Source organism: Bos indicus x Bos taurus, chromosome 29 (genome assembly GCF_003369695.1).
Source record: "Bos indicus x Bos taurus breed Angus x Brahman F1 hybrid chromosome 29, Bos_hybrid_MaternalHap_v2.0, whole genome shotgun sequence".
Taxonomy (NCBI): Eukaryota; Metazoa; Chordata; class Mammalia; order Artiodactyla; family Bovidae; genus Bos; species Bos indicus x Bos taurus.
In genome coordinates, this window is record NC_040104.1 from 24,429,330 (window position 1) to 24,501,418 (window position 72,089).

The window sequence follows — 72,089 nt, forward strand, 5'->3', positions numbered from 1 at the left end:
TTTATGATTAGTAATGTGCCCCAATCTTTCCTTTCTCAATTTCCCTTACTATAAATTTAATATTTTACTTTGTATGTAAGTAATTCCAAGAAATCTTCAAGGGGTTTGTGCATCTCATAATTACTATCCCTCTGATTCATTAAAACACAAATATTAGGAAGAGATATAATCCATTGTTACGGTTATTGTTGTTGAGCCGTTAAGTCATGTCCAACATTTTGTGACCCCATGGACTGCAGCATGCCAGGCTTCCCTGTGCTTTACTATCTCCCAGAATTTACTAAAATTCATGTCTTAAGAGTTGGTGATGCTATCTAACCAACTCATCCTCTACCACCTCTTCTCCTTTTGTCTTCAATCTTTCTAAACATCAAGGTCTTTTCCAATGAGTCAACTCTTCACATCAAGTGACCAAAGTACTGGAGCTTCAGCTTCAGCATCAGTCTTTCCAATTAATATTCAGGGTTGATTTCCTTTAGGATTAACTGGTTTCATCTCCTTGCAGACCAAGGGACTCTCAAGAGTCTTCTCTAGCACCACAGTTCAAAAGCATCAGTTCTTCAGCTCTCAGCCTTCTTTATGGTCCAATTCTCACATCTGTACATGGCTACTGGAAAAAAACATAGTTTTGAGTATATATTTAAGTTCTGTACCCCTCCTTTAATTATATTATTTGTTTTGTTCTTGCTGTTCCTGACGATGCAGTAAATTTGATAAACTGGTGTATGCGTGTGTGTTTGTGTGCATGTGTTTTAAATAAAATTTTATGTTGTGTCTGTGCTATACTAAAGTTTTACATTTAGGAAAGATTTAAAGTGCTTAATTTTTTGTTTGCAATCCCAGTCATTACAAACTGATTTAAAAGGAGCTTTAAAAAGTGGTTGGAGTTCATTCAGATTTGGCTTGATATATCTTCAACTTTAATGAGAATATATATTTAAATTAGTGTATGTTGTTGTTTTGTATCCCATGTTTCACTCATGTTTCTGTTTCATCTAAATACATATGCTGGTGCTGCTGCTGCTAAGTCGGTTCAGTCGTGTCCGACTCTGTGCGACCCCATAGATGGCAGCCCACCAGGCTTCCCCATCCTTGGGATTCTCCAAGCAAGAACACTGGAGTGGATTGCCATTTCCTTCTCCAATGCATGAAAGTGAAAAGTGAAAGTGAAGTTACTCAGTCGTACCCAACTCTTCGTGACCCCACCAGACTCCTCCATCCATGGGATTTTCCAGGCAAAAGTACTGGAGTGGGTTGCCATTGTCTTCTCCAAAATACATATGCTATTACATGATAATTTAAAAGAATAAGTGCTACCCATTCATTATCTTAATAAACTCACACACAGTGCTCACTAGGTACTGGGGCATGTCCAATACATATAACAGTGAATAAGATAAACATGATGGAACTTTCCACTGCATAGAATAGAAATCTACTGAACAAGCTTAAGTATTAGTGTGATAACTATTTGTCATAATCATTAGCCAGGTTTTACAAGATATCATAACATGAGTATTCTTCCATTAGTATCCAGCATTAATAGAATGGCAAACTAATACTAGAATTGTTTGAATCCAGCATATAGTCTAGGACACACTACCAAAGCATAGGAATAGGATTCTGTATGATCTTAAATTTTATCTGTCATGTTAGGAGGGGCCATGGAATCCTCACATTGCACATCAAACCATTGTCTGCGGTGCAAATGGACTTCATTTTGTCCTTTTTGTCTCATGCTTTTTGTAAGGGCAGCAATTTATTTTATTTGGGATTTTCACTTTTTTGTTTTGTTTTAATGGTTTAAAATGATACGGATACTTTGGGGAGTAAAAATGGAACACAAACCTATACATCAGTAAAATGTCATAGAAAATAAGGACTCGTATGTCCGTGGGGCCTTCTGTAAATACTTTCCTTCTTTCTCTTCGGATTCTGGAGAAAAGTGAGAAATGATGAATAACTTGAGAATTTTGGGAGGCCAAGTTGGAAAATGTAACTTGGTGGGAAAACCAGATACATGTGATAATTGAACCCAGTAATCAGGACATCTTCTCTTCAAATAACACTGGACAATATAGCTTTCCCAACCCTTTCACTCTAGAGGGTAATCTGGGATGTTGTCAGTATGATACAGTAGGAAACAGTGAGAGTAGGAGTTAAGAAGGCTTGGTACTAGACCTGCATTTAGCTTAACTACGTGTGTTATGAAGGGCAAGATATTTATTGTAATATCTCAGTGCTACCATGTACAGAGGGGTACAATGAGTTGTGGCACAGAATTAGTAGAGATAATAAGAAAGTCAATATATAAACATGACCGATGTTTGTGTATATTTTACTGGTTATTTACTGAACAATCTCTGTGTATCATGAGCTCTGAAGAGAACTCAATAAAGGCCATGTAGGATAGGCATAAACAAACACATAATAATAAAAATACCAAAACCCAAACAGAAGGAGAAAATGTGGAAAACATCAAGAGAGAAATAACTCATCATCCCTTACAAGGGAACCTCAGTAAGAACTATGAGTGACTTCACATGTGAAACAGTGGAGATCAGAAGACATCAGAATAAGTATTTAAATACTCAAAGGGGAAAAAAAGCCAACCACTAAACTACCTACATTAAAGGTATCATCAAAATGAATATGAAATAAACATATTCTATGAAAAATTAAAGTGGAAAGAATTTGTTTACAGCAGATGCAACTTACAAGAAACACTAAATGAAATTCTTCAGGCTAAAAACATGTAACACTTCATGGTAATCCAAATCCAAATGAAAAACAAAAGCACTGGTAAAGGTAAACGTGTTATTAAAACATTCTGTAAATGCATATTTTCTAATTTCCATGAACTTATTTTAAAACGGAATATATAAAACAATGTGTACATAAACTATTATGGGGCATGCAATATATATAAAAATGTAATACACTTGCCAATAACAGCAAAAAAGAAGTAGATGGGAGCAAATCTGTATTGGGCTAAGAAAATGACATGATAGTTCAAAACCATAGAAACAAATGGTGAATGCCAACAATAAGTAGGAAGGTCATTATAACAAAAGCTATAAATACATAATTGCTTTACATACTTCTTTAAAAGTCATAATTATACAAAGTAATAATTATAACAGTGTGTTGGGAATTGTATCATTCATAGATGTAATATAGATTTAACCACTTTATCACAAAAAGAGAGGGGAAGGAAGAGAGCTGTCTTGAAGTAGTATCTCTATATCACTCTGGAATTCATTTAGCATACACCTGAAGCTGATTATGATAAGTTAGGATATAAGATAGTAAGCCCCAGAGCAACAACTAAGGTAATAAGGAATATAATGTAAAACTCATTAAAGAAATTAAAAATGCTACATTAGGAATTAATTTTTAAAAGTAAAGGAGGAATAGAGGAACAAAAAGATGTGGAATGAGACATATAGAAAACCAAAAGTAAAATATCACATGTAAATACAATTATATCTATATTAACATTAAAACATGAATGGATTACAATTCAATCAAAAGGCCAAGATGGTCAAGCTGCATTTTTTTAAACTATCTTTCCTGTATTCCTTTATTTATTTATTTTTTATTTATTTATTTATTTTTGGCTGTGTCGGGTCTTGTTTGCTGTGCAGGCTTTTCTCTCTTTGAGGTGAGCAGGGGCTACACTTCCTATTGTGGTCACTTTGCTTGGTTTTTTCTGTGTGTGTGTGGTGCTGGAGAAGTCTTTTTTTTTTTTTTTTAATTGGAGGCTAATTACTTTACCCTGTACGCTTTGTTTGTTGATAGGCTCTAGGCACGACGGCTCAGTAGTTGCAGTTCCCAGACTCTAGAGCAGAGGCTTAATGTGAGTTGTGGCTCACAGGTGCCGGAGCCAGCCGGCAAAGTCGATCAGGTCCCGAGAACGTGCACGGCGGGGCTAAGAAAGAAACTAAAGCAAGAGACTACAAAGATGGGGTCGAGAGGTTCAGACACGTCAACACAAAGGGACACAGTCTGACACCAACTTTATTCAACATCTCATATTTATACAGAAAAGCGTGAGAGAGACAAAACAGTTGACATTTTTTCTTGGTTAGCCTATACATCTTACAAACAGTCACAAGAAATCTTGAGAGCATGGGAATGGCTCCCTGTTATTATTTCTTACACCAGATAACATTTCTCTGTGCGTGAGAAGTTTGCACAGAACTCCAGGTGCCTGCAGTAAATAAGCGCCTAATCTCTGGGGTGGCGGGACAGAGAGCTATGTTTGCAAGCAAACCCTCAAGGACTGAGGCAGCTCCCAGAGCTGTGCCCTTCGGACAAAGGACCCCGTTCTCACGGGCAGCTCCCCGCACACAGGTTCAGTGGCTTTGCAACATGTCTGATCATCCCAGATCAGGGATCAATTCCGTGTATCCTGCATTGGCAGGTGGATTCTTTACCACTGAGCCACTTATGGAATCTTACAGGAGACACACACACACAGAGATTCAAGATACTCCCTCACAGAGAGAGATACAAATAGAAGGAAAATAAAAATATAGAAAACCAGAGATATTATACAAACAACAACCACAGGAAAGCTGAAATGGCTAAATTAATAGACAAAATAGACTTTTAAAGTGTTACTAGGAGACTTCCAAGAGGACTTATGCCGAGATGTAACTCCTGGGACTGCTGCTGCCACCTCCCCCATCCCTGTGGCAGCCACTGCCGACTCATGCCTCTGCAGGAGACCCTCATGGCATCTCCCCTTTTGCAGCTCTGTCAGGATCCCAGGATCCACTCCCTCTCCCCAACCACTAATGAAGCAAAACTGGCTGGAAGCATGCAAACTAGTGCTTCTCAACCCTGGTTGAATAATGGAATTTTCTGGGAACTTTTAGAACTATTACTATTCAATTGTCTAGGGTGGAGATTGGGCATCAGTATTGTTTTATAGCTTTCTAGATGATGATTCTAGTTCTGTTCTCTGACCCTGTCTTCCCTGCCCCACCTTTTTCCCTATCAAAATTCATCCTCATCTGTGGTTTGGAAAAAGTAATAAATTCATCTGAAATAAGAAATTGAAAAAAAAAAAGTATTACTAGAGATAAAAAGAGACATTTTATAATGATAAAAGGGTCAGTCCTTTATAAGGATAGTACAATTATAAATATATATGGATTTAATAACATATAGTGATCTCAGAAACCAAAGTAACTAGGGATGTTCAGGCCACATAAGATAAGAAGTGGGAAAAAATAGTAACCTGCTACAACATGGATGAATCTTGAAAACATTACACAAAGTTAAAGAAAGCAGCCACAAAAAAATAAACATTTTATGTGGTTCTATTTCTATAAAGTGGCCAGAACAAGCAAATTTATTGATACAGAAAGCAGATTATCAGTTGCTTAGAGAGGAAAATGATAAGAATAACAGAATGATAGCTTAAAGATATAGGGTATCTTTTTGTGATGATAAAAAAAATGTTCTGAAATACACCACGGTGATGGTTGAAATTCTAGAATATACTTAAAAAAACATTAATTGTATAGTTTAAATGTGTGAATTATTTGGTATGTGAATTGTATCTCTGGTTAAACTGGTTTAAAAATAGTGGCAATTGAAAATGCTTGATACACTGTTAGAACAAGAATATATATATAATATGACTACAACTGTATAAGTACACATATGTAGATAGGTATATGGATGATACAATTGAAATAATTATAAACAGGAAGTCAGAAACTTTTGTTTCAATTTAGTCACTAAAGAGAGAGAAGGTGGAGAAATAACAGAATGATGAAAGTGATTATCATTTGGGTGGTAGGATTAATTTGTAATTTCTATCACTTTAGTTTTTACATTTTTCCTGTTTTCTTCAAACCTATTTATTTACATGAAGAAAAAAGTTATTTTAATGAACCAGGAATCTGGAATTCAAATTCAGTCTTTGATTTAATGACAGAAAATCTGAAATCATTATTCAAGAATCTGGTCATAAAGAACAGATACACTGACCTAAGACTAGAGGATCTCTGAAAATACCTATTAGTAGATATGTGTGTATCACCTGGCTTCTGAAATGTAACCAAATTTCTTAATCTCACATTCAAGTATACAACACTCATCACAATATAGATGAAAAAAGTGATGGAAATAAATGTAACAAATTGAATAAACTAGATTTTTTTTGAAAAATTGGAGAATACTCTGTAAATTGAAAAGAATTTCCTGGAAGAAGTAGGCATTTAAGCTATCTCTGATGACACAGAGGCAGAATTAATAGCACAAAGTTAAAACCCTTCCATTAACATCCTAGCTCAGTAACCTTTTATCTCTGTGAACTGCAGAAGTGTCTTAATGTCCCACTGCCTTAATATATTCCTCTGCAAATTGGGATAATAATATCTACTCTATATGATAATTATCATAACATCTGTCAGTATTTATAAAGTGGACAAAATAGTGCCTATAAACGATTTTGTTGAATAAAAATTTATGTAAATACTACATGCTAATGACAAAGAATTCATTCAACCTACTTGTCCCAAATCGCACTTAGCAGTCACACCAACTCTGAGACTAGTCGCCCCCAATGAATACAGGGCAAATTTATGAGAACAGGTACTGACAGAAAAGCTTACACTCCTCAGGTATGTACTCCCTGGATTAGTGCTTTTCTCAGAGCCAACTTCACATCCTTGTTTCTCAAGCTGTATATCAAAGGATTTAAGGATGGGGTAACAATATTATTGAACAACGGAACCACAGATTCCAACCAAGAACTGGAGGCAGGCTGGAGATAAACGAGGACCACGGGTCCATAGAAGAGCAGGACAGAAGTCAGGTGGGCACTGCAGGTGGAGAAGGCTCTGTGCCTGCCTTCTGAGGAGCTGATTCTCAATATAGAGATAACGATGCGAGTATAAGAAGTGAGGACAAGAAGGAAACACAGGAGTGCCACAACACCTACGTTGGTGAAACTCACTGTCTGAGCTAGAGAGGTGTCTGCACAGGCCAGGGGCAGCACCACCGAGATGTCACAGAAGAAATTGCCCACCTCCTTGGGGCCACAGTAGGGTAACTTAAACACAAGAAATGTGAGGACAGATGCATGCACACTGCTCCCCATCCAGGTGCTCAGAGTCAAGATGGTGCACACCCTGGGGTTCATGATGGCCATGTACCGCAAGGGGTGACAGATGGCGGCAAAGCGGTCATAGGCCATCACGGTGTACAGGAAACACTCCGTGCAGCCCAGGAAGTGATAAAAGAAGAGCTGGCAGGCGCAGCCCTGGTAAGAGATGGTCCGGCTTCGCCCCAGTAGGTAGAGCATCATTTTGGGGGAACTCACCGAAGGGAAAAAGATGTCAAACACTGACAGGTTGCCCAGGAAGAAATACATGGGGGTGTGGAGGTTGGAGGAAGTGAGGATGGCCAGGAGAATGAGCAGGTTCCCCACAAGAGTGAGCAGGTAGAAGGTGAGGAAGAAGACAAAGAGCGCGTGTTCCAGCCCCTGTGTGTGAGGGATTCCCATGAGGAGGAACTCGGTCACTGGAGTGTGATTCCTCATCTTCACATCTAGTCACACCTGGAAGGTCAGACAGCAGTCTCACTGAGATGAGTTTTCACCAAAACACTAATACCTGCACAGGATCCATGGAAAAGGGATAATATCTATATATTGTACATTAAAAACCTCTAGATAGGAGTCAGTCCAGTTTTCACTAATTAATGTGCAATGTCACTTTTCATCTGTGTCCTCTGAAGGATAATAGATAACACAAGAGGCAGAATAGAGCAGAGGGCAGAAGATAAATCGTACCCTTGGATTTATCTGAGTTTAAATGCACACTCAGTGATTTTAGACAATTTTGAAAAAGTCTCCAAATCTCCTTGCTATCTGGTTAATAGTTGAATAATATGATTCTTATGAGGAATAATGCTTTAATGTATATAAAACCCCTAATATAATGACTGCAGCTACACACCCTCATTAGAAAATTCACTTAAGGTACTAATATTCTGGTTTCAATTCTCCTTTACTCCACATAGCACTTGGCTTTAGCTGACCTGTGCCTACAGCACTTTGGAATCACCTATTGATTAAAACGATTCACAAAAATGCTTTCTCCATCATCAGCTAGAACAACGGACAACTAAGAACAATCTAGTGGAAATAGAGTGAAACAGGATGGAAATGATAATATTTAATACAAGAAAAAGCAACAGGCACTTAGCAATAATAAAAATAGCTATCTTACTTCAATGTAACATTTAATCTCAGTAGGAATTATGTCTGCAATATGACAATATATGCCATCCCAATGAAGGTTTTTAAAACCCAGCGTCATTAACTAGGGAATATCTTAAGACAATCAATCCATGGAGACAACTAAGTCAGTTTTAGCCCTAACTCCAGTAGAGCCAATTCCCATCTTCTCTCACCTGCCCATGGTGTGTTTAACCCATTAGATGAGAAGAGAGCATTCTAGAAAGAAGGAACCTACAGATGGAAGGGAAAGAATCGACTTGGCTAGAATCCAGGCTCCACATCCACCCTCCTGCTTTCTTTCCTTAGATGTTGTGAAACAGAAGGCCAGTCAGAACTGAAAATCTAGAGCAACAGTGCCTGTGGTCCCTGAGAAAAGAAGGATCATTTCCCTGAGGAGAGATGTTTGGGGTGTTCCTTTGGGACCCACTCTCTCCCCATGTGAGACAGCTGTACAACAGAGAGCAATTAATCAGACTTTCCCCTCCTTCATTCTTTCTCCCCAGTGTCTCCACCTTATTAATTTTAAAACAAAAAAAAAAATGTACTATGCAAAAAACTTATTTTCATTTTTCAAATCCTTTTGATTAACAATAACTCTTGGACTTTCCTGATGGTACAGTGGATAAGAATCTGCCTGTCAATGCAGTAGACACTGGTTCGATTCCTGGTCTGGGAAGTTCCCACATGCCACAGGGCAACTAAAGCCAGCACTCTGGAGCCCTCAAGTCACTACTACTGAAGCCCATGCACCTAGAGCCTGTGCTCCACAAGAGAAACAACAGAGTAGCCCCTACTCTCTACAACTAGGGAAAGCCTATGTGCAGCAACAAAGACCCAGTGCAATCAAAAATAAATTTAAAAAAAAAACAAAAAACAAAAAACACTCTGAGTTTCCAAAGTAGGAAGCATGAGCTTGATCCCTGGTCAGGAAACAGGATCCTACACACTGCATAGTCAAAAAAAAACAGTAACTCTTGGGCATATTTTTCCTGTAGTGGGGAGCCATCCTTTAAGTTAGATATTTTAAATTGCCCAGTGATTCTGTGCTTGGAAGAACTGGGTTTAAAGAAACAGCTAGGATTAGCTAAGTAACCACTTGCAGAAATGAGCATTCCATTTGTTATTAAGAAAACTGCTGGGAGGAGGAGCTAAGATGGCGGAGGAGTAGGACGGGGAGAACACTTTCTCCCCCACAAATTTATCAAAAGAACATTTAAACGCTGAGTAAATTCCACAAAACAACTTCTGAATGCCGGCAGAGGACATCAGCACCCAGAAAAGCAACCAACTCTTCGAAAGGAGGTAGGAAAAAATATAAAAGACAAAAAAAGAGACAAAAGAGGGAGGGACGGAGTTCCATCCCGGGAAGGGAGTCTTAAAAAGAGAGAAGTTTCCAAACACCAGGAAACCTTCTCACTGCCGAATCTGTGCCAAGCCTTAGAAGCACAGAGGGCAACATAACAGGGAGGAAAAATAAATAAACAATTAAAACTCACAGATTGCAAGCCCTACGGTAAATCCCCCAGAGGAGAAGCAGTGCAGACACCTGCACACACCACTAGCAAGCGGGGGCTGGGCAGGGAGGCGCGGCACGGGCTGCATCGCTAAGAGTAAGAATCTGGCCTGAATACCCTGAGCGCTATCTGAGCAAAATAATTTGGGCTAGCAAACCAGACTGTGGGATATCTACCACGCAAAAAGCCAGCCCTAACCTAAGACACCACCAGGCCCGCGCACAGAACAAAGGACTGAACAGAGATAGCCAGCTGCAGACCTTCCCCCTCCGGTGACAGGCAGCCAGAGCCGGAAGGGGGCAATCGCAGCCCCAGAGAGACATTATCTATAAAACTGTAAGCAGGCTTCTTTGCTAACTAAAACTTCTTGGGGGTCTGGACGGTCAACATCTGCCTGAGAAGATGCGCCAGTTTTACACCCAGATAACCGAGTGGCGGGGAGGCGATAAGTCGCAGCATTGGTGCTCGCCTAACACCTCATCACCTGAGCTGCTCGGACCTGGGAAGAGCACAAAACGCAGGCCCAACTGAGTCTGCGCCTCTGAGGGCTACCCGAGTGCCTGAACCTGAGCGGCTTGGACCTGAGAGGTACATGCAGCCCAGGGCCAGCCTCGGATTGTTCCCGGTGGAACAACCTAGAGCCCGAGCAGTGTGAGCAGAGAGGCTACACGCGCCGTGAGCGGGGGCAGACCCAGTGTGGCTGAGGCACTGCGAGCGCACGCCAGTGTTATTTGTTTGCAGCATCCCTCCCTCCATCCCCACAGAGTGACTGAACAAGTGAGCCTAAAAAAAAAAAAAGTGTCCTCCACCGTCCCCTTTGTGTCAGGGTGGAAACCAGACCCTGAAGAGACCAGCAAACAGAAGTTATAACAGAGGGAAACGCCTCAGAGATTAAAACCCTGTGGTTACTATGGACTACATAGGAAGGGGCCTATAGATCTTGAGAAATATAAGTCGGACCAAGGAACTAGCCAAAAGTCGCAGCGATCGCGCTCGCCAAACACCTCATCACCTGAGCTGCTCAGACCTGGGAAGGGCACAAAACGCAGGCCCAACCAAGTCTGTGCCTCTGAGGACTACCCGAGTGCCTGAACCTGAGCGGCTTGGACCTGGGAGGTGCAAGCAGCCCAGGGCCGGCCACAGAAAGGTTCCTGGCAGAGCAACCTAGAGCCTGAGCAGTGTGAGAAGGGAGGCTACACGCGCCATGAGCGGGGGCAGATCCAGTGTGGCTGAGGCACTGCGAGCACACACCAGTGCTATTTGTTTGCAGCGTCCCTCCCTCCCCACAGTGCAACTGAACAAGTGAGCCTAAAAAAAAAAAAAAAAAAGTGTCCACCACCATCCCCTTTGTGTCAGGGCGGAAACCAGACACGGAAGAAGCAAACAGAAGAAGCTATAACAGAGGGAACCGCTGTGGAAGCTACAGGCAATAGATTAAAACCCTGTGGTTAGTACCGACTACATAGGAAGGGGCCTATAGATCTTGATAAATATAAGTCGGACCAAGGAACTAGCCGAAAATGAACTGACCCCACAATACCCACAACAAAACAAGAGAAAGTCCTAGATATATTTTTACGACCATTCTTTCTTTCTTTCTTTTTTTTTAATTTTAAAAAAATGTTTAAGTCCTCTATTATTCCTTTAATTTTCACTTTTATAACCTACTATTACTTTGCCAAAAGAAGACCCTATTTTTTTAAAGCAAATTTCATATATATATTTTTTATAATTTTTGTGACCTTTTTTTTTTTTCTTTTCTTTAACATTGTATTTCTGAAATTCCAATCTCTACTCTAGATTTTTAATTTTAGCTTTTTGGTATTTGTTATCAATTTTGTACTTTTTTTTTTTTTATAATTTTTGTGACTTTTTTTCTCTCTCTCTTTCTTTCTCATCTTCTTTTATATAACATTGTATATCTGAAATTCCAAACTCTACTCTAGATTTTTAATTTATGCTTTTTGGTATTTTTTTTATCAATTTTGTACCTATATTTTCTTTATAATTCTTGCGACTTTGTTTGTTTTTGTTTGTTTGTTTTCTCTCTTTCTTTTTCTTCTTCCTTTTTTTAACATTGTATTTTTGAAATTCAAAACTCTATTCTAGATTTTTAACTTTTGCTTTTTGGTATTTGTTATCAACTTTGTACCTATATTTTCTTTATAATTTTTGCGACTTTGTTTGTTTTTGTTTGTTTGTTTTCTCTCTTTCTTTTCCTACTTCTTTTCTTTAACATCGTATTTTTGAAATTCCAAACTCTACTCTAGATTTTTAATTTTTGCTTTTATGTATTTGTTACCAATTTTGTACCTTTAAGAACCCAATCTTCAGTACCCATTTTTCACTAGGGAGCGAGATTACTGGCTTGACTGCTCTCTCTCCCTTTGGACTCTCCTTTTCCTCCACCAGGTCTCCTGTGTCTCCTCCCTAACCCCTCTCTACTCTACCCAACTCTGTGAATTTCTGTGTGTTCCAGATGGTAGAGAACACTTAGGGAACTGATTACTGGCTGGATCTGTCTCCCTCCTTTTCATTCCCCTCTTTTATCCTCCTGGCCACCTCTGTATCCTTCCTCCTTCTTCTCTTCTCTGTATAACTCCATGAACATCTCTGAGCAGTCCAGTTGTGGAGTGCACATAAGGAAGTGATTACTGGATAGTCCACTCTCTCCTCTATTGATTCCATCTCATCTCATTCGGGTCATCTCTAACTCCCTCCTCCCTCTTCTCTTCTCCATGTAATGCTGTGAACCTCTCTGGGTGACCCTCACGGTGGAGAAACTTTTCATGTTTAACGTAGATGTTTTATCAATGGTGCTGTATAGAAGGAGAAGTTTTGAAACTACTGTAAAAATAAGACCGATAACTGGAAGCAGGAGGCTTAAGTCCAAACCCTGACTCCAGGGAACTCCTGACTCCAGGGAACAGTAATTGACAGGAGCTCATCAAACGCCTCCATACCTACACTGAAACCAAGCGCCACACAAGGGCCAACAAGTTCCAGGGCAAGACATACCAAGCAAATTCTCCAGCAACACAGGAACACAGTCCTGAGCTCCAAGATACAGGCTGCCCAAAGTCACTCCAAAACCATAGACATCTCATCACTCATTACTGGACACTTTAATACACTCCAGAGAAAAGAAATCCAGCTCCACCCACCAGAACACCAACACAAGCTTCCCTAACCAGGAAACCTTGACAAGCCACCTGTACAAACCCACACACAGCGAGGAAATGCCACAATAAAGAGAACTCCACCAACTTCCAGAATACAGAAAGGACACCCCAAACTCAGCAATTTAAACAAGATGAAGAGACAGAGGAATACCCAGCAGGTAAAGGAACAGGATAAATGCCTACCAAACCAAACAAAAGAGGAAGAGATAGGGAATCTACCTGATAAATAATTTCGAATAATGATAGTGAAATTGATTCAAAATCTTGAAATCAAAATGGAATCACAGATAAATAGCCTGGAGACAAGGATTGAGAAGTTGCAAGCAAGGTTTAACAAGGACCTAGAAGAAATAAAAGAGAGTCAATATAAAATGAATAATGCAATAAATGAAATAAAAAACATTCTTGAGGCAACAAATAGCAGAATAACAGAGGCAGAAGATAGGATTAGTGAATTAGAAGATAGAATGGTAGAAATAAATGAATCAGAGAGGATAAAAGAAAAACGAATTAAAAGAAATAAGGACAATCTCAGAGACCTCCAGGACAATATTAAACACTAAAACATTTGAAACAGGGGTCCCAGAAGAGGAAGACAAAAAGAAAGACCATGAGAAAATACTTGAGGAGATAATAGTTGAAAACTTCCCTAAAATGGGATAGGAAATAATCACCCAAGTCCAAGAAACCCAGAGAGTCCCAAACAGGATAAACCCAAGGCAAAACACCCCAAGACACGTATTAATCAAATTAACAAAGATCAAACACAAAGAACAAATATTAAAAGCAGCAAGGGAAAAACAACAAATAACACACAAGGGAATTCCCATAAGGATAACAGCTGATCTTTCAATAGAAACTCTTCAAGCCAGGAGGGAATGGCAAGACATACTTAAAGTGATGAAAGAAAATAACCCACAGCCCAAATCAAAAGCTTTACAGACAAGCAAAAGCTGAGAGAATTCAGCACCACCAAACCAGCTCTCCAACAAATACTAAAGGATATTCTCTAGACAGGAAACACAAAAAGGGTGTATAAATTTGAACCCAAAACAATAAAGTAAATGGAAACGGGATCATACTTATCAATAATTACCTTAAATGTAAATGGGTTGAATGCCCCAAACAAAAGACAAAGACTGGCTGAATGGATACAAAAACAAGACCCCTATATATGCTGTCTACAAGAGACCCACCTCAAAACAAGGGACACATACAGACTGAAAGTGAAGGGCTGGAAAAAGATTTTCCATGCAAATAGGGACCAAAAAACAGCAGGAGTAGCAATACTCATATCAGATAAAATACACTTTAAAACAAAGGCTGTGAAAAGAGACAAAGACAGTCACTACATAATGATCAAAGGATCAATCCAAGAAGAAGATATAACAATTATAAATATATATACACCCAACACGGGAGCACTGCAATATGTAAGACAAATGCTAACAAGTATGAAAGGAGAAATCAACAATAACACAATAATAGTGGGAGACTTTAATACCCCACTCACACCTATGGATAGATCAACTAAACAGAAAATTAACAAGGAAACACAAACTTTAAACGAAACAATAGACCAGTTAGACCTAATTGATATCTATAGGACATTTCATCCCAAAAAAATGAATTTCACCTTTTTCTCAAGTGCACATGGAACCTTCTCCAGGATAGATCACATCCTGGGCCATAAATCTATCCTTGGTAAATTCAAAACAATTGAAATCATTCCAAGCATCTTTTCTGACCACAATGCAGTAAGATTAGATCTCAATTACAGGAGAAATGCTGAAGAAGCTGAAGTTGAATGGTTCTATGAAGACCTACAAGACCTTTTAGAACTAACACCCAAAAAAGATGTCCTTTTCATTATAGGGGACTGGAATGCAAAAGTAGGAAGTCAAGAAACACCTGGAGTAACAGGTAAATTTGGCCTTGGAATACGGAATGAAGCAGAGCAAAGACTAATAGAGTTTTGCCAAGAAAATGCACTGGTCATAACAAACACCCTCTTCCAACAACACAAGAGAAGACTCTATACATGGACATCACCAGATGGTCAACACTGAAATCAGATTGATTATATTCTTTGCAGCCAAAGATGGAGAAGCTCTATACAGTCAACAAAAACAAGACCAGGAGCTGACTGTGGCTCAGATCATGAACTCCTTATTGCCAAATTCAGACTTAAATTGAAGAAAGTAGGGAAAACCACTAGACCATTCAGGTATGACCTAAATCAAATCCCTTATGATTATACAGTGGAAAGGAGAAATAGATTTAAGGGCCTAGATCTGACAGATAGAGTGCCTGATGAACTATGGAATGAGGTTCATGACATTGTGCAAGAGACAGGGATCAAGACCATTCCCATAGAAAAGAAATGCAAAAAAGCAAAATGGCTGTCTGGGGAGGCCTTACAAATAGCTGTGAAAAGAAGACAAGCGAAAAGGAAAGATATAAACATCTGAATGCAGAGTTCCAAAGAATAGGAAGAAGAGATAAGAAAGCCTTCCTCAGCGATCAATGCAAAGAAATAGAGGAAAACAACAGAATGGGAAAGACTAGGGATCTCTTCAAGAAAATCAGAGATACCAAAGCAACATTTCATGCAAAGATGAGCTCGATAAAGGACAGAAATGGTATGGACCTAACAGAAATAGAAGATATTAAGAAGAGATGGCAAGAATACACAGTTGAACTGTACAAAAAAGATCTTCACGACCCAGATAATCACAATGGTGTGGTCACTGACCTAGAGCCAGACATCCTGGAATGTGAAGTCAAGTGGGCCTTAGAAAGCATCACTACGAACAAAGCAAGTGGAGGTGATGGAATTCCAGTTGAGCTGTTTCAAATCCTGAAAGATGATGCCGTGAAAGTGCTACACTCAATATGCTAGCAAATTCGGAAAACTCAGCAGTGGCCACAGGACTGCAAAAGGTCAGTTTTCATTCCAATCCCAAAGAAAGGCAATGCCAAAGAATGCTCAAACTACTGCACAATTGCACTCATCTCACACGCTAGTAAAGTAATGCTCAAAATTCTCCAAGCCAGGCTTCAGCAGTATGTGAACCGTGAACCTCCTGATGTTCAAGCTGGTTTTAGAAAAGGCAGAGGAACCAGAGATCAAATTGCCAACATCCGCTGGATCATGGAAAAAGCAAGAGTTCCAGAAAAACATCTATTTCTGCTTTATTGACTATGCCAAAGCCTTTGACTGTGTGGATCACAATAAACTGTGGAAAATTCTGAAAGAGATGGGAATACCAGAACACCTGACCTGTCTCCTGAGAAACCTATATGCAGGTCAAGAAGCAAAAGTTAGAACTGGAAATGGAACAACAGACTGGTTCCAAATAAGAAAAGGAGTACGTCAAGGCTGTATATTGTCACCCTGCTTATTTAACTTCTATGCAGAGTACATCATGAGAAACGCTGGACTGGAAGAAACACAAACTGGAATCAAGATTGCCGGGAAAAATATCAATGACCTCATATATGCAGATGACACCACCCTTATGGCAGAAAGTGAAGAGGAACTCAAAAGCCTCTTGATGAAAGTGAAAGTGGAGAGTGAAAGGTTGGCTTAAAGCTCAACATTCAGAAAACGAAGATCATGGCATCCGGTCCCACCACTTCATGGGAAATAGATGGGGAAACAGTGGAAACAGTGTCAGACTTTATTTTTCTGGGCTCCAAAATCACTACAGATGGTGACTGCAGCCATGAAATTAAAAGATGCTTACTCCGTGGAAGGGAAGTTATGACCAACCTATATGGCATATTCAAAAGCAGAGACATTACTTTGCCAACAAAGGTTCGTCTAGTCAAGGCTGTGGTTTTTCCTGTGGTCATGTATGGATGTGAAAGTTGGACTGTAAAGAGGGCTGAATGCCGAAGAATTGATGCTTTTGAACTGTGGTGTTGCACAGATTCTTGAGAGTCCCTTGGACTGCAAGAAGATCCAACCAGTCCATTCTGAAGGAGATCAGCCCTGGGATTTCTTTGGAAGGAAGGATGCTAAAGCTGAAACTCCAGTACTTCGGCCACCTCATGTGAAGAGTTGACTCATTGGAAAAGACTCTGATGCTGGGAGGGATTATGGGCAGGAGGAGAAGGGGACAACAGAGGATGAGATGGCTGGATGGCATCACTGACTCGATGGACGTGAGTCTGAATGAACTCCAGGAGTTGGTGATGGACAGGGAGGCCTGGCATGCTGCGATTCATGGGGTTGCAAAGAGTCAGACACGACTGAGCGACTGATCTGTTCTGACAGGAGAAAAACTATTAAAAATTACAGCATATGGAGGCTGAACAACACCTTGCTGAATAACCAACAAATCACAGAAGAAATCAAAAAAGAAATCAAAATTTGCATAGAATTGAATGAAAATGAAAACACAACAACCCAAAAGCTATGGGATACTGTAAAAGCAGTCTTAAGGGGAAAGTTCATAGCAATACAGGCATACCTCAAGAAACAAGAAAAAAGTCAAATAAATAACCTAACCCTACACCTAAAGCAACTAGAAAAGGAAGAAATGAAGAAACCTAGGGTTAGTAGAAGGAAAGAAATCTTAAAAATTAGGGCAGAAATAAATGCAAAAGAAACAAAAGAGACCATAGCAAAAATCAGCAAAGCCAAAAGATAGTTCTTTGAAAGGATAAATAAAATTGACAAATCATTAGCCAGACTCCTCAAGAAACAAAAGGAGAAAAATCAAATCAATAAAATTAGAAATGAAAATGGAGAGATCACAACAGACAACACAGAAATACAAAGGATCATAAGAGACTACTACCAACAATTATATGCCAATAAAATGGACAACGTGGAAGAAATGGACAAATTCTTAGAGAAGTACAACTTTCCAAAACTCGACCAGGAAGAAATTGAAAATCTTAACAGACCCATCACAAGCACGGAAACTGAAACTGTAATCAAAAATCTTCCAGCAAACAAAAGCCCAGGTCCAGACGGCTTCACAGCTGAATTCTACCAAAATTTTAGAGAAGAGCTAACACGTATCCTACTCAAACTCTTCCAGAAAATTGTAGAGGAAGGTGAACTTCCAAACTCATTCTATGAGGCCACCATCACCCTAATACCAAAACCTGACAAAGATCTCACAAAAAAAGAAAACTACAGGCCAATATCACTGATGAACATAGATGCCAAAATCCTTTAAAAAAATTCTAGCAATCAAAATCCAACAACACATTAAAAAGATCATACATCATGACCAAGTCGGCTTTATCCCAGGGATGCAAGGATTCTTCAATATCTGCAAGTCAATCAATGTAATACACCACATTAACAAATTAAAAAATAAAAACCATATGATTATCTCAATAGATGCAGAGAAAGCCTTTGACAAAATTCAACATCCATTTATGATAAAAAAAAAAAAAGAAATCTCCAGAGCAGGAATAGAAGGAACATAACTCAACATAATAACAGCTATATATGACAAACCCACAGCAAACATTATCCTCAATGGTGAAAAATTGAAAGCATTTCCTCTAAAGTCAGGAACAAGACAAGGGTGCCCACTTTCACCATTACTATTCAACATAGTTTTGGAAGTTTTGGCCACAGCAATCAGAGCAGAAAAAGAAATAAAAGGAATCCAAATTGGAAAAGAAGAAGTAAAACGCTCACTGTTTGCAGATGACATGATCCTCTACATAGAAAACCCTAAAGACTCCACCAGAAAATTACTAGAACTAATCAATGATTATAGTAAAGTTGCAGGATATAAAATCAACACACAGAAATCCCTTGCATTCTTATACTCTAATAATGAGAAAACAGAAAGAGAAATTAAGGAAACAATTCCATTCACCATTGCAATGGAAAGAATAAAATACTTAGGAATATATCTACCTAAAGAAACTAAAGACCTATATATAGAAAACTATAAAACGCTGGTGAAAGAAATCAAAGAGATGGAGAAATATACCATGTTCGTGGTTTAGGAGAATCAATATAGTGAAAATGAGTATACTACCCAAAGCAATTTATAGATTCAATGCAATCCCTATCAAGCTACCAACGATATTCTTCACAGAGCTAGAACAAATAATTTGACAATTTGTATGGAAATACAAAAAACCTCGAATAGCCAAAGCGATCTTGAGAAAGAAGAATGGAACTGGAGGAATCAACCTACCTGGCTTCAGGCTCTACTACAAAGCCACAGTTATCAAGACAGTATGGTACTGGCACAAAGACAGAAATATAGATCAATGGAACAAAATAGAAAGCCCAGAGATAAATCCACGCACCTATGGACACCTTATCTTTGACAAAGGAGGCAAGAATATACAATGGATTTAAAAACAATCTCTTTAACAAGTGGTGCTGGGAAAACTGGTCAACCACTTGTAAAAGAATGAAACTAGAACACTTTCTAACACCATACACAAAAATAAACTCAAAATGGATTAAAGATCTCAATGTAAGACCAGAAACTATAAAACTCCTAGAGGAGAACATAGGCAAAACACTCTCCAACATACATCACAGCAGGATCCTCTATGACCCACCTCCCAGAATATTGGAAATAAAAGCAAAAATAAACAAATGGGACCTAATTAAACTTAAAAACTTCTGCACAACAAAGGAAACTATAAGCAAGGTGAAAAGACAGCCTTTAGAATGGGAGAAAATAATAGCAAATGAAGCAACTGACAAACAACTAATCTCAAATATATACAAGCAACTCCTACAGCTCAATTCCAGAAAAATAAACGACCCAATCAAAAAATGGGCCAAAGAACTAAATAGACATTTCTCCAAAGAAGACATACAGATGGCTAACAAACACGTGAAAAGATGCTCAACATCACTCATTATCAGAGAAATGCAAATCAAAACCACAATGAGGTACCATTTCACGCCAGTCAGAATGGCTGTGATCCAAAAGTCTACAAGCAATAAGTGCTGGAGAGGGTGTGGAGAAAAGGGAATTCTCTTACACTGTTGGTGGGAATGCAAACGAGTACAGCCACTATGGAGAACAGTGTGGAGATTCCTTAAAAAACTGGAAATAGAACTGCTTTATGATCCAGCAATCCCACTGCTGGGCATACACACTGAGGAAACCAGAATTGAAAGAGACACACGTACCCCAATGTTCATAGCAGCACTGTTTATAATAGCCAGGACATGGACGCAACCTAGATGTCCATCAGCAGATAAATGGATAAGAAAGCAGTGGTGCATATACACAATGGAGTATTACTCAGCCATTAAAAAGAATACATTTGAATCAATTCTAATGAGGTGGATGAAACTGAAGCCTATTATACAGAGTGAAGTAAGCCAGAAAGAAAAACACCAATACAGTATACTAACACATATATATGGAATTTAGAAAGATGGTAACAATAACCCTGTATACGAGACAGCAAAAGAGACACTGATGTACAGAACAGTCTTATGGACTCTGTGAGAGAGGGAGGGAGTGGGATGATTTGGGAGAATGGCATTGAAATAGGTATAATATCATATATGAAAAGAGTCGCCAGTCCAGGTTCGATGCACGATACTGGATGCTTGGGGCTGGTGCACTGGGATGACCCAGAGGGATGGTATGGGGAGGGAGGAGGGAGGAGGGTTCAGGATAGGAAACACATGTATACCTGTGGCAGATTCATTTTGATATTTGGCAAAACCAATACAATACTGTAAAGTTTAAAAATAAAATAAAATTAAAAAAAAAAAGAAAACTGCTTTTTTTCATAATTTCTGTATAGTCTCCCAATATCAGTTTTTCATCTTCCTGAATTAACATCCTTTTCTAAAATCCATTTGTTCATTTTTTCATTTCTTTATTCCTGTTAAAGATCACTACTTGTGTTTCTCTCAGCATGCTTTAACTACCGTGACTTGATTCAACTTAACATTTTAAGAATCAGTCTGCTGACTGCTGTGTAGAGAAAGAATCAGAGCATAAAAAGATAAAATTAGGTAGGGCTGTGAGCATGTTATTTTTACTGGCTGCTCAATGAAACAAGCATGTTGGAAGAGGTAGTACATACATATATGGACTATACTCAGCCACAGAACAATAAAACTGGGTCACTCTTAGTGTTGTGGATGAACCTGTGCTGGGCTAAGTAGTTTCAGTTGTGCCTGATTCTTGGCAACCCCATGGACTGTAGCCTGCCAGGTTCCTCTGTCCATGGCATTTTCCAGGCAAGAGTACTGGAGTGGGTTGCCATTTCCTTCTCCAGGGGATCTTCCTGACCCAGGGATCAAACTCATGTCTCTTATGTCTCCTGCATTGGCAGGCAGGTTCTTTACCACTAGTGCCACCTGGAAACCCCTAGAGTCTGGCATACAGAGTGAAGTAAGCCAGAAAGATAAAAACAAATATCATATACTTGATGAAAGTGAAAGAGGAGAGTGAAAAAGTTGGCTTAAAGCTCAACATTCAGAAAACGAAGATCATGGCATCTGGTCCCATCACTTCATGGGAAATAGATGGGGAAACGGTGGAAACAGTGTCAGACTTTATTGTGGGGGCTCCAAAATCACTGCAGATGGTGATTGCAGCTATAAAATTAAAAGGCGCTTACTCCTTGAAAGGAAAGTTTTGACCAACCTAGATAGCATATTGAAAAGCAGAGACATTACTTTGCCAACAAAGGTCCATCTAGTCAAGGCTATGGTTTTTCCACTGGTCATATATGGATATGAGAGTTGGACTGTGAAGAAAGCTGAGCACTGAAGAATTGATGCTTTTGAACTGTGGTGTTGGAGAAGACTCTTGAGAGTCCCATGGACTGCAAGGAGATCCAACCAATCCATTCTAAAGGAAATCAGTCCTGGGTGTTCTTTGGAAGGAATGATGCTAAAGCTGAAACTCCAGTACTTGGCCACCTCATGCGAAGAGTTAACTCATTGGAAACGTCTCTGATGCTTGGAGGGATTGGGGGCAGGAGGAAAGGGGGACGACAGAGGATGAGATGGCTGGATGGCATCACCGACTTGATGGACGTGTGTTTGGGTGAACTGCGGGAGTTGGTGATGGACAGGGAGGCCAGGCGTGCTGCGATTCATGGGGTCTCAAAGAGTCGGACAGGACTGAGCGACTGAACTGAACTGAACTGAATGCATATATATGAAATCTAGAAAAATGTTCCTGTTGAACTTATTTGCAGGGCAGGAATAGAGACGCGGGTCTAGAAAACAGTCTTGCAGACATGAGTTGGGGTCAGTAGGAAAGGGAGGACAAACTGGGAGATTAGGACTGACATATACACACTACCATGTGTCAAACAGATAACAAGTAGGAAAGTGCTGTACAGCACAGGGAGCTCAGCTCAGTGCTCTGTGATGACCTGGAGGGGTGGGATGGGAGTGGGAAGGAGTCTCAAGAGAGAGGGGATATACATGTATATATAGGTGGTTCATTTTGTTGTAAAGCAGAAACTCACACAACTTTGTAAAGCAACTATATGCCAATAAACTTTTCTAATAGAAAATTTGTTATAGCTAAAATCACTTTGAGTGAGTGAGTGAAGTCGCTCAGTCGTGTCGGACTCTTTTGGGATAATACAAAATGCACTAAAATGGTTTAAGGATTTACAGCTTTCTAATCATTATTGTCTTTTTTTTCATGCTAATGAATTCAGAAGAGTCTTATTTCTCCATGGTTTTGAAATTATAATTAAGTTTTACTGAGATTCTCCTATTTTTTTTTTTTAACCAAACTCTTCAAGGCCCCTTTATTTCATTCTGGCATCATCAACCCTATGAGTAGATATTATTTTCTTTTTAAAGATAAAATAACGCTGAAAAAGTTTAAATAATTGCCAAAGTTAACTCCAAAAGTCAATCACAGAACTTAGATTTGAATATCAGTCTGTCTGCATTTAAAGCTTTTGGTCACTTCTAACAAAGTGGAATAAATTATCTGAGTCTTAATTTAAAAAGTAAATATGTTATAGTCATATATTACTACTCACTTTCTTACTCATTAGCTTTGTTTTCAAAATAAAGATGTTAAATCAGGTAATCATAAAACCTTAAAGCTTTTTGACTAGTATTGATTTTTTAGTATTTTAATAAGTTTATTGAGATAAAATTTGTATGTCATAAAATACATATTTTATGTGTACAACTCAATAAGAATATATTTACAAAGAATATGTATTTATAAAGTTGTACAACTATAATCACAATCTAATTTTAAAATATTTCCCTCATACTAAAAGGAAAAAAAATGTCCATTTACAATCATTCCCATCCTTACTCCAAGCTCTAGGCAACCATTAATCTACTTTCTGTCTCTATGAATTTGCCCTTTTGGGATATTTTTTTACAAATGGAGTCACGAAATGTGTGTTCTTTTTTGTCTGTATATGAAAAATAGAACAGCAAATAATATTCAGAAAGCAAGATGGTAAGGATAGCTATAATTATATAGAATTTATGATTCTTCAGTACTTTTTATAAGCCAGTAACCATTCAGTTCTAGATTCAGACTGTCTGGGAGGAAAAATTTTGCTGGCCTTAGTTGCTTTACCTATGAAAGGAGGATATGTATGCATATATATCTATGTCTTAGGATTTTGTGAGAAATTAGTCAATACATGTAAAGTATATCATATACATTGGACTATTTTAAGTGTTAGCTCTTATTCTAGGTGTTTGGATAAATCTAAATAGATAATAAACCTAAAGCTCATTTGATTAAAACCAATACAATATTGTAAAGTAATTAACCTCCAATTAAAATAAATAAATTTATATTAAAAAATAAAAAAATTTTAATGTTGAAAGATTCAAAAAAAAGTAAGTTACATTGTTAGTGCTTCAATTTTAACTAATTACAGATCTATTAGATTTTCAGGAAATGGACCAAACCTATAATGAATAGAGAATGCTGACTCAGAGAGACTTTCCTCTGCCAATTTACAGAAATCCAGTCTCCCGTTTTATAAGAATAGATTAATGGCCAACTTCTCACTTATGACATATGAGTAGAATTTTAATGCCAAATTTCTCTGATGGCCAAAAGCATAAAGCTTCAAATGGGATTGTTTTGTACTGAGAAGACATGATTAAAGCCATAGAAGTTATAAACCAAGTTTAAACTTAAATTTACCAAACTGTGCAATTCTACTTTAAAATTTCATACCTTGTTGACCTGGTTTTATTAAATGGCCAAAAAGAGATTGTAAGAAAATAGAGTATGGCATATATTTGGGGAAAGAAGGAAGGAAGCCAGTCCATGTTCTCCAGAACCTTGTTTCTTTATGGTAATCAATGAAAACACAGTTCCCACGAGAACAGACTGTGTAAAGCAGAAAAGATACACTGTTTTGGCAAATTAAAACAGAGAAAGGCTGAGTTAATCTGAAAAGTGTCCTTGAAGCAGTACATCATGGCTCAGTCCACCAATCCCTGACCACATGACAGGACTCCCAAGAGATGTCACATAGCATCTTCACCCAGCTCACTATTTCAGCATCAATCCTATTGTACAAGTAGTGTATCTGAAGCAACTCCTCAAAGAATTTCAGAAAGGAACTGCCACCATACCTTATGCCCCAGAACGTGGACCACTTGAGTTAATGCTTTCCTCAGAGCCAGCTTCACATCCTTGTTTCTCAAGGTATAAATCAAAGGATTAAGGGAAGGGACAACAATATTATTTAACACTTGGATAACAGAATCTAGCCAGGGGATGGAAGCAGGCCGAAGATAGACGAGCATCACAGGCCTATAGAACAAGATGATTGAAATCAGGTGGGCACTGCAGGTTGAAAAAGCTCGGCGCCTGCCTTCAGAAGATTTGATTTTGAAAATGGAAAGGACAATGCAACCATAGGAAGTAAGGATAAGGATAAGGCATGTAAGAGTCACAAAATCCATGTTAGTGAAGCTTACCATCTGAGCTAGAGAGGCGTCTGCACAGGCCAGGGCTAGCACCACTGGGATGTCACAGAAGAAATTGTCCAACTCATCGGGGCCACAGTAAAGTAACTTAAACACAAGAAATGTGAGGATATTTCCATGTAGGCAGCTACCCAGCCAAGAACCCACTGTCAAGCTGGTACACACTCTGGGGTTCTTGATAACCATGTATCACAAAGAGTGACAAATAGCCACAAAGCAGTCATAGGCCATCACAGTGTAGAGGAAGCACTTGGTACTACCCAGAAAGTGGTAAAAGAACAGCTGGGAGGCACAGCCCTGGTAAGAGATGGTTCAGCTTTGTCCCATTAGGTAGTATCATTTTGGGGGAACTCACTGAAGGGAAAAATACGTCAAACACTGACAGGAAAAAATACATGGGGGTGTGGAGGTTGGAAGAAACCAGAATGGTGAGGAAGATGAGCAGGTTTCCCAGTAAAGTGAAGAAATAGAACATCAAAAACAGGATGAATAGCAAGTTCTCCAGCCCTCCAGTGTTAGGAATTCCCAACGATATGAACTCTGACACAGAAGTATAGTTCTGCATGTCTATGCACCAGGCAGTCCTGGAAAAGCAAAGCATTCATGATATAAGACTACAAATAACTGAGAAAATATCTTCCTAGTAAACTTATTTCTCAAACAGTGACTGTGAGCAAAAAAATGTCAAAGAGGAAAAGGAAACCAGTAATAAATCCGGACCTGCAGCTAAGTAATGTATTGCATTTGGCCTCAGTATTTTTCACGTGCAAAATTACATAGAATAATTTATAGTTGACAAACCTCGCAGTAATCAACTCTTATTATAGGTTTTAGGTAGTTTCTCCCAATCCAGTTTATCATCACACAAACTGGTATATTACAGAAGCATCTTCTCCAAGGAAAATTTGGCATCAGATGGCAAACTCGTTTTGTATTATAAGCCAAGTCATAATTAGTTGCTTAATAGACCAACTGGGCTTCTCTGGTGGCTGGTAAAGAATTTGCCTGCAAATCAGGAGGCCCTGGTTTGATTCCTAGGTCAGGAAAATCCCCTGGAGAAGGGATAGGCTACCCACTCCAGTATTCTTGAGCTTCCCAGGTGGCTCAGCTGGTAAAGAATCAGCCTGCAATGTGGGAGACTTGGGTTTGATCCCTGGGTTGGGAAGATCCCCTGGATAATTGTGGGGCAACCAACTCCAGTATTCTTGCCTAGAGAATCCCAAGGAAAGAGGATCTTGGTGGGCTACAGTCCTTGGGGTCACAAAGAGTCAGACACAACTGAGCGACTAAGCACAGCAAAGCGATAGACCAACTATCCAAGTATATGCATATAAAAATGTGAACCTAAACAGAAATGATATTCATTTACCTATTTATTTTTACTTACAGTGATAGTGTTTTCCACTGTTTAGCATTTACATTCAAGAAAAGATATACAATTCATATTTATAACATGCTCACACACACACACACACACAGGAATTACACTGAGTCTAGAAGAGCCTCGTGTAAGTAATAGAAATAGCTATTGCATCCCACCAGAAATATATGCCTCCTCAGGAAGACTTTATTTCTATACCACAGATCTCATTCATGTAAATTTCAATTACATTATAATTTTTTAACTTCATTAATTCATGTCAGTCATATAAGCCTAAAGATCCTCAATTATTTTTTTCTGAAGGCCCAATATCTTCTTTTGTTCCTTTGAATCAAATTTTATGTTAGCCGTCCACATGTTGTCACTTGGATATAACTGATTTTTCTCTGTTTGTGATCAATATTTGCTCATAGGAAATAATCTGATAGATGTATTAACATTAATTTATTAATTGCTAATCTCTTACCATTTCCTACGTTGTTTCAATTTTATGAGAATAAAGGCTTATAGCCATACAGGAAAAAAAGCTCAATAAGTAGAATTTATGGCAAAGAATGAAGAAGTAGAGAAAATAGGAGCTCTTCAGAATAACCTTGAAATCAATCTATAGAGCCAGGGCCCTGTATAAAGCTTGTCCTGTACAAAATGTTTGAGTAGATTGTGATTCTGGCAAAAATACAAACAGGAAAGCAAAAAAACTCCTTTCCAGCCCCAAATATACTTTACACATTGAGTTTAAGCCTCAACAATCAATTTAATCTCACAAACATTAATTTTCTATCCACCTGCTAGAAATATAAAGATGAATAAAATAAAGTGTTATCCCTAAAAAACTTAACCTAATAGAAAACTGGTTTCTAACTCTGACCCTGACTCTATCATTTTCTACTTCTGGACCATAAGAAACTCACTTAACCTCTCTGAGCCTCAACTCTTACAGAAGAACAGTGGATAATCATATTGTCTGCCTCATAAAGTCTTTGTGAGGATTGAATGAGATAACAAAAATAAAATTCCTTGCCCAATGCTTGGCATTTAGTAGTAAATGTCCAATATGTCCAATATTATGTCCTCATGCATATAAGACAATGGTAATGTAGTTAAAACAAAAGCATTGAAGGTGTGATGAAGATATAATTAGAAATGGACTTGAAAAGGGATCCGCAAGATTTGAAAAAAAGTAGAGTAAACATAGTCAACTGATCTTTGACAAAAGAGCAAAGGCAATGCAATACAATGAGAAAAGATGGTCTTTTTAAAACTAATGATTCCAGAACAGGACATCTCTTTCTCTCTCTCTCTCTCTCTCTCTCTCTCTCTCTCTCTCTCTCTCTCTCTCACACACACACACACACACAAAATATATCTAGACATAGACCTTACACCCTCCACAAAAATTAACTTCAAATGAATAACAAACCTGAATGTGAAATGCAAAACTACTGAACTCATAGATGATAATTTAGGAGAAAATCTACACGATCTTGGATACAGCAATGAGTTTTTAGATATAGCAACAAAGGCACAATTCATAAGAGAAATAACTGATACACTGAACTTCATTAAAATTAAAAAAAAAAAAAAAACTTGTTTTGCCAAAAACGCAGCTAAGAGAATGAGAAAATAAGCTACAGAATGAGAGAAAATATTTTGTAAAAGACATCTGACAAATGACTAATGTTATGAAGAACTCTTAAAAATTCAGTAATAAGAAAACCAACAACCCAATTAAAAATTATCCCAAAGACTTTAATAGATACCTCACCAAAGAAGATAAATATAAACCTGGAAAATAAGGACATAAAAGGATGTTCCACATTATGTCATCTGCTGCTGCTAAGTTGCTTCAGTCGTGTCCGACTCTGTGCGACCCCATAGGCGGCAGCCCACCAGGCTCCCCCGTCCCTGGGATTCTCCAGACAAGAACACTGGAGTGGGTTGCATTTTCCTTCTCCAGGGAATGAAAGTGAAAAGAGAAAGTGAAGTCGCTCAGTCGTGTCTGACTCTTCGTGACTCCATGGACTGCAGCCTACCAGGCTCCTCCGCACATGGGATTTTCAGGGAAATACAAATTAAAACAAAGAGATAACACTACAAACCTAGAATGCCCAAAATCTAGAACACTGACAATACCAAATACTAGTGAGAATGTGAAGTAACAGGAGCTCTCATTTCTGGTAGACATGCAAATGGCACAGTCACTTTGTAAGACAGTTTGGCAGTTTGTTGTGAATCTCAAGGTATTCTTACCACGATCTAGCAGCCATGGTCCTTGATATTTAAGCAAAGGAGTTGAAAATGTATATTAACACAAAACTCTGCACATTGATGTTTATATAAACTTTATTCACAATTGCCAAAACTTGGAAGCAGCCAAGATGTCCTTCAGTAGGGGAATGGATAAACTATGGTAAATCCAGACAATGGAACATCATTAAGTGCTATGAAGAAATGAGCCATCAACCTATGCAAAGACATGGAGGAATAATAAGGCTGTGTTACTAAGTGAAAGAAGTCTATCTGAAAGAGCTACAACCTTTATCATTCCAACCATATGACATTCTGGAGACAGTAAAAAGATTACTGGTTGGCAGGGGATGGATAGGTGGAGCACAAAGGACTTTTAGGTCAGTGAAAATACATTGTATGGAATGGTAGGTAGATGCTATTACATATTTGTTCAAATCCATTGAATGGACAAAACTGAAAGTGGACCCCAAAGTAAACTATGGATTTCAGGTAATAATGACGTATCAGGGTAGATTTATCGTTTATAACAAGTGTGCCCTCTGATGGGGATGTTTGGATATGGGACAGGCTGTACATGTGTATGGGCCTACGGTATATGAGAAATCTGTACTGTAAACCAAAAACTCATCTAAAAAAAATAAAGCTTTTTTAAAAATATCAAAGAAAAACACACAGGTCAGGAAAAATGTTCTTTCCATGAGACCTTCAGCAGAGGATTATGTAAATATCTGGCAGAATTAAAAGATATTTTGTAGGCTAGAAGTGCATAAATTCTCCATTTACCTGAACTTTTTTTGTTTCTAGCTCAACAAATTCACAAAGGTGTTTGTTCCAAACATGTGATCAGCAAAAGTGTAGATTTCACAAATTACCTTAGATTCAATTTCAAAATTCTCTTTCCTCCTCTGCAGTTAGCACTCAATGCCTTATCTCCATCCAAACCTATTCTCAGGAAAGAACCTGACATACCAGGAAAAAAAATTTCTAAGAACAGATAATAACAGAAGATTTTCAAGCAGAAAATTTTACCCTTAGGGAAACAGAAGAAGGAATTATTTTGCTGCAAAGGAGACTAAACTAGATATTTTCTTCCAACTCTGAATTCTAAAATTTTATATTATTAGCATTTTATAAATTTTGTGACTTTCGCTATCACCACATTCAAAGAAATTTGCATTTTAACCTTCAGGGTTCAATGACAATGAAAGTACATACGCCTGCTAAAGGAAGTTCTCATATTGATAAGAGGAGTAGATTGATATTGATTAAAAGAGTAGATGTTAAGAGTGGGGATAGTTTTTATTTTTTATACTAACCGCAAAAGGGAATTCATAAACAAAGAACCAATCTGCTTCAATCTCATCCACCTTCCTCATACAAATCATTCTCCTACTGCATGAGCACACTTATCTCTAAGTCTGCCCCGCTTCACGTCCTTCTCAGTGCTGACTTCCCAATGAATCACAGGACTCAGCAATATATAAGAATTTTCATAACTTCCATAATTCTCCTTCTTAAGTTGTTTGAACAGGGAAAATGATCAGGACAAATAGAGTTAAAAGCAAGACAGAGAGAGAGAAAAGGGAGAAGCATAGTGTAAGCAGAATAAGAGTTGAATAGAAGGAGGTAAAGTTTTAGACAAACACCAGCTAATGGAAAACACACCTAACATGGGCAGAGGGGTTTTTGTCAAGTTTTAGGCAAGAATATATTTCTAAAGCCCAAAGTCCATATTGACGTAAGATGCCATGACATAGAGACAAGGTTCAGCACCTTGTGCTCTTGAGTCCAAGATACAAAGTTTCCACACTCAGCCCTGTCATGTAGTCTGGTCATGAAATGCTGGATTTATGATATTTTCAAACTGGAGAGTTTCTATTAAGACACTATCCCCTGTGGCCCAATCTTAGACTTAAGAATTGTGAATCACCAAAGGGAGTAATTAGAGGTCCTCCTGTCTATCTTAACACCCGTTTCCCATTACACATCTCATTATTTCATAACATATTATAGATTTATTGTAAATGTAGCATTACAACTTTATTAACTATCTGATAAATATTCAAGAGTGAGAAAAATACCAGTATCTTTCCTTGACTTTATTTAATATGCTCTTTCCAATCACTATAAACACAGTTATATTTTTAACTACTTACAATCATACCCTATATGTAGTTTTGCATAATTCCTTTTTAATATTAACTTTCTGATTAATAATTTTTCTTATACTTGTCAAAATAAGCACACATAGGTAGGTAGACAGATGTGTGTATGTGTTAGTTGCTCAATCATGTCCCACTCTTTGTGACACCATGGACTGTAGCCCACCTGGCTCCTCTGTCAATGAGATTCTCCAGGCAAGAACACTGGAATGGGTTGCCATTTCCTTCTTCAGGGGATCTTCCTAAGGATCAAAGGATCAAACCTGGGTCTCCTGCATTACAGGTGGATTCTTTACCAACTGAGCCATCAGGAAAGCCCGAGATAAAGCTTGAGAGCCCCACGTAAGAAATGATTACCCAGAGCTGGATTGGTCACTTTCTATATTGTGGTCTCTATATTAGGAAGTTTGAAAAATCTAAGAGGGTTTTTAGTAGCCTTGTATTTGAGTGTATTATTGGAAAGAGGGCATGTGAAGAGATAACACCAACTATCATGGGGAGGGTGGCTGGAGGAGCTCAAATACATTGAGAAAAACAAATAAGGAAAGTCCTTGGACTGTAGAAGTTTGAGATACTTGGTCAGGGAAAAAGGAGAAAAGATAGTAACTAAGTCAGAGAAATGCTACTGGGAATGTATGTGGATTAATATCCTCCTTTAGCCTAACCAGTTGACATCAGAGTAGAATTTTTTTGCATTTAAGTTTCTGTACCTGAAATTACCCTGAGAACTAGACTTGGATTCTAATTATCAGGAAAAGGCTCCACACAAGTGTCTCCTGGGAACACCGAGAAGATCAGAACCAACAAAGGAGAGTAACAGTATGAGAATGAGAACAGTAGAACCCCAGTCTTTGGGATCAGAACCTGTTTTTACAAATTAGGCATAATCTATAAACAATATAATATATAGTACACCGTGGTTTTAGGGGAAAAAAAATGGTTCCTGTTTTTCTGTGAAGTAATTGCTCTGGATTTTTTCCTCAAAACTTTCTGTTCAGATATCCTGCCTCAATAATTGCATATTTACATGTCTCTTTAAAAAAAAAAGGCTTATTTTTTTTTAAAGTGTTATAAAGTCATTGTAAAATTATGAAGGTAACAGAAGCACACGGGCTTCCCTGGTGGCTCAGACAATATAGAATATGCCTGCAATGCAGGAGACCAGGTTCGATCCCTGGGTCAGCAAGATCCCCTGGAGAAGGGAATGACAACCCATTCCAGTATTCTTGCCTCGAGAATCCCATGGACAGAGGAGCCTGGAGTGCTGCAGCCCATGGGGTCACAAAGAGTCAGACGCAACTGAGCAACTGAACTGAACTGACTGAACTGCAGATGGAGTTATAAGAAAAAGGGGAGAACTAGCAAACTCAAACGGAGAAGGCAATGGCACCTCACTCCAGTACTCTTGCCTGGAAAGTCCTGTGGACAGAGGAGCCTGGTGGGCTGCAGTCCATGGAGTCACAAAGAGTCGGACACGACTGAGTGACTTCACTTTCACTTTTCATTTTCATGCATTGAAGAAGGAAATGACAACCCACTCCAGTGTTCTTGCCTGGAGAATCCCAGGGACCGTGGAGCCTGGTAGGCTGCCATCTATGGGGTCGCACAGAGTCGGACACGACAAGCGACTTAGCAGCAGCAGCAAACTCAAAAATCACAGGATATGTGAAAACTAAATAAGCAGCCTAATTTTTAAACTGTGCTAAAAGACATAAAGCACAAAATTTACTGCCAGCCATTTTCAGTGTACAGTTCAGTAGTGCTAAGTATATTCATGTTGTTGTGCAACCAAACTTCACAGCTTTTTTTCCCTTTCCCCACCCCTGGCAACCCTGGCAAGGTAGAATGGTGATTCTACCTTCTTTTTCTATATTTTGACAACTCTATAAACCTCATATACTTAAATCATACAGAAATCACATAGTATCTGTCTTATTTTGTGACTGCTTATTTCACTTAACATAATCTCTTCAAGTTTCTTCCATGTAAAGATGGGATTTTCTTCCTTGTAAAGATGGGAGTACTATTGCCTGTATGTATGTACCACATTTTGATTATCTATTCATCATTAATGGACACCTGAATTGCTTCCACCTCCTGCCTATTGTGAATAATGCCATGATGAGGAGCATGCTACAAATATCTATTTAAGACCCTTTTGGACATAATTCAGAAGGATAATTGCTAAATCACAGGGCAATTTTATTTTTAAATTTTTTGAGGAACCAGCATACTGCTTTCCATAGTGGCTGCACCACTTTATATCCCCACCAATAATGAACAATGGTTCCAGCTTCTTCACATTTCTTATCTTTTCCTCTTTTTTTTTTCCAGTAAGAGCCATTCTAATGGGTGTGAGGTGATTTCTCATGAATTTGATTTGAATTTCTCTAGCGGTAGAGATTGAGCATCTTTTCATATGCTTATTGGCCATTTGTGTGTCTTTTTTGGAGAAATGTCTGTTTAAGTCCTTGATCTCCTTTTTAATCAAGATATTTGTTTGTTGTTACTGTTGATGGAGTACAATATTAAAAAGCAGTGTGTGCATGTGTGTGTACACATTATTTAAATAAAATTTTATATTGGGTGCTGTACTAAAACTTCACATATAGGAAAGATTTAAACAGCTTTGATTTTTTCAGTGCTAAGTAGTAATTATTAGAAGGAGGCAAGTGGTTGGAGTTCATTCATATTCAGCTTTCATACATCTTCAACTTTAATGAGAATATATATTTAAATTAGTGAATGTGATTTTTACCTATCCTAATTATTTCACTCATGTTTCTGTTTTATGTAAATGAATAGGTAATTACATTTAATTTGAAAGTCTAAGCGGTATCCATTTATTCATGCAACAAACCCACCCACAGTTCCTAGTAGATCACTGGGCCACATCCTGTGGGTATAACAGTGAATAAGACAAACATGATGGAATTTTCCATTGCATAGAAAAAAAATCTATAAGTATCTGTCCACAATCCATATCCAGGCTTTATCAGATATCATAGCATGTGGGGTTTCCACCAATATCCAGCATTAATAGGACATCAAACTATAGTAGAATTGCTTAAATGCAACATATTGTCTAGGATACATTCCCAAAGCATAGGAATTTTTATTGTGATGTTAGATTTTACTGGTCAGGTTAGGAAGGGCCTTGGAATTCTCACACTGCACATCAAACCATTGTCTACGTTTAAATGGGCTTCATTTTATCCTTTTTGTCTCATGCCTTTTGTAAAGGCAACAGTGTATTTAATTCAGGGTTGTATTTTTTGTTTTGTTTTTAATGGTTTCAGGTAGAATGGAAACTTTGGGGAATAAAAATGGAATACAAAATAACTACAAATTAATAAAATGTCATAAAAGCTAAGGGCAGTAAATACTGCTCTCTCTTTCCCCCTGATTTCTGGAGAAAATTTAGAAATAATGACCAACTTGAGTATCACTGGAAGCCAACTTGGAAAATGTCTTGGTGGGAGAACAAGAACTGGTCACTGAACCCAGTGATCAGGACATCTCTTCAAACAACACTGAACAGGAAGGCTTTCCCAACCCTTTCACACTAAAGAGTAATCTGGGATGTTGTCTGTATGGTAGAGCAGGAAAAAAAATGACAATAGGAGTTAAGAGGGCTTGGGCTATACCTGGCTTTACTGTAATTAAATGTGTTATGAATGGCAAAATACTTATTTCTAGATCTCATTGCCACCATGTACAGAGGGATACAATGAGTCATGGCACAGAATTAATGGAGATAATAATAAAGTCAACATATAAACATGACCTATGTCCATGCATATTTTACTAGTTATTTATTGAAAGCTCTCTGTGTATCATGAGCTCCGGAAAGAGGTCGTGAGTTTGAATAAATTGCCAAACAGGTCCTTCAGGGTAATCATGTTGTAGCGGGATTAAGAGTAAGAGCTATTTAATTAACAAGATCTGAATGTGAGGTCTGGTTTGCCACTTAATGTGCAAACTTGGCTCCATTATTTGAAGCTTCTAATCCTCAAAGTTCTTTTTTTTGAAATTGAAACTCCTTTATGGGGGGATATGAAGATTACATGAGATGGTATCTATGGAATATTCATCACAGATCATGGTCTAGCAATTACGATTAATGCTACTGTTAGCAACATGGACGAACTGAAATGCATATAGGGAGAACCGAGGAATGATTACATTCTAAGTGAAGTAAGAAAAACTAATTTGGCACAGAGATGGCTATTGAAGGATAACTTTTGTATTGCCATAGATCTTCACTATTTTCAATCAGGCAAAATTTGCTGTCTATTATAAGAAATCTGTCTCAAGCTTCTTGCAATTTCCCTTGGATTCCTTCTCCAGGATTAGTGCACTGAGAATAGCATGAATTATGAAGTTACTTATGGGGCCTCAGGGTTTATAATTATGCACAAAAATAGAAAATCTTATTAGGCAGACTTAATGCTTTAGAGAAAGCATTTTCCCTTGATATTATTTGATTATTTATCTAATTACTCATTTGATTGAGTAGGTGAGTGATATTAAGAGTCAATACATTTTAAAATCCATTATAAAACCCTTAATTTAGTGCAGAACAGTAAATACTACATTGTGGAAAATCCTTTTTAGGGAACTTTTCACTTCTTTGTTCCTTAAGGAATAGATTAACGAGTTCAGCATGGGTGAGACAGTATTATTTAATAGTTGCACCATGGCATCTAGCAAGGGGTTGGGTGTCGGCTGCAGATAGACAATGATTATAGGTCCAAAGGCACAGAGAATGGCAGTGAGGTGGGCACTGCAGGTAGAGAAAGCTTTCTGCCTGCCCTCTGCCGAATGGATCCTCAAAATGGCAATCCCAATGCGTGTGTAGGAGACACAAACACTCAACCAAAGCATTAAAGCCAGAAAGCCAACACTAGTGGAAGCTACACCCTGGGCAAAGGAGCTGTCAGCACAAGCCAGGGGTAAGATAACAGGAATGTCACAGAAGAAGTGGTCCACCTGATTAGGGCCACAGTAGGGTAGCTGAAAGGTAAAGGATGTCAGGATAGTGGCCTGAAGACAACCCACCAACCAGGCTGCCAAGACCAAACCAACACAGACTCCAGGTCTCATGATGAGCTTATACCTCAGTGGGTGACAGATGGCAACAAAACGATCATAAGCCATCACAGAATAGAAGCAGCCTTCTGTAGAACCCAGGAAATGATAGAAGAAGAGCTGAACAGCACATCCCTTATAAGAAATGGCTCGGTTCTGGCCAGAAAAATAGACTAGCATCTTGGGACAGAGAACAGAGGGGAACAGCATGTCCAAAATCGAGAGGAGTCCCAAGAAGAAGTACATGGGAGTGTGAAGGTCGAGGAGGAGACAACTGCTAGAAGGATGAGCAAATTTCCAAGCAGGGTCAAGGGGTAAATTAACGAGAAGATGCCAAGGAGCACAGTCTTCATTCCCTCTGTCTGAGGTATTCCCAGTAGGATGAACTCATTCAGCTCTGTGTGGTTCCTCATGTTCCTGGGAGGAAGGTCTAGGTGAGACAAAAGACCAGAAACCATGACTGTGGAGGCTGATTGTGGCAGATGCAATACCGATACATTCATCATCACTGATCTTTGTTTACACATAAACATGAGGTTGAAATTAAGAACCAGAAATTCTGGGAGTAATATTTAGGGGCTAGTAAAGCAGATGTGTGCCTTTGTATCTCAAGATATCACATTCTTTTATGAATAGGGGTTCAAAGCAATATGAAGCTTTAGCAAAGTAAAATACTGGATGTACTATGAGAACATAGGCATCAATACTGAGCAGATGAGCATAGTTTGAATTAAGTCCACAACCAACTATACAACAACAAAAATGTCCCAAATTTAAGATCAATCTGAAAACATGTTGAAGCCTCACCCTCCTGACTCTATTACAAAGCTACAGTTGCTCAAATATGTGTTCATACACCCTAAATATTCATCAAAGATCAATTTGGGCACCCACATCTATGTTGAGAAGAATGGACTGTGATACAGTTTAAAGAGTAGTAAGATTTGGGTATATGATATCATTCTAACTGGATATATTTCTTAGTCTGAGCATGGAGTCTCAAAGAGTCAGACACAACTGAGTGACTGAACTGAACTGAAGGTTATTTGCCTGAAAAGAAATTAACAGTGACAAATTTGATTATTATTCTGGTGTTTAGTTTGTTTAGAGATTAGTAGATGTTTAGAGACTATGTAGGTGATAGGTTTTGATAGTGATAGTGAAGTTATCATATATAAAGATGAATTTTTGGAACATTTGATGTTTGCTAACTACTGAAATTTTGAAATCCAAAGTATTTCAATTCTGCAGACTTTTCTGTGTCTTCTGATTATTTTAAATTCTAATTTTAATTTTATTGTGGTAATAAAACTTCACATGAGATCTACTCTCTAAACAGATTTTTAAGTGTACAAGATAATATTAACTATGAACATAATGTTTTACAGCATTTGTGAAACTTTCTACCTATTCATCAGCAATTTCTCATTTCCTGTTGTCCCCTAACCCTGGTAGCCATCATTCTGTGTTTTGTTTTTAAGAGTATACTTGTTTTATTTTAAAGGAAAAACTCATCATGTCGAGAACATGAAAGGGCCAGTAGAGAGACAGTCAGCTGTCTGCTACAATGGTTGAGCTCCTGAATTTCTCAAGAAGAGATGCCACGATACTATGCATAAAATAGATAACTAATGAAAACCTACTGTATAGTACAGGGAACTCTACTCAGTGCTCCTTGGTGACCTAAATGGGAAATAAATCCAAAAAAAAGAAGAGACTTATGTATATGTATAGCTAATTAACTTTCTTGCAGTGTAGAAACTAGCACGATATTGTAAAGCAACTATACTCCAATAAATTAACTTTAAAAAAGAAGAGAGATGTCTTTTTAACTTACACTTTTTACCATTATAATTTGCTTTTTTTGAGATGCAAAATATATTTTTAAATGTCCAATTATAATGGTTTGAATTTCTAATTATAATTCCTGGTCAACTTCTCTGATCTTCTTTTATAAGTAATATTATTAATTGTTATTGATTGATAATTATGTCTTCTAAAAAAACCTGGAAAATGGTAAGATAATGCTCTCCATGTACTCAAGTTGTTTATAATCTTGGAATCTCAATTTCTCATCTTTATATAAGCAGAAAGTATTCCCTGCACCAGTAGGCTCAACCTTAACCAATCAGTTAAATATATTATTCCAAGCAGGACACTTTTGAAAGTCAAAGAAAGCGTTATTAATAACTAAGGCAGAATAAGAGGGGTAAAATAGGAACATGTCTGTTCAACCATCGAATAGTCTCCTTTCCCTCATGTGTGTCCTACAGATCTTTATTTTGACATGTTCTGATATAACTGTGCCCCTTGAAGATATGGTATATTCTTATAATTGTGCTGGATAAATAGAGGGTACCCACTGAATATCTTTTTTCTGATTAACTGAGATAATATTTACCTCCCAGAATTGCTGTAAAGATTAAATGTCATGATGCTCAGGAAAGATTTTGATACACAGTAAGATGCTGTATATGGTTTGTTATAATTGTATTTTCTATAGAGATATCCATGCTAAAGAATTTGGGAAGGAGTTACCTGTGTGAGGATCAGAGTTAGTATCTTAAGCCTGAACGAAGTCACCAGGAGAAACAGGGTAAATTATGGACAAAGAAGGAATGAGAGACCAAACTTTGAGAAATACTACATTTTAGGAAAAGGAGAAGAAAAGGGAGCCATTTAATAAAAAATATATACATTCGTCATATGATTTGGAAGAGGTCAGGAGAATGTCTTTTGCATACCATTTATCATGAAAATTATTATTTTCTCCATGTCTTAGAATTTTCTCCATTGTCAGGGAGAATATGCAACTAATTTTTATTCTTAAGCAAGTGTGTGGTTCTTTAAAAGTGACAGGTGCTGAATTAATGATTAAGGAACAACAAAAGAAATAATAGATGAATGTATTTCTGCATGCTGTTTTGTGGGGTGAATGGAGGAAAGGACTCTAGTCATTGCACAAAATGGGAAGGAAGCTCTTAGTCATGATTGCTTCCAACAATGCTAGTCAGGAGTCCATAGTGGAGTAAAAGTAAAAATAAAAGAAGATGGGAAAATGCTCTGGACAGTTACATGGCTCAGTTAAGGAAAACAAATGTTGTTTTTCTTACCTTTAAGTTCAGTTTCTTCTATAGACTTGTGGGACTTACCATTCTGAACATCTCTCTTCCCTGGGTGCAACGGAAATGGATTTGTGTTGGCACCCCACTCCAGCACTCTTGCCTGGAAAATCCCAGGGACAGAGGAGCTTGGTGGGCCACAGTCCATGGGGTTGCTAAGAGTCAGACATGACTGAGCGACTTCACTTTCACTTTTCACTTTCATGCATTGGAGAAGGAAATGGCAACCCACTCCAGTGTTCTTGCCTGGAGAATCCCAGGGACGGGGGAGCCTGGTGGGCTGCCGTCTATGGGGTCGCACAGAGTCGGACACGACTGAAGCGACTTAGCAGCAGCAGCAGCAAGTGTAGACCCCAAATGGTCTTTTCCACTCAAGATTACACAGAGAGAGGATAGTATATGTCTGATGGCTCGCCCATCATCTAGGGTGATTTCTTCAGAGTTAGCAGAAATAAGATCTCCTACATTCGTAGAGTTTTAAATGATCTCTTACTCCCTCTGGAGCCCCATCCATGATACATCCCAGGACTCAGGGAGCAGGAGCCCTTGAGCACAGGGAGCAATCAAATGCTGGATGTTGAGAGAGCTCATGACTGAGAAAAGACTACACGGTAATCAAGACAATCTTCAAGCAAAATCAAGGAAGTTGTGGATCCCCCATGGCCACCCTAATTTTCTACTCTGGGTAGACTTTCAAGAACCCTTTTTGTTCTTCATAGACCTCACAGATTTGACTTCCTTCTCTGTCATTTTTTGAGTCTCTACCTATTCCCTTACTTTTTATGGTTGTAGAAGAAATTGTAACATAATGAAAAGATCATTCACCTTGGAAGTTTCTGGTGTGAAGAACAAGTCTGTTTCTTGTTAATTGTAAGTCCTTGAGCAAGCCAGTGCTCTTCTCTGAACCATAATATAGTCCTTCATAAATTGGAGTTATTTCATAGGGACACTGGAGATTAAATGAGACAACACTTGTAAACTTCCTGGCACATACTACTTAATTATTTGTATTGAAATTGGATGGAACATAGACTGGTATTCATTGTTAGAATCTTTTTTAGTTCTTTTACCCCTTCTCTTCTTAATTTGAGTTTTTTCATTGTTTTGTTTTTTTCATTTTAGTCAGTCTGATTTCATTTCTTTTATCAACTAGTAATTATAGTGTGGGGCTTCCCTGGTGGCTCAGACAGTAAAGAATCTGCCATGCAGGAGATCTGGGTTTGATTCCTGGATTGGGAAGATCCTCTGGAGAAGGGAATGGCTACTCACTCCAGTATTCTTGCCTGGAGAGTTCCATGGACAGAGGAGCTTGATGGGCTACAGTCCATGGGGTCGCAGAGTTCAACACTACTGAACAACTAACACTTTCACTGTAACTATAGTGAGAGAGATGGTGAAAAACCAAACCAAAATGAAACAAAACAAAAGAAAATAATAGGTATATAGTTACCAAAAAATAAATAAGGAATATCAGAATGTTTTTCATAATAATGGATTGTTTCCTATGGAATCTAAATAAGATTTTCCAGGTTCTCAGGATTCAACAAGCCAATCCAAGGAAGGGAAAATGGAACTAACATTTAAAGAGAGTCCACTTGTGGAAAGGTCTTTTAAAATCTTATTTTATTCACTTCTTACAACATCCACACAGGGTAGCTATTTTTAGTCCACTTTATAAATGATGACATGGTCATCAGAGAGAGTAATTTTTCCCAAGATTACACAACGTTGAGTAGGAGAGGTAGGAATTGAGCCACAAATTTTTTTAGTCTAAATCTCACAGACTTAATTCTGGGGACAGAGCCAAGTTGATACTAAAACATCAGAATCTGGTTCCTAGTTTTCTCTCCAAGTTTGACCCTCTGGATCAGCAAGGTATACCTTTCCTAGTCTTCAGAGAGTAAGACCTTGAGCTTTACCCTGCCCATCTCCTTTCACATCTCTTTATGACTCTGTTTTGAACAATAACTACAACAGCATGGCTTCCCAGGTGGCACTAGTGGTAAGAATCGGCCTACCAATGCAAGAGATGTGAGAAACATGGGTTCGATCCCTGTGTTGGGAAGATCCCCTGGAGAAGGGCACTTTCCCACTCCAATATTCTTGCCTAGAAAATTCCACGCACGAAGTAGCCTGGCAGGCTATAGTCCATGGGGTAGCAAAAAAATTAACACGACTGAACATGCGCGTGCGCGCGCGCACACACACACACACACACACACACACACATAGTAGACAACAGATTTAGTGACTAAACAGCAACAACATAACAGATAACAATCAAAAGGCCTAACAGTACACAGAAATTGGGATACATATGTATTTATTCTTGGGGCTTCCCAGCTGGCACTGGTGGTAAGGAACCCACCTGCTAATAATGCAGGAGACAGAAGAGAAGCTGGTTAGATCCCTGGGTAAGGAAGATCTCCTGGAGGAGAGCATAGCAACCCACTCCAGTATCCTTGCCTGGAGAATCCCATGGACAGAAGAGCCTGGTGGGCTACAGTTCATAGGGTCTCAAAGAGTTGGACACAACTGAAGCCACTTAGCATGCATGTGTGTGTATTTATTCTTAATTAATATCTTGGGCACTTATTTACTTATAGGCTTTCAAGTTTTAAAAACACATAAAGGTCAGGAAGAGAAATCATCATGACAGAGTACGATGACTTGGAGCTCACAACCCCTACAAACACATCAAAAATACACCTACATACAGAACAATTCTCACTGAAAATTAACTGGAAACTGTCATGAGGATTTCTGTACAATGAAGGCTATAAGAAAAGTACACACTTAAACAGACTTTAAATTCCCATTAGTGTTACTTTATTCATCATTAGCAGAATCATTCATCTTTTCCAAGTAGGAAAAAAAAAAGCCAAAGCTCATAACAACAATTAAAAAGATAAATGAATATATTTCTTAATGCTATTCTTAACTAGGAATAGGAAAAGGAAATTGTGAAAGTGGTATGAAATAAAGAGGACATACTTTTAAAAATTGAAAAATACTTGAAAGAAAACTCAAATTCCCTTCCCCATGGTGAGAAAGAAATAGAATGAGAAGGTTACCAATAAAAATATTGTAAGTAAACACACATAAACCCTTCTCCTGTGACTGCTTGCACCCTGATTCTAATCAATACTTTCCAACTGGGTCCTTAAATGTATTATTTCATTAACCGAGGTCATCAAGTCCTTCTCATCACAGGAAAGAGTGGAGCCTATTTAATTAGAGGGTATGAGTTTCAGTCCTATCCCATGCTTACTAACTTGGACGTGGCACTTAAACTCTCCATGCCTCAGGTTTATAATTTCTAAAACAGTGATGATAATAATAGCATCTCCTTCATTGGGTTGTCTTGATGATTAAATGGAAAAAACACATAAAATAGAACAGTACATTGCATGTAGTATATAATCAACAATGTCAGTTGACATATATGCTCTCAAAACTTTCCTCAAGTCCCCCATCATAACACTCACCAGACACTTTTCTGTTTAACTCCTGTGTCCCCTATACACTGTAAGCTCTATAAAGACTAACATTTCTTCTGTCTTGTTTGCCACTTCTCTTGTAGTGCTGTGAATACTGCAGAGTACACAGTAGGCACTCTATAAATAACTCTGTAAGTTACATTGTTCTCTGGTGAAAGCCTTCCAAATGTTTCTCACATTTCTCACATGCTCAGCATTAGGGTCAACAGACACACAGACTTCCATCCTTTTCCCTCAGCCATCACGCAAGTTCAAAGTTTTTTAGGTTTTTATTGAACTATATGCTGAAATGTAATGATGCCAGTTATACTTCTAGCTTTTCCCATATACTCCCTCTTATTTGGCCATTATAGATAGCTGAAGAATATGTTCTGAAAGCATACATCTGCCCCTTTCTAACTTAAACATTTTCAGTGATCTTTAGCTACCCAATGGGCTACTGAAACATTGTAATAAAAATACACTGGAACATTGTAATAAAAATACAACTATCAAAACTATGGTTAAGTTTTGGATAAAATTAAAGAAAAAGTCAGTGAAATTCTATACTTAATCCAGAGGGTTTCCTTATTTGTTAGAAAGTGCCAGGTTCTTCACAGCAGGTTTCCACTGCTCAATATAAGGAGTGCCTCCAAAAGACATGGAGAAGGTAAGAGAACAGCACGCAGAATGAGAGAAATGTGCAAATCATCTATTTGATAAAGACCTAAACCACCTCCACTCAACAGTAAAAAAAGAAATAATCCAAGGAATACAAAGCTCAGTGATATGAGGTACAGAGTCCAGAAATAGATCTGCATTTATCAGAACAATAATTTTGACAAAAATACAAAAGCAATTTAATGAAGAAATGATGGGCTTTGCAATGCGATAGGAATACTTAGATATTCATATCAAAAACAAACACACAAACAAAATAGAGACTCAATCTGTACCTCACATTAACAAAAACTGTCACAGAATGAGTTGTAGATATTAATGTAAAACATGAAACTTAAGAATTTTTAAATATGAAAAAGATTGTGACAGAGTGTCCATTGACAGATGAATGGATAAATATTGGTGTGTATGTGTGCTAAATTGCTTCAGTCATGCCTGACTCTTTACAAATCCATGGACTGTAGCCCACCAGGCTTCTCTGTCCATGGGATTTTCCAGGCAAGAATACTGGAGTGGGTTGCCATGCCTTCCTCTAGGGGATCATCCTGACCCAGGAATTGAACTTACATCTCTTATGTCTCCTGCACTGGCAGGCAAGTTCTTTACCACTAGAGCCACCTGGGAAACATATATATATGTCACAACGGAATATTGCTCAGCCATAAAAAAATAAAATAAAGTTTTCCACTTATGATATAAATGGATCTAGGTGAAATGAGTCCGAAAGAGAAAGGCAGATACTGTATGATCTCACCAACTTGTGATCTCTAAAAACAGATAAAACAAAACCAGACTCACAAATACAGAGAACAAGTGGGTAGTTGCCAAAGGGGATGGTGTTGGGGGAAGAGAGAAATAGGTAAAGGGAATTAGGAAATACAAATGTCCAGTTGCAAAATAAAAAAGTCATGGAAATATACAGCATCAGGAAAATGGTCAATAATATTATAATAACATTGCATGGAGACAGATAGTTACCACATTTACCATGGTGATCAGTTCTTAATGTAACTAAATATTAAATTACTATGTTGCACACCTGAAAATAACATAGTACATCAAGTATATGCCAACAAAACAAAACAACAACAAAAAGAAAATCTTGAAAGAAACCAAGAACAAAGGATATTTTACCTACAGGGAACAGAGCAAAACCAATATAATATTGTAAAGTAATTAGCCTCCAATTAAAATAAATAAATTTATATTAAAAAAAGAATTTGAATGGGGAAAAAAAAAAGAATTACAGAGGAACTCTCATTGGAAACTGGGCAATCAAAAAAGAGTGGAGTAAAAAATTTAAAGTGTTGAAATACAAAAATCACCAGCTTAGAATTTTAAATCCAATAATGTTATCCTTCAAATTGAGGTAAAATTATGACATTTCAGATAAACAAAATCTAAAAGAATCTGTTACCCGAGGCCTGCCTTGCAAAAAATATTAAAAGTAGTTCTTTAGGCAAAAGAAAAATAATCTAGGTCAGATGCTTGAACTGACATTTTAAAAAAGCATCAGAGAAGAACAAATATTAGTAAAATATTATTTTTCTTATTTTTAATTTATCTAAAACATAACTGTGAATTTTAAATAATAAGAGTAATACTATAAAACAATAGAGGAAAAAGTAGTCAGAAGACACTTTGACATAAATTACAGCAAGATCTTTTTTGATCCACCTGCTAAAATAATGCAGAATAAAAAAGGGACCTAATTAAACTTAGAAGATTTTTCACAGCAAAGTTATCCATAAACAAAAAGAAAATACAACCCCCAGAATGGGGGGGGGGGGGAGTGTGTAAATGAAGCAGTTGAAAAGGGTTTAATCTCCAAAATATGCAAACAGCTCATGCACCTCTATGTCAAAAAAAAAGCCCAAACAACTCAATCAAAAAGTGGGCAGAAGATCTAAATACACATTCCTCCAAAGAAGACATACAGATGGCCACAAAGTACATGCAAAGATGCTCAATATCACTAATAATTAGAGAAATACAAATCAAAACATATCTACATTGAGATATCACCTCACACCAGTCAGAATGACCATCATCAAAAAAATCTACAAACAACAAATGCTGGAGAGGGTGTAAAGAAAAGGGAACCCCTACACGGTTGGTGTGAATGAAAATTTGTGCAGCCAGTATGGACAACAGTATGTAGGTTCCTTAAGAAACTAAAAATAGAGCTACCATATGATCCAGCAATCTCATTCCTGGGCCTATATCTGGAGAAAACCCTAATTTGAAAAGATACATGCACACAAATGTTTGCTGTAACACAATTTATAACAGCCAATACATGGAAGTAACCCAAATGTCACTCAGAGAACTCAAACAGGGCCTCTGAGACAATCTAGAAGGGTGAGATGGGGAGGGAGATGGGAGGGAGGTTTGAGAGGGAAGGGACATGGGTGTACCTATGGCTGAGTCTTATTGATGTTTGACAGAAAACAAAATTCTGTAAAGCAATTATCCTTCCATTTAAAAAATTAATTAATTTTTTAATAAGATGATGTGGTACATATATACAATGGAATATTACTCAACCATTAAGAAAAGTGAAATAATGCCATTTGTAACAACATGGATGGGACCAGAGATTCTCATACTAAGTGAAGTAAGTCAAAAAAAGATAAATATCAAATGATATGACTCACTTGTAAAATCTAATTTCTAAAATGATATAAAAGTTCTTATTTACAAAACAGAAACAGACTCAGATTTCAAAAACAAACGTATGGTTACCAAGGAGAAACATGGTGGGGAAGAAGGGGGAGCAGGAAGACCCTGAGTTTAGCACAAACACACATACACACACTACTATATATGAAATAGATAACCAACAAGGACCTACTATATAGCCCAGGGAACTCTATTCAATATTCTTTAATAACCTAAGTGGGAAAAGAATCTGAAAAAGAATGAATACATGTATATGTATGACTGAATCACTATGCTGTACACCTGAAACTAACACATTTTAGATCAACTATACCCTAAAACAAAAATTGTAATTCTTCAATTAAAAAAAAAGATTAAACCAAATTATATTATAAGGAGCTATGCAGTTTAAGAAAATATATGTTTTCAAAATACTGTTCTATACATCTGTGTCTCTTTTGCTGTCTCGCATACAGGGTTATTGTTGACCATCTTTCTAAATTCCATATATATGCATTAGTATACTGTATTGGTGTTTTTCTTTCTGGCTTACTTCACTCTGTATAATAAGCTCCAGTTTCATCCACCTCATTAGAACTGATTCAAATGTATTATTTTAATGGCTGAGTAATACTTCATTGTGTATATGTACCACAGCTTTCTTATCCATTCATCTGCTGACATATTGTAAAGTAATTAACCTCCAATTAAAATAAATAAATTTAAATTTTAAAAATTTTTTTAAAAAAGAAAAAATATGTTTTTGTTTTACTAAATTAATAAACTGGAAAATCATGTTTAAAAATATAATATAGTTTTTATAATAAAATTCCTCAGAAACATTCATTAAACAAATATTCCTGAGTAGCAGGTTTAGATAAAGTTAAACACCGAGAAATATAACTGTAATACATTTCTTATTGATCACTAAATTATATTACTAACTCTGTTAAATGAGTGTATCTTCATTACAGAGATTATTTGCTCTGTGAATATGCTACTTTATCTTTAAGTGTCAACAGAGCTTTCTTTACTTCCTTGTTCCTCAGGGTATAGACCACAGGAGTCAGAAGGGGCGTCATCACAGTGTAGAAAACAGCCACAATCCTGTCCATAGCCTCCTTGGAGCCTGGTCTCAGGTAAATGAAAACACAGGGAACAAAGAAGCAAAGGACCACAGTGCAGTGGGAGGCACAGGTCTGGAAGGCTCTCCATCTCCCTTCTGAGGTGTGGATCTTCAGGATGGAATGGATGATGGATACGTAGGACAGCACTATCAGGAAAAAACAGCCCAAGGCCACCACCCCAATGTTGACAAAGATCACCACCTCGTTGGCAGAGGTGTCTGCACAGGTCAGTTTGAGGATGGGTGGTGCATCGCAGAAGTAATGCTGGATCTGGTTGGGTCCACAGAAGGGCAAACGGAACGTCAGTGTGGTCTGGACAGCAGAGTGCACAGAGCCACTGAGCCACGTGGTTGTGGCCAGGAGAGCGCACGTCCTCCCACTCATCATGCTGGCGTACCTGAGCGGGTAACTGACGGCCAGGAAGCGGTCATAGGACATGACGGTGTAGAGGAAGCACTCGGTGCTGCCCAGGAAGTGGAAGGAGTAGAGCTGGGCCACACAGCCGGGAAAGGAGATAGGACTGCCTTCTGGGGACACCAGGGTCATCAGCATTTTGGGCACAGTGACCGTGGAGAACCACATGTCAATGAAGGACAGGTTGCTCAGGAAGTAGTACATGGGGGTGTGCAGGTGGGGATCCACTGTGATCACCAGCAGGATGAGAAGGTTCCCCACCACAGTGAGGGCATAGATCACCAGGAAGATTCCAAAGAGGAGCGTGTCCAGCTCTGGTGAATGGGAAAGGCCTGTGAGGATGAACGTTGTCACTAGGCTCATGTTTGTCATTTCTCCACACTTTTGGTCTCTCTCTCTCTCTCTCTCTCTCTATGGGAACATCAAGAGCATCCAACATTTTATTGAGACCTGAGAACTGCATTATACAAGTCATACTCAATTTTGCTTACCACAAACCTCCCTTGAAAAAGGAGATAGAATGATTTCATCTTCTGTCTCTTATATCCCTCTTGCTTTCTCTCTCTCTCTCTGTCACACACACCCACACCCACACACACACACAGGCACACACAGATAGATGTGAAAAAGGGAGAAAACCACACAGATTTCTATTGATATATCATGAACACTAACTTAGCACCATAAAACAAGTCAAATTTTCTATTTTATACTTTCTCTGGATCATGTTAGCTTGTTGTATGCTCCAGGTCTCAGAATGTTTAAATCGAAGTTTCAGGTTGGTCTCTCATCTCATCTGAAGTTCAGGATTGCCTGGCTCAGTGACAATGTCAGAGTGAAGTAAGATAATAAATGACAACTACTTAGTAAAGTAATGACATTCACAGGTATTCATTAAATGATACCAAATTATATGAAGCTGTTGCCTTGCTTTTTAAATGTATAGCTATAGCTATGGAGGGAGAAAAAGACAGAGACAGAGAGGGAGTAGAGAGAGAAAATAAATTCTCATTGTGCTATAGAGACTTCTCAATTTCAAAGCTACAATTTTGAGGAAAATTTCATCACTGGTATTGGTACTGGTGTCTCACTAACCACCACTAATTGTTTACATAGGAAATAATCTTAGAGCAGGTTAAGAAACTATAAACTTCATACAGAATCCTGACAACCTCTCATGTGATCCAGAAAATATCAACAATCACAACACTGCTAGCCTCAAACTTGTCTTCTTTTACGCAGTCATTGATAAGGCACTGAAAATATAAACTTCATACGTGTTGTCCCAACCACAATCCACTGGGAAGCGGCTGGTTTCTCACATACATATTTCTATCCTAAAGGTTTAAACATAATATTTTCTCTTATCAGCTTTGTTAGAGATGATATTCTCCCCCCATCTTCCATTCCTTATACTCATAAATCCATGAAATGACCTCAAAAGAGAAGACAATTAACTCTATGAAGCATATGATTCTTGTGTAAAACCAACTACCTGTAACAAGGAAGAACAAAAGAAAAGGATCTATGTTAACTTAATATCAAGAAATATTGGACAAATAACACAAGAAAGAAAGAAGAGAAGGAGCCAAAATGAGAACAACACCCAGTTGTGGATGTGACTGGTGATGCAAGTAAAGTCTGATGCTGTAAAGAAAAATATTGCATAGGAACCTTGAATCTTAGGTCCATGAATGAAGGCAAATTGGAAGTGGTCTAACAGGAGATGGCAAGAGTGAACATCAACATTTTAGGAATCAGTGAACTAAAATGGACTGGAATCAGCAAATTTAACTCAGATGACCATTATATCTACTACTGTGGGCAAGAATCCTTTAGAAGAAATGAAGTAGACATCACAGTCAACAAAAGAATCTGAAATGCAGTACGTGGGTACAGTCTCAAAAATGACAGAATGATCTCTGTTCATTTCCAAGGCAAACCATTCAATATTAATGCTGAAGAAGCTGAATTTGAACAGTTCTATCTACAAGACCTTCTAGAACTAACACCCAATAAAGATGTCCTATTCATTATAGGAGACTGGCACGCAAAAGTAGGAAGTCAAGAGATTCCTGGAGTAACAGGCAAATTTGGCCTTGGAGTACAAAATGAAGCAGAGAAACGGCTAACAGAGTTTTGCCAAGGGAATGCATTGGTCATAGCAAACTCCCTCTTCCAACAACACAAAAGAAGACTCTACACATGGACATCACCAGATGCTCAATAAGGAAATCACATTGATTACATTCTTTGCAGCCAAAGATGAAGAAGTGCTATACAATCAGCAAAAACAAGATGGGGAGCTGACTGTGGCTCAGATCATGAACTTCTTATTGCAGAATTCAGACTTTTAAATTGAAGGAAGTATGGAAAACCACTAGACAATTCAGGTATGACCTAAATCAAATCCCTTACAATTATACAGTGGAAGTGACAAATAGTTTCAAGGGATTAGATCTGATAGACAGAGCACCTGAAGAACTACGGATGGAGGTTCCTGACATTGTACAGGAAGCAGTGATCATGACCATTCCCAAGAAAAAGAAACACAGAGAGGCAAAATTGTTGTCTGAGGAGGCCTTACGAATAGTTGAGAAAAGAAGAGAAGCTAAAGGCAAAGGAGAAAAGGAAAGATGCTGCTGCTGCTGCTACTAAGTCACTTCAGTCGTGTCCGACTCTGTGCGACCCCATAGACGGCAGCCCACCAGGCCCTGCCATCCCTGGGATTCTCCAGGCAAGAACACTGGAGTGGGTTGCCATTTCCTCCTCCAATGCATGAAAGTGAAAAGTGAAAGTGAAGTCGCTCAGTCGTGTCTGACTCTTAGCGACCCCATGGACTGCAGCCTACCAGGCTCCTCCACCCATGGGATTTTCCAGGCAAGAGTACTGGAGTGGGTGCCATTGCCCATTTAAATGCAGAGTTCCAAAGAATAGCATGGAGACATAAGAAAGCCTTCCTTGGTGATCAATGCAAAAAAATAGAGGGAAACAATAGGATGAGAAAGACTACAGATCTCTTCAAGAAAATTAGAGATACCAAGGGAACATTTCATGCAAAGACGGGCTCGATAAAGGACAGAAATGGTATGGACCTAACAGAAGCAGAAGATATTAAGAAGAGGTGGCAAGAATACACAGAAGAACTGTACAAAAAAGATCTTCATGACCAAGGTAATCACGATGGTGTGATCACTGACCTAGAGCCAGACATCCTAGAAAGTGAAGTCAAGTGGGCTTTAGGAAGCATCATTACGAACAAAGCTAGAGGAGGTGATGGAATTCCAGTTGAGCTGTTTCAAATCCTGAAAGATGATGCTGTGAAAGTGCTGCACTCAATATGCTAGCAAATTTGGAAAACTCAGCAGTGGCCAAAGGACTGGAAAAGGTCAGTTTTCATTCCGATCCCAAAGAAAGGCAATGCCAAAGAATGCTCAAACTACCACACAATTGTACTCATCTCACATGCAAGCAAAGTAATGCTCAAAATTCTCCAAGCCAAGCTTCAGCAGTACGTGAACCGTGAACTTCCAGATGTTCAAGCTGAATTTAGAAAAGGCAAAGGAACCAGAGATCAAATTACCAACATCCGTTGGGTCATTGAAAAAGCAAGAGAGTTCCAGAAAAACTTCTACTTCTGCTTTATTGACCATGCCAAAGCCTTTGATTGTGTGGATCACAATAAACTATGGAAAATTCTTAAAGAGATGGGAATACCAGACCACCTAACCTGCCTCCTGAGAAATCTGTATGCAGGTCAAGAAGCAACTGTTAGAACTGAACATGGAACAACAGACTGGTTCCAAATAGGGAAAGGAGTACGTCATAGTTTCAACCTTATTATTTAACTTACATGCAGAATATATCATCTGAAATGATAGGCTGGACAAAGCACAAGCTGAAATCAAGATTGCTGAGAAAAATATCAATAACCTCAGATACAAAGATGACACCACCCTTATGGCAGAAAGTGCAGAAGAACTAAAGAGCCACTTGATAGAAGTGAATGCAGAGAATGAAAAAGTTAGCTTAAAACTCAACATTCAAAAATTAAGATCATGACATCCGGTCCCATCACTTCATGGCAAATAGATGGGGAAGCAATGGAAACAGTGACAGACTATTTTCTTGGGCTCCAAAATCACTGCAGATGCTGACGGCAGCTGTGAAATTAAAAGAACTTGCTCCTTGGAAGAAAAGCTATTAAAAAACAGAGACATTACTTTGCCAACAAAGGTCCATCTAATTAAAGCTATGGTTTTCCCAGTAGTCATGTATGGATGTGAGAGTTGAACTAAAAAGAAAGTTGAGTGTCGAAGAATTGATGCTTTTGAATTGTAGTGTTGGAGAAGACTCTTGAGAGTCCCTTGGACAGCAAGGAGATCCCACCAGTCCATCCTAAAGGAAAGCAGCCCTGAATATTCATTGAAAGGACTGATTCTGAAGCTGAAACTCCAATACTCTGATGTGAAGAAGTGACTCAATGGAAAAGACCCTGATCCTGGGAAAGATTGAAGGCAGGAGGAGAAAGGGATGACAGAGGATAAAATGGTTGTATGGCATCACCAACTCAATGGACATGAGGTTGAGCAAGCTTCGGGGTTTGGTGATGGACAGGGAAGCCTGGCATGCTGCAGTACGTGGGTCGCGAAGAGTCAGACACAACTCAGAGACTGATCTGAACTGAACTGAATATCAAGAAAAGCTGGAACTGTGTATAATGGAAAGTGAGGCAGAAATGATGTTTTTAGTTTAATCCAAAATATTGTTGAATTCAAGATTATTGCTATTTTTCAAGGAAAGATTCACCAATGTGAGAGAAAGGAGGCTCTCTTCTCTTAATAAAGCCCACACAGAATAGATACTATCTCCAGACAATCTGGCTTAAGCTAAATTAAAGCTATATTCTTCAAATGAAAGAGTAAATAGCAGTGACAATTACTCTAATATCCTATGTGGGTATCAGAACCAAAAAATGAAACAAACGTATCTCTAAAATTTCTACTGTACCAGTGGGATCCCAGGATAAATCACATAGATCAGATAAAGTATGAAATTTTTCATCAGGTGAATTGCAAGGCAGCCTGAGACCTAAAGCTGGTGTTATCAGTGAGAGATAACAGAGTTTGACTTTTCTGTTTATGCTGTAGCAACTTTGTCCCTTTTCCTAGGTCCCTATTACTAATCACACATATAAAGATATGTATATGTTGCGTGTATATACATATATGTGTATATGTGTGTGTGTGTGTGTGTGTGTGCAATTTGTGTGTGTGTATTACACATACAGAGAGAAAGATAAAGAATAGAAACAGAGTGAAAGCGAGACAGTCAAGACTTGATAACCACGAGTGGTTATCAATGTCTTATCTAACAATGTTAGATAACAATATCTTATCTGTCAATGAAAGCTTAAGAGGGAAAGCAAGTGGAAATGGGAGAAAGTTACCTTTCTAAGAACTCACCTTCACTGCATGATTATTTCAATATAAAATTCATTTGTGTTTACGCTTTACCCTGAAGAATGTTGAATACTCAGCATGCTATGTTGAAGCACTTATTTGCAAGTTACTACTCAAAGAGCTGATGTATCTGTGATTACTTGTTGAGAAAGAGTGGTTCATTTCTGTTCAAGGACCCAATTAACTTAAGGGCAGAGAATGGAAACTCACGTGGGTAGAAAGGTGGAATGTAACTTGATTTGCTTTCTCGGGGAATAGGATTACTCTTGGGTGTTCAGGCTTCCTAGATGAACAGAAAAACAACAGAAAGGGACAAATGAAAGATTTTTAATAATTACCTACATATTTCCCTATGTGTTTGTTATCTGAACACTCCTGAGAGTTTATGACTTTTTGGAGCTAGTACTTATGCCTAAAAGGAAAGAAGGACTCACTTACCCTTATCAGTGATACAAAACTCACAACTGTTTATTCTAAGCATAAAATTGCCCAGAACCCATAAATGGTCATCTCACTTTTTCCCCTTTTATTTGCCATGAAGTGATGGGACCAGATGCCATGATCTTAGTGTCTTGAATGTTGAGTTTTAAGCCAGCTTTTCCACTCTAAGTCATCCCTATTCATTATGGAGTTGAGCCAGATTCTGTGTTAACTATTTACTTCTTATAATTTAGGATCCTTTTCAAGTACTAATAAACGCAGAGAATAAGGCTTCAAGGAATCAATTATACACATTATGTTATTACAAACTATTTTTAAATATCAGGTTAACAGAGGAACAACACCATAATAATGTCTCCGAGGATAGGTTCAGGGCTCCACAGAAGTTATTTCAGTTATTTCAAGGAGAGTCTCAAGCTGCTGCTGCTACTAATTTGCTTCAGTCATGTCCGACTCTGTGCGACCCCATAGACGGCAGCCCACCAGGCTTCCCCGCCCCTGGGATCCTCCAGGCAAGAACGCTGGAGTGGGTTGCCATTTCCTTCTCCAATGCATGAAAGTTAAAAGTGAAAGTGAAGTCGCTGCTGCTGCTGCTGCTGCTAAGTCGCTTCAGTCATGTCCGACTCTGTGCGACCCCATAGAGGGCAGCCCACCAAGCTTCCCCGTCCCTGGGATTCTCCAGGCAAGAACACTGGAGTGGGTTGCCATTTCCTTCTCCAGTGCATGAAAGTGAAAAGTGAAAGTGAAGTCGCTCAGTCGTGAGCAACTCTAGCGACCCCATGGACTGCAGCCTACCAGGCTCCTCCATCCATGGGATTTTCCAGGCAAGAGTACCAGAGTGGGTTGCCATTGCCTTCTCCGGAGAGTCTCAAGAGAATACATCAACATACAGCACAGTGTGTTGAAAGTTTCACTCAGCTTTCATCATTCCTGAGAAACCTGTATGCAGGTCAAGAAGCAACAGTTAGAACTGGACATGAAAAAATGGACTGGTTCAAAATTGGGAAAGGAGTTCATCAAGGCTGTACATTGTCACTCTGCTTATTTAACTTATATGCAGAGTACATCATGAGAAATGCCAGACTGCATGAAGCCTAGACTAGAATCCAGATTGCTAGGCAATGGCAACCCACTCCAGTACTCTTGCCTGGAAAATCCCATGGACGGAGGAGCCTGGTAGGCTGCAGTCCATGGGGTCGCTAGAAGTCAGACATGACTGAGCGACTTCACTTTCACTTTTCACTTTCATGCATTGGAGAAGGAAATGGCAAGCCACTCCAGCATTCTTGCCTGGAGAATCCCAGGGACAGGAAAACCTGGCGGGCTACCGTCTCTGGAGTCACACAGAGTCAGACACAACTGAAGCGACTTACCAGCAGCAGCAGGGGCAGGAGAAATATCAATAACCTCAGATATGCAGATGATACCACCCTTACAGCAGAAAGCAAAGAGGAACTAAAGAGCTTCTTGATGAAGGTGAAAGAGGAGAGTGAAAAAGTTGGCTTAAAACTCAACATTCAAAAAACTAAGATCATGGCATCTCGTCACATCACTTCATGGCAAATAGATGGGGAAGCAATGGAAACAGTGACAGTGGGCTCCAAAATCACTGCAGATGGTAACTGCAGCTGTGAAATTAAAAGACGCTTGCTCCTTGGAAGAAAAGCTATGAGCAACCTAGACAGCATATTAAAAAGCAGAGATATTACTTTGTCAACAACGGTCTGTCTAGTCAAGGCTATGGTTTTTCCAGTAGTCATGTATGGATGTGAGAGTTGGACTATAAAGAAAGCTGAGCACCGAAGAATTGATGCTTTTGAACTGTGGTGTTGGAGGAGACTCTTGAGAATCCCTTGGACTGCAAGGAGATCAAGCCAGTCAATCCTAAAGGAAATCAGCCCTGAATATTCATTGGAAGGACTGATGCTGAAGCTGAAGCTCCAATACTTTGGCCACCTGATGCAAAGAACTGACTCACTGGAGAAAACCATGATACTAAGAAAAATTGAAAGCAGGAAGAGAAGGGAATAACAGAGGACGAGATGGTTGGATGGCATCACCAACTCAATGGACATGAATTTGAGCGGGCTCTGGGAGATGGTGAAGAACAGGGAGGCCTGGTGTGCTGCAGTCCATGTGGTCAAATAGAGACAGACATGACTGAGCGACTGAACAAGAGCATCATTCCTTAAGTGCAATACCAGTTGTGAATTATTTTACTCTTCTTATTTTCCTGTTTTGAGAACAGCAGTTGTAACTCTTAGGGCATAGTAATGACATAATGAAATATTTACAAATAATGCTGTTCCAATTAATATTTGATATTGTAAAAAAAATTTTAATGAAGTGTTTCAATTGTCCATTATTGTACTTTATTTTCCAGAGCTTTTTCATGTTGTCCCATCTGTCTCATCTTTCTCTATTTATCTCTCTTACTATTCTTTCAGTTTTAAAAGAAGGGTATAAGGAAGGATTATGGGAAGACCCTCTGAGCTTCAGCATACATTTTTCTGGGACAATCATAGCACATAAGAAGCAAATGTTGAATACGTGGGAAAAGTGTTTAAACACATGAAATTTGATGTAATAGCTTTATCTACTAACAGAAATATCTGACAAACTAAAGTTATTAGGGACTTGAACAAAGAAGGCAGAAACAGCATGGACAGAAAGAGAAGGCCCCTGTTTAGGAGTGATATCTGAAATTATGAGTGTGCATCAGAAGTTGAGTCCCTCAGAAAGTATAAACATACTGGGAAGTGGAAAGAGTCTGTAGCAGGGAGAGCATCTTAAAGAAATGAGACCAACATTTATGAAAGTGGATTACTACAAGAAAAGACAACATTTTTCCTTGAGAAGTCCACAACTTAATTTGGAGCTCAAAAATATATAGTGTTACAAAGCACCTAGAATCTAATTCAGGCAGAATTAGGGTAGCTAAAGTGCTTTTCATAGTATATGGGGGGAAATTAGCTTTTGAAAAAATGCTTAAATTTGATATATAAACTACACATAACTGTACAAAATTCAGTTCTTTGTTATTTCAGTGCTTATTATTGTTAACTGATGTTTAGTCCTCAAAGAATTAAAATGTTCCTGAAATTCTGTTATACCAATACAAGCTAGAATTTCACTCCATGGGTTCTTGTGCTGGATATTTGGGTATTTATGTGCAGGGCTTCCCTGGGGGCTCAGATGGTAAAGCATCTGCCTGCAATGCGGGATACCTGGGTTTGATCCCCGGTTGGGAAGATCTCTTGGAGAAAAACATGGCAACCCACTCTAATACTCTTGCCCGGAAAATCCATGGACAGAGGAGCCTGGAAGCTTACACTCCCTGGGGTCGCAAAGAGTCAGACAAGACTGAATGACTCAACACAACCCATTTGGGATTAAGCCTTAACCACATTCCATACTAACTGTGAATTTGAGTAAGGAACCTAATCATCTTCAGTTTTCTCATATTATGTATCAATAGTACCTATGGCATAGGGTTTGGGTAATAATAAAGTCTCTAGTAATGAATAAATAAGGTATGTGGTATATCCCAAGCTCAATAACATTTATGTTTTTGCCTCTGAATTGTTCCAGAATAATTTAATTCCATATAATTTTAATGTTACACGGACTTTATTGCAGTTAAATTACTTGAAAACTAGTAAATATGTGAACATTAAATTTATCAAAACATTTGGAATAATTGCATTGTCAATAATTGTGTTGATCATGATACTAATTTATTATCCATTATTTAAAGAAAATTACATTCACGCCATCTTCAAATTACTGTACTTTGTTTTTTTTTGTTGTTGTTGTTATTTTTTTTTTCTTTTTTTTTTTCTTTTTTATTTTTTTTTTATTCTTCCAATTTTATTTTATTTTTAAACTTTACATAATTGTATTAGTTTTGCCAAATATCAAAATGAATCCACCACAGGTATACATGTGTTCCCCATCCCGAACCCTCCTCCCTCCTCCCTCCCCATACCATCCCTCTGGGCCGTCCCAGTGCACCAGCCCCAAGCATCCAGCATCGTGCATCGAACCTGGACTGGCAACTCTAATTTGGAAGATGCATGAATCACTAGTCATTCACGAAAATAGTTTGTAAAAGCATTGAACTGAGAATCAGGCTATCTAGCTGGTAGTCCCAGGTTTGAATTTTAAAACTTGAATTAAGAAACTATTGTGTACAGTACTACTAGAGTCCACAGAGTCACAAAAAGTCAGACAGGACTGAATGACCAACATTTTCAGTTCTCAAAGCACTTTTACTTCTACTAACTCATTGAATCCTCCAAACAGTATTGCTAGAGAAAGTCTTTCACAGCTGAAAAACAGATATACAAAGCATAAAACTATTTCTCTTATTTTAACCAATATTTGCTTTTGTCTACATGCAGTTATAACACTTCACCCATTGCACGTAGAAGTCCACTTGTATGAGCTGTGTAGCTATGCACTGGGGGGTTTTAGGGTGTTTTATCTTTACTAGGCCTGATTTTTCTAATTTGTGAAAGAAATATGTTGAAATCCCATGATGCCAAGTGATTTAATTACACATTGATTTTTCTACTTTCTTCTAAATAGGAAGCACCCTTGCCTCCAGCCTACAATGTAGGGTGTCCCTGTCCTAGAGCAGATTGAGGTTTGGTGAATCTGAATTTCCAAGACTCTGAAATATTGAGAGAATGTGCTCTCTGAGCAGCATGACCTTCATCACCATCCATAGTGAAATGACCCAGCATAGAATGTTTGTGCTGAATATAAGCATCAGGTCCATTAATACAGGAATTTAAGGCCATATTATGTGATGGCGACTAGAGGTGTCTGATGGTAGCTTCCTCCTGATCACACTGACCAAACCTGAGAAACCTCAGGGCTCTGTGAAGGTGGTGATGGTCCTCAGTCTCTGAAAGGAGCCTCTCAGATCCATAGCTTGTCCTGGCAGACCTACCTGGAGAGACAACAATCCTCTCAGATGTGTGGGACTCTTTCAGTGTGTAAGCACTGACCAGGGTCAAGATGTCCTGGGAAGCAGGGCAGTTACCTTGGAACCTTCATGCAAACACACACACAGGCATGCACACACACACACACACACACACACACACACACATGCAGCCACAAAAAGAACTGAGGAAGCAGGTGCACAGCTGCCTCAGTAAGTGACTCTGATAATTTTGGCTGTTCTTAAGCAGTGTCCCCAGTTTGTGTGCATAAGACAGAAGCAAAAAAGCATATTATCAACTTAGGTATGTATAAATAGCTCACTATTCTGCATCCAAGATCCAAGTTGAATATTCACTCTTTAAAAAGGTAAAAATCATGTTATATGCCAGTTGTATATGAAAAAAATTAAAAGAAAAGGTAAAATAAACATGTTGCAGAGAAAAGACTTCATAGATCAAAATTTAGCATGTTTATCATAAATAAAATATTTGTAATTTTTTCAATTTGAAAAAAATCCTTGGAACAAATATTTCTGACTAAGAAGTTTGGATAAAGATTAACACTGAGAACTTTATATACAAAATATTTTGCACTGATAGAATCATATATTGTACTATACACTCTTATATTTCTATGTTTCATTATACTATTCTATTACTATATTTGTTAAATGAGCAAGTCTACATTGCAGAGATTATTTGCTCTGTGAATGCACTACTTTGTCTTTAAGCTTCAACAGAGCTTTCTTCACTTCCTTGTTCCTCAGGGTGTAGACCACAGGGTTCAGAAGGGGCGTCATCACAGTGTAGAAAACAGCCACAATGCTGTCCATAGCCTCCTTGGAGCCTGGTCTCAGGTAAATGAAAACACAGGGAACAAAGAAGCAAAGGACCACAGTGCAGTGGGAGGCACAGGTCTGGAAGGCTCTCCATCTCCCTTCTGAGGTGCGGATCTTCAGGATGGAGTGGATGATGGACACGTAGGACAGCACTATCAGGAGAAAGCAGCCTGAAGCCACCACCCCAATGTTGACAAAGATCACCAACTCGTTGGCAGAGGTGTCTGCACAGGCCAGTTTGAGGATGGGGGGTGCATCACAGAAGTAATGCTGGATCTGGTTGGGTCCACAGAAGGGCAAACAGAACGTCAGTGTGGTCTGGACAGCAGAGTGCACAGAGCCACTGAGCCACGTGGTTGTGGCCAGGAGAGCGCACGTCCTCCCACTCATCATGCTGGCGTACCTGAGCGGGTAACTGACGGCCAGGAAGCGGTCATAGGACATGACGGTGTAGAGGAAGCACTCGGTGCTGCCCAGGAAGTGGAAGGAGTAGAGCTGGGCCACACAGCCAGGAAAGGAGACAGGACTGCCTTCTGGGGACACCAGGGTCATCAGCATTTTGGGCACAGTGACCGTGGAGAACCACATGTCAATGAAGGACAAGTTGCTCAGGAAGTAGTACATGGGGGTGTGCAGGGGGGGATCCACTGTGATCACCAGCAGGATGAGAAGGTTCCCCACCACAGTGAGGGCATAGATCACCAGGAAGATTCCAAAGAGGAGCGTGTCCAGCTCTGGTGAATGGGGAAGGCCCATGAGGATGAATGTTGTCACTATGCTCATGTTTCTCATATCTCCACACTTTTGGTCTCTCTGTCTGTGTGGGTACATCAAGAGCATCCAACATTTTATTGAGAATAGAGAACTTCATTATACATGGTCTGTAATTCTACAGTCATGCTCAACTTTGCTTACCACAAACCTCCCTTGAAAAAAGGAGATAGAATGATTTCATCTTCTCTCTCTTATATCCCTTTCATTCTCTCTGTGTGTCGCACACACACACACACACACACGCACGCACACACAGGCACACGCAGATAGATGTGAAAAAGGGAGAAAACAATACAAGTTTCTATTGATATATCATTAATACTACTAACAGCACCATAAAACAAGCCAAATTTTCTACTTTATACTTTCTCTGGATCATGTTAGCTTGTTGTATGCTCCAGGTCTCAGAATGTTGAAATCAAAGTTTCAGGTTGGTCTCTCATCTCATCTGAAGTTCAGGATCACCTGCCTCAGTGGCAATGTCAGAGTGAAGTAAGATAATAAATGACAACTACTTAGTAAAGTAATGACATTCATAGGTACTCAGTAAATGATATCAAATTATTTGGAGCTGTTGCCTTGTTGTTTTAAATGTATAGATATAGCTATGGAGGGAGAGAAAGACAGAGACAGAGAGGGAGCAGAGAGAGAAAACAAATTCTCGTTGTGCTATAGAGACTTCTCAATTTCAAAGCTACAATTTTGAGGAAAATTTCATCACTGGTATTGGTACTGGTGTCTCACTAACTACCACTAATTATTTATATAGGAAATAAACTCAGAGCAGATTAAGAGTCTATAAACTTCATACAGAATCCTGACAATCTCTCATGTGATCCAGAAAATATGAACCGTCACAACACAGCTAGCTTCAAACTTGCCTTATTTTATGCAGTCACTTAGGAAGCTCTGAAAATATAAACTTCATATGTGTTGTCCCAACCACAATCCACTGGGAAGCGGCTAGTTTCTCACATATAGATTTCTATCCTAAACATTTAAATATAATACTTTCTCTTATCAGCTTTGTTAGAGATGACATTCTCCCTCAATCTTCCATTCCTTATACTCATAAATCCAGGCAATGACCTCAAAAGAGAAGACAATTCTATGAAGCATATGACTCTTATGTAAAATCTACTACCTGTAACAAGAAAGAATCAAAATAAGAGAAAAAGGTCTATGTTAACTTAATATCAAGAAATATTGGAGAAATAACACCAGAAAGAATAAAGAGATGGAGCCAAAGCAAAAAACAATACCCAGTTGTGGATGTGACTGGTGATGGAAGCAAAGTCTTATGCTGTAAAGAACAATATTGAATAGGAACCTGGAATGTTAGGTCCATGATCAAGGCCAATTGGAAGTGGTCAAATAGGCAATGGCAAGAATGAACATCGACACTGTAGGAATCAGTGAACTAAATTGACTGGAATTGGTGAATTTAACTCAGATGATCACTATATCTACTACTGTGGGCAAGAATCCCTTAGAAGAAATGGAATAGCCATCATAGTCAACAAAAGAGTCTGAAATGCAGTACTTGTGTGCAGTCTCAAAAACGACAGAATGATCTCTGTTCATTTCCAAGGCAAACCATTCAATATCACAGTACCAACTCTATGCCCCAACCAGTAGGGGTGAAGAAGCTGAAGTTGAACAGTTCTATCAAGACCTACAAGACCTTCTAGAACTAACACCCAAAAAAGATGTCCTATTCATTATAGGGGACTGGAATGTAAAAGTAGGAAGTCAAGAGATATCTGGAGTAACAGGCAAATTTGACCTTGGAGTACAAAATGAAGCAGGGAAACAGCTAACAGTTTTGCCAAGGGAACACACTGGTCATAACAAACACCCTCTTCCAACAACACAGAGAAGACTCCACACGTGGACATCACCAGATGCTCAATACTGAAATCACATTGATTATATTCTTTACAGCCAAAGATGGAGAAGCTGTATACAGTCAACAAAAACAAAACGGAACTGACTGTGGCTCAGATCATGAACTCCTTATTGCCAAATTCAGACTTAAATTTAAGGGAGTAGGGAAAACCGCTAGACCATTCAGGTATGACCTAAATCAAATCCCTTATGATTATACAGTGGAAGTGACAAATAGATTCAAGGGGTTAGACCAGATAGAGGGCCTGAATAACTATAGAAAGAGGTTCCTGACATTGTACAGCAGGCAATGATCATGACATCCCTAAGAAAATGAAATGCAAAAAGGAAAAATTGTTGTCTGAAGAGGCCTTACAAATAACTGAGAAAAGAAGAGAAGCTAAACGCAAAGAAAAAAAGGAAAGATATACCCATTTAAATGCAGAGTTCCAAAGAATAGCATGGAGACATAAGAAAGCCTTCCTCAGTGATCAATGCAAAGAAATACAGGGAAACAATAGAATGGGAAAGACTAGAGATATCTTCAAGAACATTAGTGATACCAAGGGAACATTTCATACAAAGATGTGCACAATAAAGGACAGAAATGGCATGCACCTAACAGAAGCAGAGGATATTAAGAAGAGGTGGCAAAAAATACACAAACTGTACAAAAAAGATCTTCATGACCCAGATAACCACGATGGTATGATCACTCACCTAGTGTCAGACCTTCTGGAATGCAAAGTCAAGTGTGCCTTAGGAAGTATCACTACAAACAAAGCTAGAGGACTTGATGGAATTTCAGTTTGGCTCTTTCAAATCCTGAAAGATGATGCTGTGAAAGTGCTGCACACAATATGCCAGCAAATTTGGAAAACTCAGCAGTAGCTACAGGACTGGAAAAGGTCAGTTTTCGTTCCAATTCCAAAGAAAGGTAATGCCAAAGAATGTTCAAACTACCGCACAATTGCACTCATCTTTCACACTAGCAAAATAATGTTCAAAATTCTCCAAGCCTAGCTTCAGCACTACATGAATTGTGAACTTCCAGACCTTCAAGCTGGATTTAGAAAAGGCAGAGGAACGAGAAGTCAAATTGCCAACATCCTTTGGATCATGGAAAAAGCAAGAGCGTTCCAGAAATACATCTTCTGCTTTAATGACTACACCAAAGCCTTTTACTGTGTGGATAACAACAAATTATGGAAAATTCTTCAAGAGATGGGAATATCAGACCACCTTACCTGCCTTCTGAGAAATCTGTATGCCAGTCAAGAAGCAACGGTTAAAACTGTACATGAAACAACATAATGGTTCCAAAGAGGGAAAGGAGTATGTCGTGGTTGTATATTGTCAATCCGCTTATTTAACTTATATGCAGAGTAATTCATGTGAAACGCCAGGTTGGACAAAGTACAAGCTAGAATCAATATTCCTGGGGAAAATATCAATAACCTCATATACGCAGATTACACCACACTTATAGCAGAAAGCAAAGAACTAAAGAGTCTCTTAATGAAAGTGAAAGAACAAAGTGGAAAAAGCTGGCTTAAACCTCAACATTTAAAAACTAAGATCATGACATCCAGCCCCATCACTTTATGGCAAATGGATAGGGAAGCAATGGAAACAGTGACAGACTTTATATTTTGGGGCTCCACAATCACTGCAGATGGTGACTTCAGCCATGAAATTAAAAGACACTGACTCCTTGGAAGAAAAACTATGACCAAACTAGACAGCGTATTAAAAAGCAGAGATATTACTTTGCCAACAAAAGCCCGTTTAGTCAAAGCTATGATTTTTCCAATAGTCATTTATGGATGTGAAACTTGGACTATAAAGAAAGCTGAGTGCCAAAGAACTGATGCTTTTAAACTGTGGTGTTGGAGAAGACTCTTGAGAGTCCTTTGGACTGCAAGAGATCCCACCAGTCCATCCTAAAGTAAATCGGTCCTGAATATTTATCCTAACTGATGCTGAAGCTGAAACGCCAATACTTTGGCCTCCTGATGCAAAGAACTGACTCATTGGAAGGACCCTGATCCTGGGAAAAATTGAAGGCAGGAGGAGAAAGTGATGACAGAGGATGAAATGGTCGGATTATATCAGTGACTTGATGACATGAATTTGAACAAGATTCGGGAGCTGGTGATGGACAGGGAAGCCTGACATGCTGCAGTACGTGGGGTCGCAAAGAGTCAAACACAACTGAGTGACTGATCTGAACTGAACTGAATATCAAGAAAAGCTGAAATTGTGTACAATGGAAAGTGAGGCAGAAATGATGTTTTTAGTTTAATCCAAAATATTGTTGAATTCAAGATTGTTGCTATTTTTCAAGGAAAGATTCACCAATGTGAGAGAAATGAGGTTCTCTGTTCTTAATAAAGCCCACACAGGGTGGATACTCTCGCCAGACAATCTGGCTGAAGCTACATTAAAGCTATATTCTTCAAATGATAGAGTAAACAGCAGTGACAATTACTCTAATATCATATGTGGGTATCAGAACCAAAAAAATGAAACAAACATATCTCTAAAATTTCTACTGTACCAGTGGAATCCCATCACCAGGATAAATCCCATAGATTAGATAAAGTATGAAATTTTTCATCCTGTGCATTGCAAGGTAGCCTGAGACCTAAGGCTGGCATTATCAGTGAGAGATAACAGGATTTGACTTGTCTGTTTATGCTGTAGCAACTTTGTCCCTTTTCGTATGTTCCTATTACTAATTGTACACATACAGATATGTATATGTTGTGTGTATATACATATATGTGTGTGTGTATTTATCTGCAGTTTGTGTTATATATTACACATACAGAGAGAAAGAATAAGTATAGAAACAGGCAGAAAGTGAAAGACAGTCAAGAATTGATAACCACAAGTGATTAACAATAACTTATCTAACAATGTTAGATAACAATATCTTATCTCTCAGTGAAAGCTTAAGAGGGAAAGCAAGTGGAAATGAGAGAAATTTACCTTTCTAAGAACTCAACTTCACTGCATGATTATGTATATATATTTTATAAATTTATAAATATAACTATATTGACAATTTAAATTTAATATATTTAAATTTATAAAAATATAACTATATAAATTTATAAAATTCATTTGTGTTTACCCTTCACCCTGAAGAATGAACACTCAGCATGCTATGTCAAGGCACTAATTTGCAAGTTACTACTCAAAGAGCTGGTGTATCTGTGATTGCTTGTTGAGAAAGAGTGGTTCATTTCTGTTCAAGGACCCAATTAACTTAAGGGCAGAGATTGGAAACTCATGCAGCTAGAAAGGTGGAATGTAACCTGATTTGCTTTCTCGGGGAATAGGATTACTCTTGGGTGTTCAAGCTCCCTAGATGAACAGAAAGAAAAAAAAAAAAAACAGAAAGGGACTAATGAAGGATTTTTAATAATTACCTACATATTTCCCTATGTGTTTGTTATCTGAACACTCCTGAGAGGAGTTCATGACTTTCTGGAGCTAGTACTTATGCCTAAGAGGAAAGAAGGACTCAGTTACCCTATTTCCTTATCAGTGATACAGATAAACTCACAACTGTTTATTCTAAACATAAAATTGCCCAGAACCCATAAATGGTCATCTCAATTTTTCCCCTTTTATGTGCCATGAAGTGATGGGACCAGATGCCATGATCTTAGTGTCTTGAATGTTGAGTTTTAAGCCAGCTTTTCCACTCTCAGTTATCCCTATTCATTAGGGAGTTGAGCCAGATTCTATGTTAACTATTTACTTCTTATAATTTAACTATTTACTTCTATAATTTAGGATCCTTTTCAAGTCCTAATAAACTCAGAGAAAACAGCTTCAAGGAATCAATCATACACATCATGTTACTACAAACAATATTTTAAAATTCAGGTTAACAGAGGAACAACACCATAATAATGTTTCTGAGAACAAGTTCAGGGCTCCACAGAAGTTATTTCAGTTATTTCAAGGAGAGTGTCAAGAGAATGCATCAAAATACAGCACAGTGTGTTGAAAGTTTCACTCAGCTTTCATCATTCCTAAGAAACCTGTATGCAAGTCAAGAAGCAACAGTTAGAACTGGACATGGGGGTGGTACTAAGATGGTGGAGGAATAGGATCGGGGACCACTTTCTCCCCCACAAAGTCATCAAAAGAACATTTATACTCTGAATAAATTCCACAAGACCACTTCTGAATGCCGGCAGAGGACATCAGGCACCGAGAAAAAGAGCCCACTGTCTTCAAAAGGAGGTAGGAAAAAATATAAAAGATAAAAAGAGAGACAAAAGAGATAGGGATGGAGATCTCTCGGAGTCTTAAAAAAGAGAGAAGTTTCCAAACACCAGGAAACACTTTCACTGGCGAGTATGTGGCGAGCCTTGGAACCACAGAGGGCAACATAACCAGGAGGAAAAATAAATAAATAATTTAAACCCATAGATTATGTGCCCAACGGTAACTCCCAGTAGAGAAGCAGCATAGATGCCTGCATCTGCCACTAGCAAGCAGGGGCTGGGCAGGGAGGCGGGGGCTGCATTGCTTAGAGTAAGGACCTGGCCTGAATGCCCCAAGGGCAATCTGAGGGAACTAACTTGAGATAGCAAACCAGACTGTGGGATAGCCACCCTGCAAAAACCCTAACTTAAGACACCACCAGGCCTGCTCACAGAACAGAGGACTGACTAGAGCTAGCCAGCTGCGGACCGGCCCATCCCCTGCCAGAGACAGGAAGGTGAGAGCAGCCAGAGCCAGAAGGGGGAGATCACGGCCCCAGAGAGGCATCATCTACCAAACTGCAAGCAGGCTTCGTTGCTAACTAAGATTTCTTGGGATTCTGGACGGTTGACATCTGCCCGAGAAGGTATGCCGGTTGTACATCCAGAAAACGGAGCGGCAGGGACGGGGGAGACGATAAGTCACAGTGACTGCACTCGCCAAACACCTGGTCACCTGAGCTGCTTGGACCTGGGAAGGGCACACGACGCAGGCCCAACCAAGTCTGCACCTCTGAGGAGTACCTAAGTACCTGAACCTGAGCGGCTTAGACCTGGGGAGTGCATACAACCCAGGGCCAGCCTCACACAATTCCCACCAGAGCAACCTAGAGCCTAAGCAGTGTAGACAGGGAAAGCACACACGCTGTGAGCGGGGGCAAACCAAGTGTGGCTGAGACACTGCGAGCACATGCCAGTGTTATTTGTTTGCAGTGTTTCTCCCTCCCCACAGCACGACTGAACAACTGAGCCTAAAAAAGTGTTCACCACCGCCCCATTGTGTCAGGATGGAAATTAGACACTAAAGAGACCAGCAAACAGAAGCTAAAACAAACAGAGAGAACCGCCCCGGAAGTGACAGGTGCAATAGATTAAAACCCTGTAGTTAGCACTGACTACATAGGAAGGGGCCTATAGATCTTGAGAAGCATCGGTGCTGTATAAATGGAGAAGTCTTGAAGCTACTGTAAGAATAAGACTGAAACCAGAGACAGGGGGCTTAAGTCCAAATCCTGACAACACCAGAGAACTCCTGACTCCAGGAAACATTGATCAAAGGAGCTCATCAAACACCTCCATTCCTACACTGAAACCAAGCACCACACAAGGGCAAACAAGTTCCAGAGCAAGACATACCACGCAAATTCTCCAACAACACAGGAACATAGCCCTGAGCTTCAATATACAGGCTGCCCAAAGTCACTCCACCCCCATTGACATCTCATAACTCAGTACTGGACACTCCATTGCACTCCAGAGAGAAGAAACCCAGCTCCACCCACCCTAACACTGACACAAGCTTCCCTAACCAGGAAACCTTGACAAGCCACCTGTACAACACCACCCACAGTGAGGAAACTCCACAATAAAGAGAACTCCACAAACTGCCAGAATACGGAAAGGCCACCCCAAACTCAGCAATATAAACAAGATGAAGAGACAAGGGAATACCCAGTAGGTAAAGGAACAGGATAAATGTCCACCAAACCAAACAAAAGAGGAAGAGATAGGGAATCTACCTGATAAATAATTCCAAATAATGATAATGAAAATGATCCAAAATCTTGAAAACAAAATGGAGTTACAGATAAATAGCCTGGAGATAAGGATTGAGAAGATGCAAGAAAAGTTTAACAAGGACCTAGAAGAAATGAAAAAGAGTCAATATATAATGAATAATGCAATAAATGAGATCAAAAACACTCTGGAGGGAACCAACAGTAGAATAACGGAGGCAGAAGATAGGATAAGTGAGGTAGAAGATAGAAAGGTAGAAATAAATGAATCAGAGAGGAAAAAAGATAAACGAATTAAAAGAAATGAGGACAATTTCAGAGACCTCTGGGACCATGTTAAATGCCCCAGCATGTGAATCATAGGAGTCCCAGAAGAAGAAGACAAAAAGAAAGACCATGAGAAAATACTTGAGGAGATAATAGTTGAAAACTTCCCTAAAATGGGAAAGGAAATAATCACCCAAGTCCAAGAAACCCAGAGAGTCCCAAACAGGATAAACCCAAGGCAAAACACCCCAAGACACATATTAATCAAATTAACAAAGATCAAACACAAAGAACAAATATTAAGAGCAGCAAGGGAAAAACAACAAATAACACACAAGGGGATTCCCATAAGGATAACAGCTGATCTTTCAATAGAAACTCTTCAGGCCAGAATGGAATGGCAGGACATACCTAAAGTGATGAAAGAAAATAACCTACAGCCCAGATTACTGTACCCAGCAAGGATCTCATTCAAATATGAAGGAGAAATCAAAAGCTTTACAGACAAGCAAAAGCTGAGAGAAGTCAGCACCACCAAACCAGCTCTCCAACAAATGCTAAAGGATATTCTCTAGACAGGAAACACACAAAGGGTGTATAAACTTGAACCCAAAAAAATAAAGTAAATGGCAACAGGATCATACTTATCAATAATTACCTTAAAAGTAAATGGGTTGAATGCCCCAACCAAAAGATAAAGACTGGCTGAATGGATACAAAAACAAGACCCCTACATATGTTGTCTACAAGAAACCCACCTCAAAACAAGGGACACATATGACTGAAAGTGAATGGCTGGAAAAAGATATTCCATGCAAATAGAGATCAAAAGAAAGCAGGAATAGCAATACTCATCAGATAAAGTAGACTTTAAAACAAAGGCTGTGAAAAGACACAAAGAAGAACACTACATAATGATCAAAGAATCAATCCAAGAAGAAGATGCAACAATTATAAATATATATGCACCCAACACGGAAGCGCTGCAATATGTAAGACAAATGCTAACAAGTATGAAAGGGGAAATTAACAATAACACAATAATAGTAGGGGTAATACCCCACTCATACCTATGGATAGATCAACGAAACAGAAAATTAACAAGGAAACACAAACTTTAAACGATACAATAGACCAGTTAGACCTAATTGATAGCTATAGGACATTTCACCCCAAAACAATGAATTTCACTTTTTTCTCAATGCAACGGAACCTTCTCCAGGATAGAGCACATCCTGGGCCATAAATCTAGCCTTGGTAAATTCAAAAAAATTGAAATCATTCCAAGCATCTTTTCTGACCACAGTGCAGTAAGATTAGATCTCAATTACAGGAGAAAAACTATTAAAAATTCCAACATATGGAGGATGAACAACACGCTGCTGAATAACCAATAAATCACAGAAGAAATCAAAAAAGAAATCAAAGTATGCATAGAGACGAAAGAAAATGAAAACACAACAACCCAAAACCTGTGGAACACTGTAAAAGCAGTGCTAAGGGGAAGGTTCATAGCAATACAGGCATACTTCAAGAAACAAGAAAAAAGTCAAATAAATAACCTAACTCTACACCTAAAGCAACTAGAAAAGGAAGAAATGAAGAACCCCAGGGTTAGTAGAAGGAAAGAAATCTTAAAAATTAGGGCAGAAATAAATGCAAAAGAAACAAAAGAGACTATACCAAAAATCAACAAAGGCAAAAGCTAGTTCTTTGAGAGGATAAATAAAATTGACAAACCATTAGCCAGACTCATCAAGAAACAAAGGGAGAAAAATCAAATCAATAAAGTTAGAAATGAAAATGGAGAGATCACAACAGACAACACAGAAATACAAACGATCACAAGAGACTACTATCAGCAATTATATGTCAATAAAGTGGACAACTTGGAAGAAATGGACAAATTCTTAGAAAAGTACAACTTTCCAAAACTGAACCAGGATAAATAGAAAATCTTAACAGCCCCATCACAAGCACAGAAATTGAAATTGTAATCAGAAATCTTCCAGCAAACAGAAGCTCAGGTCCAGATGGCTTCACAGCTGAATTCTACCAAAAATTTAGAGAAGAGCTAACACCTATCCTACTCAAACTCTTCCAGAAAATTACAGAGGAAGGTAAACTTCCAAATTCATTCTATGAGGCCACCATCACTCTAATACCAACACCTGACAAAGATGCCACACAAAAAAAGAAAACTACAGGCCAATATCACTGATGAACATAGATGCAAAAATCCTTTAAAAAAATTCTAGCAATCAGAATCCAACAACACATTAAAAAGATCATACAGCATGACCAAGTTGGCTTTATCCCAGGGATGCAAGGATTCTTCAATATCTGCAAATCAATCAGTGTAATACACCACATTAACAAATTGAAAAATAAAAGCCATATGATTATATCAACAGATGCACAGAAAGCCTTTGACAAGATTCAACATCCATTTATGATAAAAATTATCCAGAAAGCAGAAATAGAAGGAACATACCTCAACATAATAAAAGCTATATATGACAAACCCTCAGCAAACATTATCCTCAATGGTGGAAAATTGAAAGCATTTTCCCTAAAGTCAGGAACAAGACAAGGATGCCCACTTTCACCACTACTACTCAACATAGTTTTGGAAGTTTTGGCCACAGCAATCAGAGCAGAAAAAGAAATAAAAGGAATCCAAATTGGAAAAGAAGAAGTAAAACGCTCACTGTTTGCAGATGACATGATCCTCTACATAGAAAACCCTAAAGACTCCACCAGAAAATTGCTAGAGCTAATCAATGAATATAGTAATGTTGCAGGATATAAAATTAACACACAGAAATCCCTTGCATTCCTATACACTAATAATGAGGAAATAGAAAGAGAAATTAAGGAAACAATTTCATTCACCATTGCAATGGAAAGAATAAAATACTTAGGAATATATCTACCTAAAGAAACTAAAGACCTGTATATAGAAAACTATAAAACACTGGTGAAAGAAATCAAAGAGGACACTAATAGATGGAGAAATATACCATGTTCATGGATCAGAAGAATCAATATAGTGAAAATGAGTATACTACCCAAAACAATCTACAGATTCAATGCAATCCCTATCAAGCTACCAACGGTATTCTTCACAGAGCTAGAACAAATAATTTCACAATTTGTATGGAAATACAAAAACCCTCAAATAGCCAAAGCGATCTTGAGAAAGAAGAATGGAACTGGAGGAATCAATCTGCCTGACTTCAGGCTCTACTACAAAACCACAGTCATCAAGACAGTATGGTACTGGCACAAAGACAGAAATATAGACCAATGGAACAAAATAGAAAGCCCAGAGATAAATCCATGCACCTATGGACACCTTATCTTTGACAAAGGAGGCAAGAATATACAATAGATTAAAGACAATCTCTTTAACAAGTGGTGCTGGGAAAACTGGTCAACCACTTGTAAAAGAATGAAACTAGAACACTTTCTAATACCATGTGTGTGTGTTAGTTGCTTAGTCCTGTCCGACTATTTGCAAGCCCATAGACTGTAGCCCACCAGCCCTCTGTCCATGGGATTCTCCAGGCAAGAACACTGCAGTGGGTTGCCATTTCCTTCTCCAAAACGAACTATAGAAAGAAAGAAAATGAAATCGCTCAGTGTGTCCAACTCATTGCAACCCCATGGACTGTAGCCTACCAGGCTCCTCCATCCATGGAATTTTCCAGGCAATAGTACTGGAGTGGGTTGCCATTTCCTTCTCCATTCCAAAAATAAACTCGAAATGGATTAAAGATCTAAACATAAGACCAGAAACTATAAAACTCCTAGAGCAGAACATAGGCAAAACACTCTCCAGCATACATCACAGCAGGAACCTCTATGACCCACCTCCCAGAATATTGGAAATAAAAGCAAAAATAAACAAATGGGACCTAATTAAAATTAAAAGCTTCTGCACAACAAAGGAAACTATAAGCAAGGTGAAAAGACAGCCTTCAGAATGGGAGAAAGTAATAGCAAATGAAGCAACTGACAAACAACTAATCTCAAACATATACAAGCAACTCCTGCAGCTCAATTCCAGAAAAATAAACAACCCAATCAAAAAATGGGCCAAAGAACTAGACATTTCTCCAAAGAAGACATACAGATGGCTAACAAACACATGAAAAAATGTTCAACATCACTCATTACCAGAGAAATGCAAATC

The 72,089-nt window shown here is 38.6% G+C and overlaps 3 protein-coding genes and 2 pseudogenes across 3 annotated transcripts; all 5 read right to left on the minus strand.

The window, feature by feature from the left end:
• Positions 1 to 6,637: 6,637 nt before the first annotated feature.
• On the minus strand, positions 6,638 to 7,561 carry LOC113885826 (putative olfactory receptor 10D4). Its single transcript, XM_027531513.1, has one exon. The coding sequence runs from the start codon at positions 7,559 to 7,561 to the stop codon at positions 6,638 to 6,640; it is 924 nt and encodes a 307-aa protein (XP_027387314.1).
• Positions 7,562 to 24,489: 16,928 nt separating this feature from the next.
• LOC113886048 lies at positions 24,490 to 25,444 on the minus strand (annotated as a pseudogene).
• Positions 25,445 to 35,244: 9,800 nt separating this feature from the next.
• Positions 35,245 to 36,176, minus strand: LOC113886049 (annotated as a pseudogene).
• A 10,507-nt stretch (positions 36,177 to 46,683) lies between these two features.
• On the minus strand, positions 46,684 to 47,619 carry LOC113885719 (olfactory receptor 10G9-like). Its single transcript, XM_027531307.1, has one exon. It carries the CDS (start codon positions 47,617 to 47,619, stop codon positions 46,684 to 46,686), a length of 936 nt encoding a protein of 311 aa, XP_027387108.1.
• Positions 47,620 to 58,797: 11,178 nt separating this feature from the next.
• LOC113885718 (olfactory receptor 10G4-like) lies at positions 58,798 to 59,733 on the minus strand. The gene has a single exon (XM_027531306.1). The coding sequence runs from the start codon at positions 59,731 to 59,733 to the stop codon at positions 58,798 to 58,800; it is 936 nt and encodes a 311-aa protein (XP_027387107.1).
• Positions 59,734 to 72,089: the final 12,356 nt, after the last annotated feature.

Bases quoted from the DNA above. Each gene is read 5' to 3' on its own strand.
- LOC113885718 (XM_027531306.1), bottom strand. From the start codon at position 59,733: ATGAGAAACATGAGCATAGTGACAACATTCATCCTCATGGGCCTTCCC.
- LOC113885719 (XM_027531307.1), bottom strand. From the start codon at position 47,619: ATGACAAACATGAGCCTAGTGACAACGTTCATCCTCACAGGCCTTTCC.
- LOC113885826 (XM_027531513.1), bottom strand. From the start codon at position 7,561: ATGAGGAATCACACTCCAGTGACCGAGTTCCTCCTCATGGGAATCCCT.